The 72,089-nt window shown below is 37.6% G+C and overlaps 1 protein-coding gene across 1 annotated transcript; it reads right to left on the bottom strand.

Annotated features, from left to right (window-relative positions):
- Positions 1–34,549: 34,549 nt before the first annotated feature.
- Positions 34,550–68,797, bottom strand: LOC126764190 (transmembrane emp24 domain-containing protein bai). The gene is made up of 5 exons (XM_050481981.1): positions 68,560–68,797; positions 68,380–68,500; positions 68,257–68,327; positions 34,824–34,950; positions 34,550–34,754 (listed from the first exon to the last, which is right to left on the bottom strand). The coding sequence occupies exons 1-5, from the start codon at positions 68,728–68,730 to the stop codon at positions 34,633–34,635; spliced, it is 612 nt and encodes a 203-aa protein (XP_050337938.1). The 5' UTR covers positions 68,731–68,797; the 3' UTR covers positions 34,550–34,632.
- Positions 68,798–72,089: the final 3,292 nt, after the last annotated feature.

Genomic DNA, 72,089 nt, shown 5'->3' with positions numbered 1-72,089 from the left:
TCTTCTTCTTCTTAATTGGCGTAGACACCGCTTACGCGGTTATAGCCGAGTTAACAACAGCGCGCCAGTCGTTTCTTCTTTTCCCTGCGTGGCGCCAATTGGATATTCCAGGCGAAGCCAGGTCCTTCTCCACTTGGTCCTTCCAACGGAGTGGAGGTCTTCCTCTTCCTCTGCTTCCCCCGCCGGGTACTGCGTCGAATACTTTCAGAGCTGGAGTGTTTTCATCCATCCGGACAACATGACCTAGCCAGCGTAGCCGCTGTCTTTTAATTCGCTGAACTATGTCAATGTCGTCATATATCTCGTACAGCTCATCGTTCCATCGGATGCGATATTCGCCGTGGCCAATGCGCAAAGGACCATAATTTTTCTCTCGAAAACTCGTAACGTCGACTCATCGGTTGCTGTCATCGCCCAAGCCTCTGCACCATATAGCAGGACGGGAATTATGAGCGACTTATAGAGTTTAGCTTTTGTTCGTCGAGAGAGGACTTTACTTTTCAATTGCCTACTCAGTCCGAAGTAGCACCTGTTGGCAAGAGCAAGCCTGCGTTGGATTTCCAGGCTGACATTATTAGTGGTGTTAATGCTGGTTCCTAAATAGACGAAATTATCTACAACTTCAAAGTTATGACTGTCAACAGTGACGTAAGAGCCAAGTCGCGAGTGCGACGACTGTTTGTTTGATGACAGGAGATATTTCGTTTTGCCCTCGTTCACTACCAGACCCATTTTCTGTGCTTCCTTGTCCAGCCTGGAGAAAGCAGAACTAACGGCGCGGGGATGATATTGATATCATCGGCATACGCCAACAGCTGTACACTCTTATAGAAGATGGTACCTTCTCTGTTTAGTTCTGCAGCTCGAACTATTTTCTCCAGGGCAGGTTGAAGAAGTCGCACGATAGGGAGTCGCCTTGTCTGAAACCTCGTTTGGTATCGAACGGCTCGGAGAGGTCCTTCCCGATCCTGACGGAGCTTTTCGTGTTGTTCAACGTCAGTTTACACAGCCGTATTAGTTTTGCGGGGATACCAAATTCAGACATCGCGGCATAAAGGCAGCTCCTTTTCGTGCTGTCGAAAGCAGCTTTGAAATCGACGAAGAGGTGGTGTGTGTCGATTCTCCTTTCACGGGTCTTTTCCAAGATTTGGCGCATGGTGAATATCTGGTCGGTTGTTGATTTTCCAGGTCTGAAGCCACACTGATAAGGTCCAATCAGTTTGTTGACGGTGGGCTTTAATCTTTCACACAATACGCTCGATAGAGCCTTATATGCGATGTTGAGGAGGCTAATCCCACGTTAGTTGGCGCAGATTGTGGGGTCTCCTTTTTTATGGATTGGGCATAGCACACTTAAATTCCAATCATTGGGCATGCTCTCGTCCGACCATATTTTACAAAGAAGCTGATGCATGCTCCCTATTAGTTCTTCGCCGCCGTGTTTAAATAGCTCGGTCGGTAGTCCGTCGGCCCCTGCCGCTTTGTTGTTCTTGAGGCGGGCAATTGCTATTCGAACTTCTTCATGGTCGGGTAATGGAACGTCTGCTCTATCGTCATCGATTGGGGAATCGGGTTCTCCTTCTCCTGGTGTTGTGCGTTCACTGCCATTCAGCAGGCTGGAGAAGTGTTCCCTCCATAATTTAACTATGCTCTGGGCATCAGTGACTAGATCACCTTTGGAGGTTCTACAAGAGTATGCTCCGGTCTTGAAACCTTTCGTAAGCCGCCGCATTTTTTCGTAGAATTTTCGAGCATTACCCCTGTCGGCCAGCTTATCAAGCTCTTCGTACTCACACATTTCGGCCTCTTTCTTCTTCTGTCTGCAAATGCGTCTCGCTTCCCTCTTCAACTCTCGGTATCTATCCCATCCCGCACGTGTAGTGGTTGATCGTAACGTTGCGAGGTAGGCAGCCTGTTTTCTCTCCGCTGCGACACGGCACTACTCCTCGTACCAGCTGTTCTTTTGCTCTTTCCGAAAACCAATGGTTTCGGTTGCAGCTGTACGTATGGAATTTGAAATGCCGTCCCACAGTTCCCCTATACCGAGTTGTTGACTAGTGCTCTCAGAGAGCAGGAGTGCAAGCCGAGTAGAAAATCGTTCGGCAGTCTGTTGTGATTGCAGCTTTTCGACATCGAACCTTCCTTGTGTTTGTTGGCGTGCGTTTTTTGCTGCACAGAGGCGAGTGCGAATCTTAGCTGCAACAAGATAGTGGTCCGAGTCGATGTTAGGACCTCGGAGAGCACGCACATCTAAAACACTGGAGACGTGTCTTCCATCTATCACAACATGATCGATCTGGTTGGTAGTTTTTCGATCCGGAGACAGCCAGGTAGCTTGATGAATCTTCTTATGCTGGAATCTAGTACTACAGATAACCATATTTCGAGCCCCGGCGAAGTCAATCAGCCTCAACCCATTTGGGGATGTTTCGTCGTGGAGGCTGAATTTACCGACCGTAGTGCCAAATATACCTTCTTTGCCCACCCTGGCGTTAAAGTCGCCAAACACGTATAAGCGCACTCCAAGCGCTCATAGAAGGCATCTTTGGTCACATCGTCCTTCTCTTCCGTCGGGGCGTGGGCGCAAATCAGCGATATGTTGAAGAACCTCGCTTTGATGCGGATTGTGGCTAGACGTTCATTCACCGGAGTGAATGATAGTACTCGGCGACTGAGTCTCTCTCCCACCACGAATCCAACACCAAACTTGCGCTCCTTTATATGGCCACTGTAGTAAATGTCACAAGGGCCTACTCGTCTCTGTCCTTGTCCCGTCCATCGCATTTCTTGGACGGCGGTGATGTCAGCCTTTATTTTCGCGAGGACATCAACCAGCTGGGCAGCGGCACCTTCCCAATTAAGGGTCCGGACATTCCAGGTGCATGCCCTCAAATCGTAATCCTTATTCCGTTTGCCATGGTCGTCATCAAAAGGGGGGTCTCTCATCCGAGGCTGTTTCAACGTTTTCATTGGTATTGTTTTTTTACGTGGCGGGTCCCAAGCCCAGCGCACAACCCTTGTAGGGAATGTTTCGCCTTCTCACTTTAGCTCGCCTTCGAACGGATGTTCTTAGGCTACCCAGAGGATACTTGGTCAAAGACCGGAAGTAGTGAGCTGCTTGAGCCTTGTGTAAAAGAATCGTTTCTGACCACTCCCAAGTGAATGGCGATCAGAGAACTTTCCTCACTTGCGTGAACTTCTACACAGACTCCATCCTCCAATTGCTAATTATTCTGGCAATACCGCTTCGGCTAATTCAGCCGTGAGAGGGATAATTGCAAATTATACGGACAATACCGCTTCAGCTTATTAAGCTGTGATGTGCTGACACAATGAGCGTGACAGACTGCAGCAGCACAGAGATAAAGAGATCCCCAACTCTCCTGTCACTGGAAATGTGAGAACCGCTCACCTACCGAACTTTGACAGTTGACTGGATTGGGTAAGTTTTGACGTTTTGTAATTGGAATGTCTGGAACGGCCAGATTGAAATTATACCAAAAATATATGTGAACGGAGGAATTTGTTGCTCCGTTCAAGATCGCTAATAAAAATTTAAAAAAATTAAAATCATTGAAAATGCGCGATTTAAATATATTTCATGAAACGATTTGCTATTTGATGCATAGAATAATTAATTTTCAATTACAAATGATTAAAACCATTTATTAATTGAGAACTAACAGGCTTAATTCACCTTATTAAGTAGTGAAATATCAAAAGTCAGTTGTTTTAATATATCATAAAACCATAAAAAAGGATTTAAGTAGTTTCGCCATATATTAAAAATCCAATATATAATAATTTGCAATCGTAATAAATGTTGGGTGTTTTAATTTAAATGCCCAAAAATTCTTATTTTGTTCGATCTGGCCACAATGGAAAATGTTATAAAAAACGCTTATTTTGATGTGCTGAACACAATGAGCGCGACAGACTGCAAACGACATCTCTCAAATATTAAAATACACACGTTCTTATGAACACTGTTATTTTGACAGCTGCACGACTGCAGGCCGACAGTTGTCGCTCTCGCTAACTTCAATATTTTCTTATATTTGTCATCGGCAGTAGGACGACAGTAGAGTTGAAGGAGAGAGATGAGGTAGAGTGGTGATGCCACAAATATGTAAAATGTAAAATTATTCACAGCTCTAACAAACTTGCCGTTATTTTACAAATAAAAGCATAAAATAGCTCTATTATATCATTTGTAATAACAATTGATAATTTAAAACAAAAATATTTACCTATTTACTTATTTTTTGCATAAAAAATTTCACTTTGAACAAAATAGTCTGTCGTTCTCTATGTGTTCAGGTCGTTAAGCTGTGATTCCCCGCATTTTGTTCATAGACCAAAAATGCCACAGCTACTGCGATTAACCGTTACTTTAGAAATGGGTTTTTTCATGTTGTACTATTTTGATAAACATTAGTTGAAAAGGATCACTTGTGTGTAACTATTAATCAGAATGCAAATGAAAAGAAAAACTGGAAATAATAAATTTCCAATAAAAAGAAAAAATTCTGTTCGTGACTTTGCAAAGAGGCAACATTTTTGTATTTTTAGTGGTCGGCCATCAATTCATTCTCACGTTTTTCTTAAAGTTTAACATAAGAAAACCCCAATCTGCAGCAATTTTGAAAAATAAAGAAGACATCAAAGGAAGACATGTTAAACGTCGACGGCTACTTCTTCTATGTATTTGGAACGAAAAAACATTTATCTGGACTTCTTCTGAACGAATTAAAAACAAATGTACCGTGCGTATTGTCACACAATTCGATGGCTGTAAACATGTTATACGAAAAAAAAGAAATGAACATTCTCATGATCCATTAATGTAGTATCTATTTGATCTTTATTAGTTAATAATGTTGTTTTTTGTCTTTCCGATAAACATGTTTGAATTTTGGAATTATTTTGGAAGTTATGTTTTGTTTATGTTATAATTTTATGGATGTATAAGCAAATTTAAATAAGATACACGATTTGGCTCAAATTTTGGGGAAAAAATTTCCATAATTAATTCTGGAAAACGTAAATTCCGGAATTATGAAAAACCAGAATTTTGAAATGCAGCCAAAAAAGGCGAAGGAATTGCGGAATTCCGATTTCCAGAATTTTGTCGACCCAGAATTTTGATTCCGGAATTTCGAATTCAGAATTTTAATTTTAGAACTTTGACCGTTTCCCTAGAGGATTATTTAAATATTGATAACGTTGCACACACAGAAAATTACAGTATTGAAATTGATTATGAAGGCATTACTAATACTGGGGAGGATTTAAGTGATTCTGATGAGGAGGTAATTAATGATTATCATGAAGCATTCAAACAAATTTCTCGCTTGAAAACGTTTGCTAAAAATGATGTTGTTGCATATCAACAACTAACATCTTTAGATATTCGTCTTGTGGAAAATGAGAAAAAAATGGAAGCAAACCAACCTAAAGCAATCAACAATCCGTCAATTCAGCAAAAACCTAATATTATATTTTGTATGTATATGTACTAATATCTAATACTAATTTCATTTAAGTTTATGATTTACTAATCTGGGCCCAAATCGCGGCAGTCGTGAGCGAGCAAGTAATCGTATCGAATGAAATTTCGTAAACGTAAAATGAATGAAACGTAGAATGAAATTTCGTAAATTGCGAAACGAATAGAAATTTTATGAAATAACTTCCCTGGTGTGGCTCTAAATGAACATTGGAATTGAACGTAAATGTTCAAATTTATTATACGTTTGTATATAAATTTGCCAAATTTAATTTTTGCAGGCAAAAAAAATAAATGCCAACGTGTTGTTTTATTCAAGTTTATCTGATTCAGATGAAGAACATCACCAAATGGCCATAAGGTCCAGGATTCGTGACAAAAGTAATCCCATGGCTTTAACTCAAGCAGCGTAAGAACATTTTTAATTACACCGTTTAACTTGGTATAGATCTTATTATTTTAAATCATTTACAGATTCAGGAAGCGGTTTAGACTGACCAAAGACGCATTTGCATTCATCGTATCGGAAATAGAATTTAATGGGCATTGATCAACCGCAGTACCACCAATTCTTCAATTAGCAGCGATTTGGTCCATGCAACAACACGCTGTATTGTTGAACGAACCATTGGTATACTAAAAGGCCGGTGGAAAATTCTAAGTAATGATAAAAGAAGTCGGTATAGCCCTGAAAAGATGGCAAAGTTCGGCAATGTATGATACAGAAATAGATACCGGAAATGAGACCCAATTAACTAAAATTGGTCATAAAATTAGAGATCATATTATGTTGTCTTTAGATAATAATTGAATTAAACGTTCCAACAAGATTTGAATTCATATTTTATTTTAACAAATATATTTTCAATAAAGAACTTGGAATCAACATATCTTCTATATATTGGTATTTCTTTATGAATTTTTCTCTTTAAAGTATCAAGCTCATGAGTTTTAATCTGCAACTCCACAGCTTTTATTTTCATATCTGCAGTAAGGGCCTCTTCTTTTATTTGGAGAGATCTCTCCTTTAGAGCAAGTAGTTTCTCAAGATTTTAATTTATTTGCGCTTGCGCTACTTCATCTGCGCGTAAATTGCATTTTAAAAGAGAAAGCTTTTCACTTTCGACAGTGGGCTTCGCTTTACATGATTTTGTCGCACTGAGACTGGTGGATGGTGTCGGATCTTCTTCTTCCTCGCTATCTATAATCATTTTTCCAACTCATTTAATCCTTCTTGGGGCTCTACATTTCCAAAAGATTTACTACGGTCAACCCTTCTACATCAACATCTATCCCCGTAGCTTGGAGGAGTTGCTCTTCTGCTGCAGTTAATAGCTTTTCCTCGTACGGACCACCACCAGTCCTTTGTTTCGAGGCTTTGTTGAAAGAAATTTTCTTTTTTATGTTGTGCTTCTGATCACCTATATTGATACCTATTTTTGTATTTTATTATTATTTTAATAATCCATTATTTTCTTTATCTTACTTTTCGCCAAGATTTAGCATCTTTCATCGGTGGTCCGGCAGCGTTCAGTTTTAAAGTCAATGCCTCCCATAGCTTATTTGCTGCAACTTTGCCTTGCCCACAATTAGGCAAAATATTTTTTGCCAAGTCCTGATGCTGTAGCATAAAGTCACTCATCAAATTTTTTTGAGGCATATTTATTTTTACATTGGTCCTTAAATTATTAGTTATAATTATATTACATGTTAAATAAACTAATAAATGAAAAATAACTTACATTTTGCCCCTCGGACTATTTTTAGCTGATATATTCAAAATTTTTTGTTTAATTTGTGCTATAACTTTTCTCAAAAAGCTAACGAATGAAATCTCGATTCTTTCGTACAAACGAGAATCGAATGAAAAATTTCAAATTTCGAAAGTGCCTATTCGATAGTGATATAGTACAACGATCCGAAAACAAAAAAAATTCATAAATTTCGCTCGTTAACGTGTGCCGCGATTCGGGTCCTGAATTTCTTATACATGAATATTTTTTTAATAATAAAAATTTATTACAAAATGTTTTGAAATGTATTGACATATTTATTCCCTTAGTGGAGGGAACATTCTACATATTTGGTTTTTTTTTAATTTTCCTCAACACGCTCGCTGCGAAAGTCAGTGTCCGTTTGAGAGAGCTTTCACTGTATACGTAATTTTATCTGAAATTCTTGCAGTCTAGTTTACATTGATACATTCTAAATTATTTCAATACATTTTGTAAATGAGCTCAGATTCAAAATACTCTAATGGAATACAGTCACTAAAAGTTCTTAAAATGATTTCTTAAGGAAAAAGTTCGTGTACACCGGTAGAAGCTACGCGCTCAAAGCAAGGGTAAAAGATATTTCATATACAAAATTTATTTCTGAGAGTGATAGTCTAATACGTTACTATATTCCATTTTCTTCGTCACCGATTCAGGACAATTCTGAATCGGTATTAGAAATCAAAAACGAAAATCTTGAAAAACGAAAATTGCTTACACCAATATGAAGAGACAGAAGCCGTGATATCTGATCAATTAAAAGTAATAAAATCAATTGCACCTACTCCACAACCGAGAGTAGAACTGCCACAAACACAGCCCATGAGGCAAGTATTTACAAGCATTAACCCTAAATATATATTTCATGGAGGTTATGATCAATGGCTGTCCTTCCGAGACATGTTTACGGTCGTGTACATAAACTATCCTAAATTATCACAAGCGTGAGAAAATGTATCACCTCAAATACAAAACCAAAGGTCAAGCAGGCGTAATAATCGAACAGTTCGCTCTTAATGACGAAAATTTCAATTTTGCTTGGAAAGCTCTAAAAGCACGATATGAAAACGAAAGAATATAGATCGATAAAAAAATGACGATATTAATGAACTTACCAAAAATTCATAAGGAAAGAAGTGAAGAACTTATTAAAATTCAGTCCACTGTTTCCAACTGTTTGTTGCTTCTTTCGACACAAAACATTCCCACAGACAATTGGGACCCTATTCTGGTAAATATATGCACATCAGCATTACTAGAAAAATCGTTACTTTTGTGGGAGCAATAGCTCTCATCGCTAAGAAAATGCCCAACATGACAGCAAATGAAAGAATTTCTTACTACCTAATATGAAACTGCAGAGAGGGTAGATAACAAACTAGTCAAAACGACCTCAATAGATGCTTGAATAGACTCCAAACCACTAGCAACAATAATTCAAATAGAAGATTTATTAAGAATCCATCGTTCGCATCCGAACAGTATAAACATCGTCATGCCAACTGTGCAAAGGAGGGCACAAGCTGAAATCTTGCGAGAAATTTAAAGAAATGAATATTAGCAACAATTTCATAAGAACGAAAAGACTTTGTACCAACTGTTGGTCACTTCCGCATACGCTTAAAGATTGCGAAAACAAATTTAATTGTCATATTGCCACAAAATACATTATTTAATGTTACATGTTACAAATTATAACAGCTTACCTCAAAATAATGTTAAAAAGGCTACGGGATTAATTGCAACAGCTACATAGCGATAATCAAAGTTGGGTACTATTACCCACAGTAGCCGTCTCCATCGAACACGATCTTTTTAGCGTCTAGCGCACAAAACAAGTTACAGCTGCCAACAAAACCAGCAAATTTTGAAATCACGGGAATGGGCGGAAGAGTAGTTCAAAACTCAAATAAAAGCTGCAACACTACTCTAATTTCCCGCAAAGCGGATAAGCGTATTCAAGCAGTAGCTATTGTCCTACCGCAATTCAACTAACAAATATGCTTCCAAGCTATCATATAAATAGCAAGCATTGGCAAAAGGTTTCACACCTAAAGCTAGCAGACCCCAACTGCAAAACAAGCGCTCAAATGGATCTTCTATTAGCCAGGGATCTAATATCGCAGATAATACTCGAAGGTATTGAAAAAGTTTCAAACGCTCTTCTGGCGCGAAATACTAGTTTTGGCTGGATCCTAAGTGGACTAGTTACGGAACCGGTTATCACTATGACAACTAAAGTTGAGGAAATCTCAAACAAAAACCGCAATTCACAATTAAGGACATTTTGAGAATTTTGAGAATTAGAAGAACTCCCCCCATATCAGTCACATCCCCTGAAGATCAGTATTGTGACGACTTTTACAAGGGCATAACTACTAGATCCGAAAATGGTCGGTACGTCGTACGGCTACCACTTAAGCAACAATTCCTTAACACACTCGCTTTAGGTCACTCTCGCACCTCTGCAATACAACTGTTTCTAAGTATGGAAAGAAACCTACTTAAAAAGGTGAATTCAAATCAGAATATAATGGTGTGTTAGAAGAATACCTCCGCTTAGATCACATGGAGGAAGTAAGCTCCAGGCAAAAACCATTAAGGGCAAATACTACTGTTTTTATTTGCCACAACATGCAGTAGTGAAGCCAGAGAAAAAAAAACAAAGTAAGAGTTGTCTGTAATGCATCAAAAACCACTAGCTCTGCAAATTCCTTAAATGATACAATATTTTTGGGACCCACACTCCAAACAGATTGAATGCTCCTGATATTAAGTTGGCGTATATTCAAATACGTATTTAATGGGACGTTGTATAATGTCGTACATAAAGCCGATCAAGATTTTCAACGAAATATGTTCCGAAGCATCCCGTTAGTCTACTACGCGACTTTAAATTAAAAACAGTTACTTTTGGCGTTAACTGTGCCCCATATCCAGCCATTCGAGCACTCGACGAATTGGCAGAGAACACAAAGTCAGAATTTCCTTTAGTAACTGAAGTACTAAAAACTCAAACGTAAAAAGATTACGGCAAATCACCCAAATATATTAAAAACATACGAAACGAAAATTTGTTGGACACTAATTTCATTATATTCGAAAACTAAAGTACAACAGAAATTCTAGACATCCAAAGACATGCGATATTGGACCAGTTTTTATACACAACTGAGTCCATATCCGCCATAAAAAAAGACAGATCCTCGGTGGCAAAACTTTTCGACCCCGCAGGAAAGTAGCAAAGGCACTGCACCTTGAACTCTGCACTAATTTAACAAGGCTTTTCTTGCGGAATTTGCCCGTTTCGTCGGCCGACGCGGAATTTGACCTTTGTCGGCGCTCAAAGAGCCACCGAAAATCAGTTTGTGCTCTTTATACAATTTATACCCCCAAGCGCTCCTCATATGGGTGTGTTATGGGAATCAGAAGTAAAAAGTTTCACATCCTACTTCAAACGGGTAGCTGAAAACTACAAATTCAATTATGAAGAATTCACGACGTTATTAATTAGAATTGAAGCCGTTTTCAATTTACGGCCACTTACAGTCCTCTTGGAAGATCCCTCAGATTTTACCAGCTTAACTCTAGAGCATTTTCTCAAAGGAGCTTCTATTCTGGCCATCCCTGAGCCAGGCGTGGAGTCGCTATTCATATTAAATCGATGGGAAAGAATTAAAATTCTCCATCATAATTTTAACAGTCGATAGAATGAAGAATATATAAAGGATCTCCAAAAAAACTTAAACATTATGGTGTCATCCATGATGATTGTCTGCCCCTACCGAATGGTAGTGGTCCCATACGAGTCGTTGACCTCCGTACGCAAAGCGGAACACTAAGCATACCGCTCGTGAAGCTGTGCTTTATATTAACCACCGATGATCGCGACACTGCAAGCCGCAAACAATCAACTGTAATTACCGCAATACAATAAAATAATCAAACGAAAACAATGAAAAACAAGAAACACGCTAATAACAACCGTAAAAAATAACAAAGAAAAATAACAAAAATGGTCGATTAATTAGACGACCCATTCATGCCACAGATCGTGACACGATCGCGATATACATATGTACTTGTATAATCAACCATATCCTTTGTATAGATTAACATGGACGTAGATACGCCAGTGACAACAACGCCAATGAGCTGCAGTTGCAACTGCACCTGCAAAGGTGCCTGCTACGGTATCTGCATCCGCTCCTCGTTGTGGCGCTCCTCGACGCTATCATCATTGACCTCGGGGACAATGTCAGAACTGCCTATCGCATACGCATACGACTCAAGAGTTTGAGTCTAGGGGTCTGTGCCAAATTTGCAACAGGCCGCATCACACATCGCACCTAGAGGGGCGACGTCAATCGGCCACCTACATAGATCACAACCACGTCGATCCACGGGTCTTAGCAGCGTTGTGGCCGGAATGGCTAAATGAGTATCAGACCCCCCTCACAGTATAACACTGCCGTACCACACACATCACATACACCACATCTTCATTACACACCACTTCATGAATACAAAACATATGAGGGCAACGTATAAAAAATAACAAAGGGGTCCGACCAACGGAGCACTTCCATTTTTTCGTTTCGATACGACTACTCAGACGGACGCCTCCAGGCCTTTTTTACATTCGAACATTCGATTTTTTTCCGGAATTTTTTTCTCTCCTATTGACACTGACTGGTGAGTGTAATGAAAAGGTGCTAATTCTTCCGAAATTTGCAAATTTCTAAATTGAATAGAAAAAATTAAATTATTTTTTTTTTGGCATTGTTAAAGTATTAACATCAGATTTTAAAACTAAATACTATAACTACTAATACCATACTATTTAATTTTGTTCATAGTTGTTTTAAAAAGTTGAAGACTACAAGGCTACAATGCTTAACGTGATATGTTAACGAAGATGATACGATTATGTTATCTATGGTAGAAATCATGGCTTTCATGTTAAGAAACTTCAAAAATGATCTATGGTTGAAACCATGGATTTCATGTTAAGAAACGTCACAAATTTTTAACTTAACATTTTTTTGGTAACCAACGAAAAGATTAATAAGGGCTACCTATGTAAACCAACAAAATGTTAGAATTTCAGTTGTTAACATTACCTAACCAAACAAAATATTTCATGTTAATGTGAAGAAATTTTCCTACAAAAAAAATAGAAAAAAGTTGTGATTATAAAATGGAGTGGATTGTGGAGTTAAACAGTTAATTCTACAAGTTTATTTACTTTTTGTGTCGAATATCTGCTGCGCTCCAACTGGCACTCACCCAAGTAAGATATTCAAATTTCTTCACCAACTTTTATAGGTGTTACAGCTTTCAACTTAACTATGTCGTTTGAATAAGGAAATGTCGAATGAGCGATTGGTGCATAACTGTGGTTAATCTTGCTTTGAAGTAGATAAAATTCAGTACACTTAGTATTGAGAAATTCGCTGTCGACTTTAATGAATACATATGTATACGCGTGAAATAATAAGAAATTTAATTATTAAGTAATTGTTGTTATCCTACATTCTCCCCACTTTTTTGTAAATATCATCAACACATTCGTCAAGTTTTGTCGAATCACCCTCAGGCTTTAGTAAATTGCTCACTTTTTCACCCATTCCGACAACGGACTCGTCGTAATAGCAGGATAAGCGAAAAACGTAAACCCGTGGCCCTATCAGTTGATACCTATCCTATGATTCCTTACGAGAGCGCAATGTAAGTGATCAGCGAAAAATGCTACTCCCTTCCGCTTTTCCGCAGGATGCCGTAGATTTCCACGCATTTGGATTTTTGCCATAGAAACGTGTCAGGTGATTGCTCTCTCACAACGCAGGGTTGCGAATCTCGATATACTGTAGTAATTATTAAGGTTTTCTTCAATATGTTTGAAATTTTCTTAAACTAACTCAAAATCAGAGTCGAATGCTATTATTTATAAATATATAAACCATTTTTAATAGTTTGTTTTCAGTTTTTATATTTTATATTATGAAAAATTGTGTTTGAAAACTATGGCCCTTAAACCAACAATTAACATAATTGTACCAGTTTCCGGAGGATAATATATTTTAATGAAATCGAAAATGTAATGTGCAAGTTATTTATGTGGGATTAGAATTGATATCCAAATTTCATAATTCATCATAACTAATAGATAATTGACAACCACTTATTCGAACATCGAATAGTTTTTCGAAATAGTGGATTACAAAGAAGTTGTGGGCGGAAAGGCTTAGCGTCCATCATAGTGAGTAAAGTATTACTGTGGGGTTAATAAAACCACATTTAACATTTAAACGATTATTTATTCAGTTAATTCAAAAAAGTTCTTCACTTGTTGGCGTCTGTACAAGAAGTGACGCTTCTTAAAACTAAAAACTTAAGCGCTGAACACATATAGAGCGACAGACTGCAAACTACCTCTGTCAAATATTAAAATACACCCGTTCTTATGGGCAGTGTTACTTTGACAGCTGCACGACTACACGACTGCAGGCCGGCAGTTGTCGTTCTCGCTAACTTCAATATCCTCCTATTTTTGCCAACGACAGTAGGACGACAGTAGAGTTGACAGTAGAATGGAAGATAGAAAGAGGAGGTAGAGTGGTGATGCCACTAATATGTAAAATGTAAAATTATTCACAGCTCTAACAAACTTGAAGTTATTTTACAAATAAAAGCATAAAATAGCTATACATATTATAGCTCTATTATATCATTTGTAACAACAATTGATAATTTAACGCAAAAATATTGACCTATTTACTTATTTTTTGCATAAAAAATTTCATTTGAACAAAATATTAAAATTTCATTGAAGTGAAAGGTATTAGTATGGCCACAACGAAATTGTGTACATGCAAAATAGACAGCTGTGTTGTCTTGTGTACATGCCGGCCATTGTGTTGTTGTTGCTACTCAAAATGTACATGTAGTAAGATGAACAACGACGTTTTCAGTTCACTGTCGTGCTGCTGCAGTCTGTCGCAGTCATTGTATTCACCACTTTAGAATTCAGTTGAAACTGTAAATTTCCAAAAAAAAAATATAAAGTGAATGAAATAATAGACTAACTGACAAACAGTGCTGCCAGATGTGATACTTCTTGTCTGTGTGCCCACATTACCATTCCTGATTACAACCTCAGTATATACAATGATAAACCTTTGCTTTGTTTACATATACATTAGGGTGATTCAAAAAAAAAAAATATTTTTTTTTCATTGAGTTATAAAATTAATAAGAAAAAAAGAATTTTTCCAAAAATAGTCAAATTTCAACCGTTAATATCTTTTAAACGGTTGGGTTTACGAAAAAATCATAAGAGACCATATTTTAGAGCATTCAATTTCCTACAAAACCTAATTAACAAAATATTTTTTCAAGTAGTTGGAAGCGAGATATAAATTTTTCTATCTGATAATAAGAAAAAATAGAAAACCGTTAGGCGGAGGACCTTCCCGTTACAATTAAAAACTCATATTTGGAGAGGCTTTCTTAGAGGTGTCTAGGAACCTATTTTTGCGAGTACCAATTGAAAAAAAAAAAAAAATTTTTTTGAGTCACCCTAATATACATATGTATACTCAACTCTAGAAAATCTTAGGGTGTTGTGTACCACTTTTTTTGCCACTTTCATAGTAATCAGGGTGTTGTGTTAGCATTTAAACTACATATAAATTTTAAAGTTTGATAAGCTACAATTTAATGGATATTATGAAATGCAAGTATTTACATTATTTAAGTGATTATTTTGAAATACTTTGCATATTTCTTAACTTTTACTGGGATATTACTTATTCTGTAAGTTGTTTTTTTTTACAAGTGTTAAACACGCTTCAAGAATTTCTTAACTTTTGCATGCAAAAAGATACAGTCCTGGGTGGTAAGCTATTTTCTGACATAAACAAATTGGTTAGCCGTTACAACAAAAAATTAGTTGTAATTCGCATTTAGATATAAGAATGTAATTTTATAAATAACTTATTTAAATGAAATAAGCGAATTTAAAGTTAAAAAACAAGATTGGCTTAGAAAAGCAGCAGCTTTTGTAAACGAATAGAGACGTAGAAAATTCAGCACCGAGAAATCTAACACCAGGGACACATTTTATACATAACAACTCACTACTTGCAAAATATCTGAATATCAGTAAATCAATGTTTTACGGACGAAATATGACACACTATGACGTTTAAAGCATCTATTAATAAAAATATACCATATATAAATCATTTTTGATTTATATAAAATAACAATATTTGTAATTTTTGCCTCTAATTTACTACCTCAATATATACAGCACTGCGTTGCTACCACTGAAAATCCAAGAAGCCTGCTATTCACCCCTCAGAAAGCTACCACGAAGAGGTTTTCTACTGTATGTACTGTGTTATAACTCCGTGGTGTGAAGAAGTTTTGTCTAAAGAAGTGTCGCCGCGTCAAAGGCAAATCGTTTCAGTTTAAAGACAATCTAATACCATGTTCAGACCGACATTTAATCAAACGATTTATGCTGTTGAATGGATTATCCCACTAATCTTAAAAATTTATCAAGATTTCGCCATACAAAAATGACAGTTCCAAATCACTTCATTGAAATGATTTGAAACTGATCCACGCTAAATCTCTCTGTGCGACTCTGATTTTGCGCAATCTACTTGTCAGCACTGGAACTCTGTTACATTATAACAGCTTATTTAGACACTACAAAGGGAAAAAAATGTAAACAAACAAATTTTTTTTAAAGCAATGAATCTAATTTCATCTGAAAATCGACTTAACAAATGAAAAAATGCATCCATTATTTCTATTATATGGAAAATATTAAAAAAAACCGTCTTTTTATTTCAAAAGACTATATGACAATCTTTTCTTTTGATAAATATTAAGCGATGTGAATTCTTGAATGACAATAACAGCTGTTTTTTGATCTTTCTAACGGCACTGAGAACACTGTTGGGTTATGAAATGCTTAAATATAATCTAATCTTTTGCAATATTCCAGTTTGATTATATAAAGTGTAGAGTGTTAAGACAATTTCAATATTCCAGTTTGATTGTATGAAGTATAGAGTGTAAAGATAATTTGCATTATTGTAATAACACTAAATAAGTACTTATAAAGCATAGAGTGTAAAGTGAATTTGTATAAGTACTATTCCCATTATTGAAAGAATAAACTAAACAAATGGTTAAAATAAGTATTGCGTATTTCATTTTTTAAAAATCCTGCATCTATTTGATTCGAAGCTTTTATTTGGTGTATGTCGTCTGTATGGAAATAACCATACAAGCAACTCGATGGTATTTATTTAAAGGATCCAAACGATAATCTTCGGAACAGTATCAAACTTTACAATGTGGACATAATGTAAAATGTTGCAACCATAGTATTGTTGGATCGTATGCTGGCAAAGGCGCTACCAATGCATTGTTATTTGCCAAGCCACACACATTCTTTACAACTGTTTCTAAAGCCCGCATACATCAGAATTTCTATCTGCAACTAGAAAGAATAAAAAATTAAATAAAAAACGGAGTGGAGGTCTCCCTCTTCCTCTGCCGCTCCCGGCGGGTACTGTATCGAATACTTTCAGAGCTGGAGTGTTTTCGTCTATTCGAACGATATGACCAAGCCAGCATAGCCGCTGAAATTTAATTCGCTGAACTATGTCAATGGCGTCGTATATCTCATACAGCTCATCGTTCCATCGAACGATATTCGCCGTGGCCAACGCACAAATGACTATAAATCTTTCGCAGAATTTTTCCCTCGAAAATTCGCAACGGCGACTCATCAGATGTTGTCATCGTCCATGCCTCTGCACCATATACCAGGACGGGAATAATGAGTAACTTATAGAGTTTTTTTCGTCGAGGGAGGACTTTACTTCTCAATTAACCACTTAGCCCGAAGTAGTACCTGTTGGCAAGAGATATTCTGCGTTGGATTTCGAGGCTGACGTTGTTGTTGGTGTTGATGCTGTTTCTCAGATAGACGAAATTATCTACAACTTCGAAGTTATGACTGTCAACAGTGACGTGGTTGCCTAGTCGCGAGTGCGACGACTATTTGTTTGATGACAGAAGATATTTCGTCTTGCCCTCGTTCACCACTAGACCCATTTGCTTCGCTGCCTTACCCTTCTAGAGAAAGCAGAACTAACGGTTCCGTTGTTAAGGCCAATGATATCAATATCATCGGAGTACGCCAGCAGCTGTACGCTCTTATAGAAGATGGTACCCTCTCGGTTTAGTTCCACAGTTCGAATTACAGTCGACTCTCGTTAATTCAAACCTGGGTTAATTCGAACCTCTCTATAATTCAAAGTGATCACGAGTTCCCTACTAAATCTCTTTATATTTCGAACTAAATCAATATATTTTCATACACTTGGTAATTCGAACGAAAAAATCATTGCTATTTAACAAAACGACGCGTTAATTCGAACTCATCAGCATCCAACACTCGACAATTCAAAGTTGCAGAGAAAAGAAGCGGAAAGATTGTAAGTACATTTTGCGACAAGTTCAAACTTGTATCAAGATACACGAGCCTTTGTTTTTGTTATGATTAGTTTGACTATTAGACGCACACACTTCTCACGGATTGGTTTGTTTAGTTATTCACTTACTGTTACTCTTTCGTTGGTATGCAGATTAAAAGTTAGCGTTAGTTGTGAGCCCTAGAAAGTATAAATGTTTGACGATTGCTGAAAAGAAAAAGTTAATCGAAAAAGTAGAAAAAGGTGAGATGAAGAGTGATGTTGCAAAAGAATTTAAGATTCCTCTGAGTACTCTCTCAACAATAATAAAGCACAATTAATGCTGCTCAAACTGCTGGATTACGGAAAAGAACTACTAAAGGTGAATTTCCTCGTCTGGAAGAAAGCCTGGTCATTTGGCTAAGACAGTGTAGAGGACAAAAAGTGTCTATTTGCGGGAACTTGTTGAAGGAAAAAGCAAAAGAGTTCGCGTCTACTCTAAGCATCAAAAACTTTGCGGCAAGTAAAGGGTGGCTTACAAATTTCAAAAAGAGAAAAGGAGTTGTTTTTAAAAAAGTTTTTGGGGAAAGTGGAAGTGTTGATGATGAAGAAGTTCTGTCGCAAAGAAATTGTTAAGATCGTTTTAGAATCTCTCGACAAACAGTTAGCTGCAAATATCACGGTTCTGACAGCTATTTTACTAATTGACAAAACATGAAGAGCTGTAACACCCCTAACGATTCTCAACTGCTTCAAAAAATCCGGTTTCTTAAAAGAAAATCAAGAAAATCTTCCAATACTTATAGATAATGAGAACCAGCAATAGAACCATTAGTTGAGATCAGCAGTGTGAGTTTTTCTGATTTTGTTCAAGTGGATGAACATGTTGCTATCTCAGGTTCACTAACCGATGGCGAAATTTTATATGCGACAGATACGAAAAGTAACGATCAAGATGAGGACGATACATCGAAACCTTTGGCAGAGGTGTCAGTTAAGGAAGCAAGATCCTCATTTGATACTTTACAAAGCTTCTGTCTACAAAATGAAAGTGATGAAAAATCATTTCAGGCACTTTTTTTCTTAAAAAAAGTTATTGAGCAGTGTGAGCAGCAGAATTGTGCTTTAAAGCAAACCAGTCTAACAAAGTTCTTTCGAAAGATTAATTAATTCACATTACGAATACATGTATGTACACGAATGTACCTCTTAATTCTTGTAATTTTTATATTAATAAATAAAAATTAACCAACGCTTAACACTTCGAAGTTTTATTTATTTTCTCTCACAAATTTCGAACCATTTGATATTTCAAATACTCTATAATTCGTAATATTTCAAGAGTCCCTAGAGTTTCGAATTAACGAGAGTCGAATGTATTTTATCCCGAAGTAGGTTGAAGAAGTCCCACGACAGAGAGTCGCCTTGTCTGAAACTTCGTTTGGTATCGAACGGCTCGGAGAGGTAATTACCCATCCTGCCGAAGATTTTGGTGTTGCTGCGGGGATACCAATTTCTGACATCGCGGCATAAGGCAGCTCATTTTCGTACTATCAAAGGAAGCTTAGAAATCGACAGCGAGATTGTGTAAATTTTCTTTTACCGGGTCTTTTCCAAGAATTGGTCCAATCAGTTTGTTGACGGTGGGCTTTAATCTTTCACACAATATGCTCGATAGAACCTTATATGCGATGTTGAGGAGGCTTTTCCCGTGGTAGTTGGTGCAGATTGTGGGGTCTCCTTTTTTGTGGATTGGGTAGAGCACACTTAAATTCCAGACGTTGGGCATGCTTTCGTCAGACCATATTTTACAAAGAAGCTGATGCATGCTCCTTATCAATTCTTCGCCGCCGTGTTTGAATAGCTCGGCCCGAAATTCATCGGTCCCCGCCGCTTTGTTGTTCTTCAGACGGGGAGTTGCTTCATGGTCGGGCAATGGAACGTCTGCTCCATCATCATCGATTGGAGAATCGGGTTCGCCTTCTCCTGGTCAGCAGGCAGGAGAAGTGTTTGCTCCATAGTTTTAGTATGCTCTGGGCATCAGTTACTAGATCACCTTTGGAGGTTCTACAAGAACCTTCCTTAAAACCATCTGTTAGTCGCCGCATCTTTTCGTTAAATTTTCCAGCAATACCCTTGTCGGCCAGTTTAACAAGCTCTTCATATTCACGCATTTCAGCCTCTCTCTTTTTCTGTCTGCAAATGCGTCTGGATTCAATCTCTAACTCTCGGTATATATCCCATCCCTTACGTGTTGTGATCGATTGTAACGTTGCGAGATAGGCAGTCTGCTTTCTTACCATTGCGATTCCGCACTGCGCATCGTACCAGCACGATTTGACATCGTGCCGGGGGCAACTCTCGTAGGTGCACTCCAAGCACTCATAAAAGGCATCTTTGATCACATCTAGCTTCTCTTCCGTCGGGGCGAGGGCAAAAATCAGCGATATGTTGGATGAACTGCTTTAATGCGGATTGTGGCTAGGTGTACATCTACCGGAGTGAATAATAGTACTCGGCGACGTAGTCTCTTTCCCACCACAAAGCCCACACCAAACTTGCGCTCCTTTATATGGCCACTGTAGTAAATATAAAAAAATATACTATAAGATAAATTAAGAAGCATTTAGGAATATTATTAGTGTCAAAATGCCATTAAGAAAGCCAACGACCATAGCTGTTGAGCTAAAATTAGCAGCCAAAGTAGAGATTTCTCTCAGAAGGGAAATTTTAGAGATCCATTGGAAAAAATGCCCATATCGCGCTTAACAGAATGACTGTGGAGAAAATTTTAAAACATTCAAACACAATGTTGAGAACTGTCATACATGAATAAAGTTCCGAAGATCTCAAAATTAATATAATCAGTCTAATCAACATTTTTACACCAAATTTGGTATTCCTGAAGTAATTGGTTGCGTCGACGGAACGCATATCAAATTGTTAAAACCTCTTGATAATGAACATTTGTACTTAAATAGAAAGGGCTGTTTTACCATCAATGCAATGATTGTAAATTAAATAATGACCAGTGCATAAGTATGTATACAACAAACATTGGGATGCTTACCGGCATGCGACTATAAAATGATTATAAATAATGTAGATGCATGTCACCCGGGGTCAAGTCATGATATTATTATTTTTAATTTGTCCAGTATATAGCGATCATTATCATCTAAATTTCGAAAAGGCTTTCAATAGAGTGGGTGTTCACGTTGTTCTAAACAAGCTACTTGAACTCCAAATAGGCCCAAAAATGTACAATTATATTAAATCTTTTCTGACATCGCGATCAAGCAGGGTAAACAGCACACACTCATCAATTCATCCACTTTTTATACCTCAGGGATCTCCGCTTTCAACGACGTTGTTTTTGATCGCATTCGTCGAGCTTAGCAAAACACTATGCGCCCAAAAGGGAATCAGAAATTGCTTCTTTGCGGACGATTTATACCTCACGTGCAACAGAAAGGACACTAAAGACACCCACACTAATTTTGCAAACGCAAAGCTATCCTTCGAAAAATGCAAGCATCTTCACGTTTGTTGGAAACATATTTGTGACCCCATTACAATTAGAATTAATAACTTCACTGTAGAAAATGTTAAACACCTAAAAATTCTAGGTATAACTTTTGATTGTAAGCATAATTTTAAGGTACACTGTATTAATTTAAGATCTAGCCTAGTTGCCAGACTCAACCTCATAAAATACTTTTCCTCCAACAAAAGTCACATACATACCAACTCCCTCCTCAATATCACGCAGCTCACATTGCTCTCCAAAATTAACTATGGATTGGCAATTTATGGCCAATGCTCCAAAACCAAACTCCTTCGTATTAAGGGACCATATCATGCAGCCATAAGATGCAGCCTCAGAGCATTTAGAAAAACACCAACGTAGTTACCTATAAGCAATTGTTCTACGAAATTACTGACCGATTCTTGAAGGAAAACTGGATACTTCTTTTCACAGATGGTTCAAAATCAACAGACGGAACCGGTTTTGCAGTCGTCAACGCTAACAGAATCTTATTAGCACAAGGAATCTTGCCAATGTTTGCAACAGTTTTGGACGCAGAAGTGCAGGGCATACTGTCTGCTCTTCTTCTAGTTAGAGCTTCTAAAAACGAATTTATTATATGCACAGACAGCCTCTCGGCGTTTGAAGCCACTAAATCCGCACGGAACTCTGCGGAACCTATTGCCGCCATACAGGAACTCATCATTCAACTAGAGAAAAGAGTCAAACTGATGTGGGTTCCTGGCTACGCCGGAATCAATGGAAATGAGCATGCAGATTAAGCTGCCAAATCAGCTATAAAAGCTCCAGTTTTCACTTTCATGCCATTCTCAACCAAAGCAGTGGCAAAAAGTATTTCTAATACAGCGTACCAACGATGTGCTATCAAATGGGCAAACTATTCCCACACGTATAAGACCTATAATCCAAACAGATCGAGGATCAGGCTAACCATGACGACTACAACACACATGAACAAATGTTTCATCCGCTTCAGATTAGGGCACACTAGTCTAACTCACGCTCAGCTACTGGAAAACGAATCTCAACCAGCCTGTCAATTTTGTCGCAATGCTCCCTTAACCATTTCCCATATCCTCAAAGACTGTTCCCATCTGACACATTACAGATCTTGCTTTTTTCCGAACCTCAACCCGTTAGACTTGCTAAGTACTCCAAGTGAGAAAAATATTAAACTGTTATTTGAATTTTGTAAAACAATACATATTGATAACTTAATTTAAACTGTTATACACTTTAAGCCGATAGCCCTGGCAGCTAGTGCTTAATTAATTATAATTTCAATTGTAATCAATTTAAATAAATAAAAAATCATCTAAATATGAAGACAGTTTTTACTACTCGTGGTTGTTGGGGGACTCCAGCTATGCTTTAGAACCATACAAGCTCACACCATATCGCATCCAGGGAACATCGGAGTATATGTATATTCAATTTCGTACATTCAAAAGCTCGTAACATTTTGAAGAAGTGATTTGGATACTTAAAGTCGTTTCAAGTATTTGCAAAATGTTTTGCCTTATACTGATTAGAAAGTTGTTACCATTATTAATATATGTTGTGCTCTTCACAATTTGGATTTTGCCACGGAAGAACTTAATGAACAAAATATTCAAGATGAGCCTGATGATGATTCAGTTTATTAATTATAAATACTAATAAAACTAACTATGCTTTAATAACTAAATATCACATAAATACCATTTCATTAAAAATTTGGTTGCACATGTTTAGACATTATATAAAAGTTAAGTACATATGTATGTTTATAAAAGGAAAAAAGTTGGAAATTAATAACTAAAATGTTTCACACTATCACAAATTTAAATAATCATCATTTCAAAATCAGTCTTCATTTAGTAATATATGCTAGTTTTTATGTTGCTCATAGCCTCCATCTTTTCTTTTTTCATTCGAAGCATTTCTATTTTTATTCAAATTTTTCTTTTAGCTATTCTTTCTGAAGAAGAATCTGTTTTGATTTGGCAATATGGGTATACAAATTATTTGTAGACTTTTCCCAAGTTGTCATTCGTTTATTTTAAATTTATTGAAGTTTCTTTGAAACTTTTAATGAAATTCCCGAATGCCCCAGACAACTCTTTAACCGTACCTGCATCCTTTACGATGTGTTGCCTTAAGCAATCTTGAATCGAGTCTCGCCGAGGACATTTTCGGGGTATTGACGTACTCTATGACGTACTCGGCATATTTTCTTCATCTTGGTTTTCGTTTACATCGAATTCCTCCACGCTCGTAAATATTAAGATGTAAGTCATGTGTGGAAGTTCACGCAAGTGAGGAAAGTTCTCTGATCGCCATTCACTTGGGAGTGGCCAGAAACGATTCTTTTACATATGACTCAAGCAGCTCACGACTTCCGGTCTTTGACCAAGTATTCTCTGGGTAGCCTAAGAACATCCGTTTGAAGGCGAGTTAAAGTGAGAGGGCGAAACATCCCCTCCGCAGGGTTGTGCGCTGGTGTGTTTCAAAATCGTGCTTGGCGACTTTAACGCCGGGGTGGGCAAAGAAGGCATCTTTGGCCCTACGGTCGGTAAATTCAGCCTCCACGACGAAACATCACCAAATGGCTTGAGGCACGGAAGACACGTCTCCAGTGTTCTGACGTGCGTACGCTCCGAGGTCCTAACATCGACTCGGACCACTATTTTGTTGCAGCCAAGATTCGCAACCGCCTCTGTGCAGCAAAAAACGAACGTCAACAAACACAAGGAATGTTCGACGTCGAGAAACTGCAATCACAACAAACAGCCGAACGATTTGCTACTCGGCTTGCACTCCTGCTCTCTGAGACCACTCGTCAACAACTCGGTATAAGGGAACCGTGGACGGCATTTCAAACTCCTTACGTGCAGCTGTAACCGAAACCATTGGTTTTCGGAAAATGCAAAAGAACAGCTGGTACGACGAGGAGTGCCGTGTCGGAGCGGAGATAAAACAGACTGCCTACCTCGCAACATTACGATCGACCACAACACGTGCTGGATGGGATAGATACCGAGAGTTGACGAGGGAAGCGAGACGCATTTGTAGACAGGAAAACAAAGAGGTCGAAATGCGAGAGTACGAAGAGCTTGATAAACCGGCCCGACATTGGTATTGCTCGAAAACTCTGGAAAAAAATGCGGCAGCTTACAGAAGGTTTCAAAACCGGAGCATACTCTTGTAGAAACCCCAAAGGTGATCTAGTCACCGATGCCCAGAAGATACTTAAAGTATGGAGGGACCACTTCTCCAGCTTGCTGAATGGCAGTGAACGTACAACACCAGGAGAAGGCGAACCCGATTCCACAATCGATGATGATGGAGCAGACGTTCCATTGCCCGACCATGAAAAAGTTGGAAAAGCAATCACCCGCCTGGAGAACAACAAAGCGGCTGGGGCTGATGAATTACCGGCCGAGCTATTCAAACACGGCGGCGAAGAACTTATAAGGAGCATGCGTAAGCTTCTTTGTAAAATATGGTCGGACGAAAGCATGCTCAACGATTGGAATTTAAGTGTGCTATGCCCAATCCATAAAAGGGAGACCCCACAATCTGCGCCAACTACGGTGGGATAAGCCTCCTCAACATCGCGTATAAGGTTCTATCGTGCGTATTGTGTGAAAGATTAAAGCCCAATGTCAACAAACTGATCGGACCTTATCAGTGTGGCTTTAGACCTGGCAAATCAACAACCCACCAGATATTCACCATGCGCCAAATCTTGGAAAAGACTCGTGAAAAGAAAATTGACACAATCTCACCGTCGATTTCAAAGCTGCTTTCGACAGCACGAGAAAGAAGCTGCCTTTATGCCGCGATGTCTGAATTTGGTATCCCCGCAAAACTAATACGGCTGTGTAAACTGACGTTGAGCAATACGAAAAGCTTCATCAGAATTAGAAAGGACCTCTCCGAGCCGTTCGATACCAAACGAGGTTTCAGACAAGGCGACTCCCTATCGTGCGACTTCTTCAACCTGCTGCTGGAGAAAATAATTCGAGCTGCAGAACTAAATAGAGAAGGTACAATCTTTTGAAATCCAACGCAGGATAAGTTTTGCCAACAGGTGCTACTTCGGACTAAGTAGGCAACTGAGAAGCAAAGTCCTCTCTCGACGAACAATAACCAAACTCTATAAGTCACTCATAATTTCCGTCCTGCTATATGGTGCAGAGGCCTGGACGATGACAACAACTGATGAGTCGACGTTGCGAGTTTTCGAGAGAAAAGTTCTGCGAAAGATTTATGGTCCTTTGCGCGTTGGCCACGGCAAATATCGCATTCGATGGAACGATGAGCTGTATGAGATATATGACGACATTGACATAGTTCAGCGAATTAAAACACAGCGGCTACGCTGGCTAGTTCATGTTTTCCGAATGGACGAAAACACTCCAGCTCTGAAAGTATTCGACGCAGTACCCGCAGAGGAAGAGGAAGACCTCCACTCCTTGGAAGGACCAGGTGGAGAAGGACCTGGCTACGCTTGGAATATCTAATTGGCACCACGTAGCGAAAAGAAGAAACGACTGGCGCGCTGTTGTTAACTCGGCTATAATCGCGTAAGCGGTGTCTACGACAATAAAGAAGAAGAAGAATTACTACAATATTTATACTTACTTTCTTCCAGTAATTTACATCTTTTTGTGGGGGACACTTAAGCTTCTTCACCAGATCTGCCCAAATCGACTCCATTGCCGGCTCGGATGAACTTAACACAATTTTTTGCTAAATGAGAGTGCTGTTCCAAGAAATTTATAAATATTTCATCATTTGTGTTTTATGCTTGCCCTAAAAGTAAGCGATTTTTTTATACATTTTAAGAAATATATATGTATATATACATTTCAACAAGTACATAGTACATACATTTTTCCAACTTTTTCAATATGAAATAAATTTTTCATGTGGACACAACCGACCGATTTCTAAGGGAAAAATGGTAATTTCGATCGATGCGATTTCATGTTGAAAAGGGAACACTGAAATTCGTTCAATGGTGTCACGCTTTCGATGACCATTTCATGCGAAAACGAATTGCAGCACATGTCGGATAATCAAGTATTTACATGAATGTTACATTATTTGACGACACATCAGAAAATTGGAAAGTGTTGAGTGTCATTTAAAGCACATAAAAAAACACTAGGTAAATAAATAAATAGAAAACTTAGGCACTACGCAGCAATGCTTATCTGTGTAGCAGGTTCACGCAAACTCTGCACGACCTTTTCGCCAAGGCTCCTCATGCCTGCTGTACACGTGTATCACCAATCAACCATTTGAAATCCATTTTCTGGTTATATAAAGTACATATATAAAGCCACAATCAATAATAATGGTACTGTTAATCTTTGCACTCATTTTTCACTTACACTAAGTTATAACATAAAGTCTACATGGAGTCTAAGCGCATTTTCCTATTGAGATTACTAGCTGCACTGTCTAATATGCCATGCGTTTGTTCTTGCTTATCCATCTTTGGTATATCGCGTTGTATGTCGCACTACAATGTAACAGCACATGAAGAATTTTTGCATGTTATTCATTGGATACATGGAAAATAGAGTCATCTGTAGAAGTTCACGGAAGCGACGAAAGTTCTCTGATCGTCATTCACTTGGGAGTGGCCACAAATTATTCTTTTACATATGGCTCAAGCAGCTCACAAGTGAGAAGGCGAAACACATCCACAGGATAGGGACTTTGGGACTCGCCACGTAAGAAACACTATCAAGGAAAAGAAGAAAAAAGCTTCGGTTAAGTGACCCCCTTTTTGATGACGACCATGGAAAAAGGATCACGATTTGAGGGTATGCAACTGGGTCCAGTCCCTTAATTGGAAAGGTGCCGCTGCCCAGCTGGTTGATGTCCTCGCTAGAGCGAAGGCTGACATCACCGCCGACCAAAAAATGCCATGGATGCCTGAGGCAAGTAGGTCCTTGTGGTATTTACTACAGTGGCCACATAAAGGAGCAAAAGTTCGATGTAGGATTCATGATGGGAAAGAGATTGCGTCGCCGAATCCTGTCATTCACCCCGGTGGATGAACGCCTTCTTCAACATATCTGCTGAATTGCGCCAACGCCCCGCGGGAAGAGAAGGACGATGTAACCATAGATGCCTTCTATGAATGCTTGGAGCGTACCTTGGAGAGCTGCCCCCGCCATGTCAAAATCGTGCTTAACGACTTTAACGCCAGGGTGAGCAAGGAAGGTATCTTTGGCACAACAGTCGGTAAATTCAGCCTCCACAAGGAAACATTCCCAAAGGCTGATCGCCTTCGCCGGGACCCGAATTATGGTTATCTGTGGTATTATATTCCAGCATAGAAAGATTAGCAAGCTACTTGGCTGTCTCCGGATCGAAAAGCCAGCAACCAGATCGACCATGTTGTGATAGACGGAAGATACGTCTATAGTATTTTAGACGTGTGTACGCTCCGAGGTCCGGGAAAATTTTAGTATACCGTCCCAGAATTTCGGGAATAAAATTGGTTTGGTGGGATAGAGGAGGTTCTCCAGATCAAGCATATATATAGTTATATTATTTTTTTTTACATATTTTTCGATTTAGAATTAATTTTACACTTATATTTTTAATTTTTATGTTCACTAACACTTCATTAAATCGTTTGTACACATTTTTTTACACTATCCTGAAACGATATTCTAAAGCCGACCCCGAGGTCTTAGCATCGACTCGGACCGCTATCTTGTTGCAGCCAAGATACGCACCCGCTCTGCGCAGCAAAAACCGCACGTCAACAAACACAAGGATGATCCGACGTCGAGAAGCTGCAATCACAACAGATAGCCGAACGATTTTCTACTCGACTTGGACTAATGCTCTCTGAGAGCACTCGTCAACAACTTGGTATAAGGGAACTCTGGGAAGAACATTTCAAGCTCATTACGTATAGCTGCAACCGAAACCATTGGTTTTTGGAAAATGCAAAAGAAAAGCTGTTACCATGAGGAGTGCTGAATCGCAACGGTGAGAAAGTAGACTGCCTATCTCGCAACGTTACAATCGATCACAACACGTGCGGGATGGGATATATACCGAGAGTTAGAGAGGGAATCCAGACGCATTTGTAGACAGAAAAAGAGAGGGGCTGAAATGCGTGAGTATGAAGAGCTTGTTAAGCTGGCCGACAAGGGTATTACTCGAAAATTCTACGAAAAGATGCGGCGATTATCAGAAGGTTTTAAGGAAGGTTCTTGTAGAACCTCCAAATGTGATCTAGTAACTGATGCCCAAAGCATAAAATTATACAGCGAACACTTCTCTAGCCTGCTTTATGGCATTGAAAGCGTAACACCAAGGGTTGTTGAACCTGATTCCCAAATCGATGATGATGGAGCGGACGTTCCATTGCCCGACCATGCAGAAGTTCGAATATCAATTACAATTAACAAAGCGGCGGGAACTGACGAATTTCCGACCGAGTTATTCAAACACGGCGGCGAAGAACTGATAAGGAGCATTCAACTACCGTGGGGATAAACCTCGTCAACATCACGTATAAGGTTCTACCGTGCGTATTGTGCGAAAGATGAAAGCTTACCGTCAACAAACTGATTGGACTCTATCAGTGTGGCTTTAGGCCTGGAAAACCTACAACTCACCAGATATTCACCTTGCATCATATCTTGGAAAGACCTCCTGAGAAGAGAAATGACACACACCACTTCTTCGTCGCTTTCAAAGCTACTTTTGACAGCACGAAAATGAGCTGCCTTATGCCGAGATGTCTGAATTTTATATTTTCGCAAAACTAATCATATAAACTGACATAGATCAATTCCAAAAGCTTCATCAGAATTAGAAAGAACCTCTCGGAGCCGTTCGATACCAAACGAGGTTTCATACAAGGCTACTTTCTTTTGTGTGACTTCTTCAACCTAGTTTTGGAGGAAATAATTCGAACTGCAGAACTAAACCGAGAAGGTACCATCTTCTATAAGAGCGTACAGCTGCTGGCGTATGCCGATGATATTGTTATCATTGGTCTTAACAACCGCGCCGTTAGTTCTGCTTTCTCCATAATGAATAAGGCAGCAAGCAAGGGTCTGGTGGTGAACGAGGCAAGACGAAATATCTCCTGTCAACAAACAAACAGTCGTCGCACTCGCGACTAAGCAACCACGTCAGTTTTGTTAGCCATAACTTCGAAGTTGTAGATAATTTCGTCTATCTGGGAACCAGCATCAACACCAACAACAACGTCAGCCTCGAAATCCAACGCAGAATATCTCTTGTCAGCAGGTGCTTCTTCGGAGTAAGTAGTCAATTGAGAAGTAAAGTCTCCTTCGACGAACAAAAACAAAACTCTATAAGTCATTTATTATTCCCGTCCTGGTATATGGTGGAGAGGCATGGATGATGACAACATCTGACGAGTTGACGCTGCGAGTTTTCGAGAGAAAAGTTCTGCGAAAGATTTACGATCTTTTGCGCGTTGGCTACGGCGAATATCGCATTTGATGGAACGATGAGCTGTATGAGATATATGACGACATTGACATAGTTCAGCGAATTAAAAGACAGAGGATACGCAGGCTCGTTCATGTCGTCCGAATGGACGAAAACACTCCAGCTCTGAAAGTATTCAGCACAATACCCGCCGGGGGAAGCAGAGGAAGACGAGGAACAACTACGCTGGTTAGATCATTGGATGAAAATACTCTAGCTTTGAGAGTATTCGGGCTAGTATCGGCTGAGGGAAACAGAAAAAGACCTCCACTCTATTGGAAAGACCAGGTGGAGAAGAACCTGGATACACTTGGAATCCCTAATTGGCGCCAAACAGCGAAAAGAAGGAACGACTGGCGCGCTGTTTTAAGTTCGGCTAACCGTGTAAGCGATATCTACGCCAATAAAGTAGAAGTCAATTTCACTGACCAAATTTTTTTTGAAAGAATTTGAATTTTAAAACTCCTACCAAAATGAAGTTGGGTTGAAAACCGTAATAAGAGCAATTGCAAATTGTAATTGCAAGAGTATATGGTCGAATACATAAAAAATTTACACTTTTATCACTTGCCAATTCTGAAAGCTGTTTATATAGTAACATGCAACATTTTTTATGTAACTTTATTAATTTTTGTGGGTGTTTCCGTTGTAAATAAATCAAGGATTATTTCATTAAAATAAGTCTCTTAATTTAAACCAGCGAAAAGGAAGTACCTTGCAAGACGGAGGTAACAGATTGCATAAACACACTGAAACATTTTCAGCTGTTCACCAACACTGTTACATTTGCTGAAATTTTCAATTGAACGCGTAAGTAAGATAGAGAAAACCTATCTGTAATATTAACTTGCTAGAATAGGAAAGACGAATACCCAATTTTTCAAAGCGGTAAGCGCAGTTTCTTTTGGATTTTAACTTAATAATTTCATATTTTATAATTAATTTATTTTATATATACATATATATATAATTAATTTCTTTTATATATAGAAAACGGAAAAGCTGAAAGAAAACGTAAGCATTATGATTTGTATGTATGTTGTCTGCATAATTAAATTTTTAATATTACAGAAAAACTGTTGGAGCATTTGGAAGTTTTGTAGAATTCAAACATAACAATGCGAATTACCAACAATTCATGTGGGTAAGTTATAAATTAATTTTACATAAAAGAAATGCAGTTACATATATATATATATACATGTGTATATGTAAAAAATTTAAAATCTAAATTGACACAAATTGAAAATGATTTAAAATAGGTGATTTTTTTTAGAAGTAACGAAAGGATAACAAATATACTAACATATCGAGGTAACAGATATCCTTTTTACTGCTAACAAACACGCTAACATGTTTATACGTAAAAAGGTGAGAAACTGCTAACTAAATAATACTAACAGGAATTTGGGTAACGAATAATTTTTGTTATGCATAACACATAGGTAAGCTATGCGCTAACAAAAGTATTTGTTACCCTTAACAGACTGTAAAAAGATTTGATAAGAAATGTATGTATTTTGTAGGAACAAGACAGCATCCGATATTTGCCGTTGGTTAGAGCAAGAAAACGATTTAACATCAAATGGCTATGTGTTACTTTTTTCCACTCTCTGAACAAAAGTAACAAATATTTTAACATATGCAAAAGTGAACAATAATAAGCCACTTACACATTTGCTAATAGATACCCGTCTTGCAGGGTAGTAGAGATAAAGAGTTGCCCAACTCTCCTGTCACTGGAAATGTGAGAGCCGCTCACCTACCGAACTTTGACAGTTGACTGGATTGGGTAGGTTTTGACATTTTGCAATTGGAATGACTGCAACGGCCAGATTGAAATTATACCAAAATGTATGTAAACGGAGGAATTTGTTTCCGCCTTTCAAGATCACTAATGAAAAATGTGAAACAATGAAATTTGCAATTTGATGCATAGTAGCATTAATTTTCAGTTACCAATGATTAAAAACATTTAATAATTGAGAACTAACAGGCTTAATTCACCTTATTAAGTATTGAAAGATCAAAAGTCAGTTGTTTTAATATACTATAAGAGCATAAAACAAGACTTAAGTAGTTTCGCCATATATTAAAAAAACCGATGTATAATAATTTACAATCGTAGTAAATGTTCGGTATTTTAATTTAAATCCCCAAAAATTGTTACTTTCTTCGATCTGGCCATAATGGAAAATGTTATAAAAAACGCTTATTTTGAGGCGCTCTCACACTGGAATAAGCTGGGCAACCCATTATCCCTGCAGGGTAGATTTAAAATTGAACTAGGAATAGGAATATTGCAGTGTGGAACTCCTCAAAATTAGCTCTTTTAATATAATATTCCATTGTAGCCAGATTGGACTAAATAATAATTTTTGGGCATTTAAATTAAAACAGCCAACATATATTACGATTGAAAATTATCAAATATTGCACTTTTAATATATGGCGAAACTATTTAAATCTTTTCTATGATTTTAAGGTATATTACAACAATTAACTTTTAAGCTTTAAATAGTTAATGAAGTGAATTAAGCCTTTTAGATCCGAATTAAATACTTATAATCCTTTTTCATTGAAAATTAATACTACTATGAATCAGTTTGCAAAACATTTCATCAAATACATTTACATATTGTATTTTCTTTACTTTTCATTGGTTCACATTTTTTATTAGCGATCTTGCGGCACAAATCCCTCCGTTCACATATGTATATTTATACCCTGAACAGGGTATATTAAGTTTTCCACTAAGTTTGTAACACCCAGAAAGAAGCGTCGGAGACCCTATAAAGTATATATTTAAATGATCAGTATAATCTATGTAATCACCGAAGAAATTGTTCAGATCGGTTAACTATAGCATATAGCTTCCACACAAACTGAATGATCGAAATCAAATGCTTGCATGGCAAACTTTCTCATTTGACGATATACTATATCTGCACGAAATTTGGTATGAGTTATTGTTCATAGAGGCACAATTCCGATTTCTTTGGCGCCGCGAAGTCCTCCTGATTAAAAAATATACAGGGTTATAGGTACCGCAAACGCTTAGTTTACGAGATATTCGACCTTAAAGTTCAAAAATTCCCAAAATTCCAACATTATAAGAAGCTATTTCACCACGTTAAACACACCTTACTCAAATTTTTCACCTCAAATTAATTAAACTAAACTATAAACTTTTAAATAAATCCGCATTTTACAATTTTAGAAAGTTTTTTACTTAAGAAATCTTTATTTTAAAATTAAATTTTACACTCGTAGTGAACATCATTTGTGTGCTAAAAATTACGACGAAATGGAGCGCTGCCATGTGATGATAAGGCAATTCGCTGAAATTCCTCCTTTTCGCAAAAATTTCTCTATCCATGCATATGGATATTTTTTTTTTAATTTGTTAATCAAATAAGTAATGTATACCGTTTACAGTATAAACACTCTTTCCATGCATATGGATATGTTCTTTATTTATTTTAATAAACAAATAACTAATATTATATTGTAATATTATATATTATTGCCACCTAAAATACAAAACAACGTACTATCAAAAATTAATGGAAATCGCTGACAGATATAATAACCAAAATTTAACCATTTTATAACGAAAACTGAAATTTTGTTTCTATATGAGTGCATGATAACCAAAAACTATAACCACTTTAACCACTTTATAACGAAAACTCAATATATTTTTTTATTTTTAACGCAGAAAGGAGTACAGATAGTACTTCGGTCACCCCGGGGTATTCGCTAGACCAGGGTTTTTTTTTTAAAGCGCGGCCGAAGGCCGCCAACCCAACCGCCCTTGCAGCCACCTGCTTGGAGCGGAACCGCCTCCTAGGAACATCAAGTGGTTTTTCCATAACTACGTCGACGACATCGAACAGTACGCCGACCGGACTTTGGCCCAACTAACTTCCGAGAGGTACTGACCGACATTCACAGTGGAGGTATCAACACCTTCACCGACTCCCTTCCAGTGAATGGCGTTCTTGGAGTCAAATCACTACCCATTGCAGACGAAGAGCTCGAGTTACCGCGAGTGACCCCTTCGTTGTGGTTACTGTAGCAGGTTAAACTCCTACTTGTCGAGAATATATCTCTACATATCCAATATATGTATGTCCTGCATGCAATGAGTATCCACATGACACTGGCCACCTCTTTGCATGCCCCGCCAACCCCACACATCAACTCATAGGTCCTCTGTTTTCTCTCCGCTGCGACACGACATATCTCATCGTACCAACTTTTCCTTTGCCTTTTCCGAAAAACAGTGGTTTTGTTTGCAGCTGTACGTAAGGTGCTTGAAGTGCCGTTCCACAGTTCTTTTATACCGAGTTGCTGACGAGTGCTATTAGATAGCAGGGGTAGTCGAGTCGAATAGAAAATCGGTCGGTTGTCTGTTGTAATTGCAGCTTGTCGACGTCGAACCTTTGTTTTAACTGTTGACGTGTCTTTTTTGCTGCACACGGGTGGGTTCGCTGCGACAAGACAGTGGTCAGAGTCGATGTTAGGACCTCAAGATGTCATATTCTTAAGTCGACGACATAGAAAATTATATCGACTAGACTACTAGCTACTACAAAGTAGCACATCTACATATATGCGAAATAATAAAGAAATTATAACGCTATGCCAATTATTATTAAAACCAACATACATATGTACTTACATCTCATCTTCTCGAAATATTAAAAATTACACTACGAAATATGATATTATTACGAAGGTAGTATTTTATTTTTGAGTAAATTTCAACTTAATACACTGGAACTTAAAAAATACTCAGTTTCATTACTCAATAAGCTTTTTGGCTTTAAAATATCTGCGTAAATATAAAACTTGCCATGTAGCTAGACCAAGTAAGCAACACATGCTAAATATGCTGAAAAATAGTACACGACTATTGGTTTTCTCTGGAAATATTCGAAAATTGGATGTCAAAACAAGTGTGAACTAGTAATAAAAAAAACATTTGAATTTACCATTTGTATCCCTCATTTCTTCCTCCCGTTTTCTCATTAACGCAAAATCTCTGACAATTGAGTCTGATAAGTCTTCCAATCGTTTTAGTTCCACTTCCATCGGTTTGAGCTTTGCAGCTTCTTGTATCTAAATAATTAAAATAGCCCGTTATTATTATTGGCTTTATTCAATTAAAAGCGTTAAATAACAATTGGATATAAGTTTTAAACGAAGGAAAATGTGTAATAATAAATTAAATTCTTATAATGATTAAATGGACAAAATTTTATATATTGGGATATATGAGGTAAAATTCAAGATTTAAAAAGAATATTTTACATTAAAAGTACGGCATTTAAATCGATTTCACTCTTATTCAGCGCCAAACCATATCATGTTCAGGAAATGTGCATTAGCCTTCATTAAAATAAAACACATATTGATTAGCAAAAACGGGCATATTTAAAGACACTTACATTGGGACCAAAAATACCAAATTATATTTAAATGTATTTTGATAAGTTGGTAGGACTGTCCTTATTGACTATGCCAAATAGTATGAGCGCGATTTGTCAACCAGTTTGTTTACATCAGTTGCTTAAATCGGTACACCACAATAGTGTGATTTTTAAAATTTATTAAAATATTGAACAAAGAATTGGTTTAAAATTTTGTATTTCTAACAAAATTTCGTGTGCGGAATCGTTGCGAATGTTCGAAAGGCTCAAGGTGATTCAAAAGCAGAAGCCTACGAGTAGTACAAATTCTTCAAAGATGGTCGAGAGATCGTTGAAGACATGCCTCATTGTGGAAGACCTTCGACCTCATCAAAATATATATGTATAGTACTTGATAATCGTTTTTCTTATATGAAACGAGTTCTTCTTCAACTCGTAGTGATAAGGCTGAAATTCTTTCAAAAAGAATACGATTGAGACCGAATTTAAAGCCAAAAACGCAATGAATACCATCGATCAACCACCGTATTCACCAGGTTTGACTCTGTATGATTTTGTCTTGTTCTCCAAACTGAAATTGCTTCTCCGTGGGACCCGTTTTCAGTCTACCGAAGAGATAAAACAACAAAGCTGAAGGCCATTCAAAAAAGTTATTATGAAAAGAGTTTCGAGAACTGAAAATCGTTGAATTTTGAAGGCGACAAAATAAATATTGATTAATAATTAAATCATTTTATTTACAATTTCCGGGTACTTTTGTGCCACATTGTATATTGGGATTGTGCGAGGACATTTACAATTGAAATTATACTGTAGTATATTTGAGCACATTTTCCGCTCAATTATATTTAGTTGTTATATTTAGCATATAGAGAATAAAAATAATAATTACAGGTAGGGCGGGGTTAATTCGTAGATCGATTGCATACATTTTCATTACTAAACTATAATGTATTCAACATTATACGTTCACTTAATTTTATAAAAATATGATACATATTTGCAGATATATACGGTATAACGCTAAATAGAAGTACTTGTATGTATCTGAATATTTTAACAAAATAATTTAAATTTTAAGTGTGTTTAAATCGACTGTTAATAGTAGCAATATCAATTTCCAACAGGATAACGACCCAAATTGCACATCGTAGAGTAATTTAGGGTATTGTGATATGGGTTGGTAAAGTGATATACCAGCGTATTTTCTAAACTATGCACGTCTGCACAAGAATATTGTCATGAGTCATATGGCAACGGTAAAAAAGTGTTACTGCAAAGTAGCGGATGACACACAGCGCTTAGATTACCATCAGTGTGCAAAAACATTTTCAGCTTTACAGTCGTCAATAATTTAGCGTGCTCTTCAAAAGAAGATAATTCCAAAATTTGTGTAGATTTTTAACTTCTTATATTTTAATTTGGTTACTGGTAAATATATTTAACAAATTTTCAAGTATTTATATATTTTTATGTAATTAATTACTATGAAAAAATTTTTAATTCATAAAAGCTCTAGTTTGGGTAATGTGATATGGTAATAGTTTTTCAATGTGATATAGTATATCACATTAAAAACACATTATATTATATTAAACAAATAACGTATTTAATAAAAACAATGAAGTAATAACATAAATTAAAACCATAGGTAATGCGAAAAAGGGGGAAATTCGTAAGTGGAATGCAGAAAACATGAAAAAAGCAATCCAAGCTGTTAGAGGTGACAAAATGGGAATATTGTTGGCGTCGAAAACGTACGGTGTTTCATTTGCAACTTTGCAAAGAGCTGCTCGTAGTGATAAAAAAAAGTCGATGATGTTTTAGCTACGCCATTAGGCCGGAGACCGGTCTTTAGCAGAGATGTAGAATTAGAGCTGGTAAGATATTTAAAAGATATGGAGGCAAAATTTTGGGGGCTTACTTGTAGCGATGTCCGCTCGCTTGCTTTTCAAATAGCAAAGCGCAACAATATTGTGAATCCATTTTCTATAACGAAGGAATGTGCTGGAAAAGATTGGTTGCGCGCATTTCTTAAAAGACATAAGACTGAAATAAGCATACGCAGTGCTACTGGAACTTCATTAGACAGAATAAAAGGCTTCAATGAGGAGAACGTAAACAAGTTTTACAGTTTACTGGAAAACGAGTATGAAAAGTTTAAATTTCCTCCAAACAGGATTTGGAACGTGGATGAGACAGGAGTGTCTATTGTGCAAAGTAGGCAGCCAAGAGTCTGCAAAAGGCAAAAGACAAATTGGATGCATGACAGCAGCTGAGAGAGGATCTCTCATAACAGTTGTAAGCTGCATGAGTGCAGGTGGTGCCTTTGTTCCACCGTACTTCATTTTTCCAAGAAAGAAACCTTCTCCGCTTTTAATGAAACATGCTCCACCTGGCTCCGATTCTGCCTGTCACATATCCGGATGGATACAAATTCCAATATTTACAATGTGGTTTGACCATTTTATGCGGTTTACACATCCTTCTAAGGAGAACCCAGTCCTTTTGATCTTAGATGGTCACTATAGGCATACAAGAAATATTGAAGTTCTTGATAAAGCTCGTGAAAATGGCGTTATAATTTTATCCTTGCCACCCCATTGTACGCATAAAATGCAACCTTTGGACAAATCCTTTATGGGACCTCTTAAAACTTACTATAATGAGGAAATAAGACGATTTATGCGTGAAGAAGGCCGAAAGGTGATACAATTCGATGTTGTAGAACTCTTTGCAAAAGCTTATCTTAAAGTTCAAACTGCGCAAATAGCGATTAATGGGTTCAAATGTACTGGGATTTATCCATTTGATAAGAACAAGTTTCAGGAAAGCGATTTTATTCATGAAAAACATCAAGCGGAAGACGCACAAATCAGAGATGAAAGCGATTTAAAAGAACCGATCGCTAGCACAAGTAAAGCAGCCATGCAGCACTTAATCACGCCATGGGAGATCTCACCTCCACCTAAGCTGATACAGAAAACTAGCTCGAGAGGTAAGCGTTCAGAAGCGACAATACTTACAACATCACCATATAAGGCAGCGTTGGAAGTAAGCATCAAAAATGCTGAAAACCGCAAAAAGAAGAAAAGCGTGAAGCGGGCATTAATGCCGGGTAAAGTAGCTGGGAAAATACAACGGTTAAAGCAGACTAGGAAAAGTGCATCAAGCGAGTCGGATAAAAGTTTGATATTACCCAGTTCAGACGAGGAATGTTGGGCAGAAATTCCTTCTACTAAGGATACCGTCTGCGCTTTTTGCAATAAAACCTTTGGGGCAGATGGGGAAGTCATGACTTGGACTCCATGCTTGCAATGCGACTTAGTTTGGGCACATAGCAAATGCCTACCTAAACGTCAGGCAATATTCGTTTGCGAGTCTTGTGAATGACTTTTCAAATATTTTACTATGTATACCAACTATTACAAATGCTTACATACTTTATTGAATTTTTATTTGTTTCTTTTATAATATCATTTTGTTTTATTTTTGTATAAAATATAATATATGAAATTTGCTTTAAATAAATGAATTAATTTAATTAAATAAAAACCATAATTTCTTGGTAATGGTTTGGGTAATTTGGTATGGTATATCATATTAGCCGATGGGGTATATCACATTACCACCCCATTTTTACAAACCGACGTTTCCGACTTTTTATAGTTTTAAACAAATATCTTCCTCAAAACTGAACAAAATGCAATACTATTTCGGAATATGTTGGGAAATTAATTAATAGCATCAATAGATAATAATAGAAATTATACTAGTATCCTCTTCAAAATGTTGATTAGTCATCGAAAAAAGTATGCCCATATCATAATACCCTAAATTACTCTATCTTGTACGTGAAGGTTGTAATGGAATTGAAAATAACTTCATATGCCCCGCAATCACCAGACATTAATCCTATTCAACATATCTGGAACTTATTGGAAAACCGTATTCGAAAACATCGAATTTCATCAAAAGAGTGTTTAAAAACTGCTTTATGGACTTAGTGGGTCAAAATATACGGAAAAAATACTAGAAATTGAGTGGACAGCATGACACGACATCTGGCGGTAATCTTCTTCTTCTTAATTGGCGTAGACACCGCTTACGTGATTATAGCCGAGTTAACAGCGCGCCAGTCGTTTCTTCTTTTCGCTACGTGGCGCCAATTGGATATTCGAAGCGAAGCCAGGTCCTTCTCCATTTGGTCCTTTCAACGGAGTGGATTTCTTCTTCTTCCTCTGCTTCCTCCAGCGGGTAATACGTTGAATACTTTCAGAGCTGGAGTGTTTCCGTCCATTCGGACAACATGACCTAGCCATGTCTCTGGAGGTAATAATTGCAACAAAATGAAGGCCAAGAAAATAATAAATGCATCTAAAATTATTGTAATTATTTTAGATTTATATAAATAATCAATAGTATATGTAAACTTTTTTGATATAAATTAGGCGCATTTTTAACTATAAAATTATTTTTTTAATTTGGGTGAAAAATTAATATTTTGATTGATGATTTCGCCAATTTTTGTACTAAATATTTGTAATATATGCACTAAATTACCGATGAAATTACGTTACGCCCACATTCTAATTTTTACAAAGAGATATATATTATCTCACGAACCAATAGAGCTTTAATTCTGCCAGCACATTCTCAGACAGTGTGAAAATGGATGAAATCAAAGGATAACCACGCCCACTACCCATATAATGCATGTCGAAAGCTGATAGAGGTGCGATAACGACGAGCCGAATGCAAAGTTGATTTCGATCAGCGCTGATCGATTTTAGGTACCGCAGAGTAAATGTGAGATTCAGTGCTGAATTTCGCGCGTACTTTGCTTTTAGATTAAGAGCGCGTTTTCTAAATATTGTTCCACCGCATTAATTTATGGCACGGCCTTCAGTTTTCAACAGAACCATTATATGGGCAGCGGGCGTGGCAGAATTAAAGCTTTAGTGGTTTGTGAGATATACAGATTAAACCTTTTATGGGCATAGTCACGACCATTTTTAAACATTGTCAAACTATAGATGCCATCCCCTACTTCGATTAACGGTTTTTTTGTGAGCAAGGCGATGATCTGCTTCTTCCCATCCGCAATACCAAACTCCATATCTGGAATTTGAAGGAACCTGGGGTTTGGTTTTTTTGTGTTTTTACTCAAGTTTACATGGAAGACTGACTGTCACTCTCCGGATTGGACTCGATTCGTTATTTTAATATACACTAGATTGCTGCACAAGTGCACTTGAAATCACCGAAGCAACAAGACACATTTTGCTTTAACTTTGGTTAATAACATTTACAACAATGTAAATGTTGAACTTGAATAGCAACGAAGGCAAAATACACAAACAAACCCGCCTTGTTCGGTTCTTTCAACATAGCAAACTGTACATACTCTGATGAAATGTTAGAAAAGCATTTCGATTTAAATTTTTACAATCGAAGTGCACTTAAAAATTTATACAAAACTATAATATATAATGATAGTATAATAAAATACGCTTACATACATATTTATAATTTTATGAAAGTACTTAGTACTTTTTTGAAAAATGTTATATTTATAATAACACAAACATCCAACATATTTGATGTTTATTAAAATGACGTGTATATTTACATATAACGAGTGAATGAATTTATTAGCACAAACTTGATTATATATTTATAGCAATGTGTAAAATGGTTCTTACCATGGAATTTTTTATAAAATAGCATATCTTGAACTTAAATTTGATAAGTAAACCAATAATTAATAATAACAATACGCACAAATATATTAGAGTATGAAAAATGTTTTGTTGCACTCATTGCCATGTGACTTGATTGCCTTTATTGTCTTCTCCTGCATTATACACTTGGATATCCCTTTTGCACGGTTAACAAGGACAGTAAAATACTAGTGCAAAAAAATCCGATTTTCATACAAAATTCACTATTAGGACCAATTTAAAAAATAACCCGTGCAAAAAAAGAAAACCCCGTAAGAAATCGCCTTTTACGCGTAAATCTATCTATTCGTAATAATAAAATAGTATTATTAAGTTTCACACTTGGGTCCAATTTGAGGAAATTATCTTCAAGTTCCGTCGTCAGTTTCAAACTCATATTACGATAACATGTTCTAAAAGAAATCTGTATTTATGTATGGAATTTAGAGTTTATTGCAAAAAAAGTACATGATTAAAATAAAAACCCCGTGCAAAATAAGTAAAAACTTGTAAAGAAAAAGTAAATAGGAGGGGAACAAAAAACCGTCTAAAAAATATTCGTACAAAAAGAGATCAAATGTAATTTTGAAACAACAAAGCTTGAAAAAAATGTGAAAAAAAGAGGAAACCTTGCAGTGTTATGTTAAACGAACGAATGACTTGACACATAATCAAAATAATAAGTACATTGCTTTACCTGCAATCGTCTGGAGTGAAGTAAGGGTGCCAATGTATTGTTGAAATGCGATTTTTAAGTAGTCAAATTAATAAGTACATTTATAATTATTCTAATATTTTCAGCAAATCGGACGAGTCATGTGTAGAAGTTCATGCAAGTGAGGAAAGTTCTCTGATCGCCATTCACTTGGGAGTGGCCAGAAACGATTCTTTTTCATATGGCTTAAGCAGCTCACGCCTTCCGGTGTCACTTTAGTTCTTAGTTGTGTGCTGGGTTTGACCCGCCACGTAAAAAACACCCCAATGATGACGACCATGGCAAACGAAATAAGGACTACGATTTGAGGGCATGCACCTGGAATGTCCGGACCCTTAATTGGGAAGGTGCCGCTGCCCAGCTGGTTGATGTCCTCGCAAAAATAAAGGCTGACATCACCGCCGTCCAAGAAATGCGATGGACGGGACAAGGACAGAGACGAGTAGGTCCTTGTGACATTTACTACAGTGGCCATATAAAGGAGCGCAAGTTTGGTGTTGGATTCGTGGTGGGAGAGAGACTCCGTCGCCGAGTGCTATCATTCACTCCGGTGAATGAACGTCTAGCCACAATCCGCATCAAAGCGAGGTTCTTCAATATATCGCTGATTTACGCCCACGCCCCGACGGAAGAGAAGGACGATGTGACCAAAGATGTCTTTTATGAGTGCTTGGAGCGCACTTATGAGAGCTGCCATCTGGTATCTTTGGCACTACGGTCGGTACATTCAGCCTCCTCGACGAAACATCCACAAATGGGTTGAGGCTGATTGACTTCGCCGGGGCCCGAAATATGGTTATCTGTAGTACTAGATTCCAGCATAAAAAGATTCATCAAGCTACCTGGCTGTCTCCGGATCGAAAAACTACCAACCCGATCGATCATGTTGTGATAGACGGAAGACACGTCTCCAGTGTTTTAGATGTGCGTGGTCCGAGGTCCTAACATCCACTCGGACCACTATCTTGTTGCAGCCAAGATTCGCACCCGCCTGTGCAGCAAAAAACGCACGCCAACAAACACAAGGAAGGTTCGACGTCGAGAAGCTGCAATCACAACAGACAGCCGAACGATTTTCTACTCGGCTTGCACTCCTGCGCCCTGAGAGCACTCGTCAACAACTCGGTATAAGGGAACTGTGGGACGGCATTTCAAACTCCTTACGTACAGCTGCAACCGAAACCATTGGTTTTCGGAAAGTGCAAAAGAATAGCTGGTACGACGAGGAGTGCCGTGTCGCAGCGGAGAGAAAACAGGCTGCCTACCTCGCAACGTTACGATCGACCACTACACGTGCGGGATGGGATAGATACCGAGAGTTGAAGAGGGAAGCGAGACGCCTTTGTAGACAAAAGAAGAAAGAGGCCGAAATGCGTGAGTATGAAGAGCTTGATAAGCTGGCCGACAGGGGTAATGCTCGAAAAATCTACGAAAAAATGCGGCGGCTTACAGAAGGTTTCAAGACCGGAGCATACTCTTGTAGAACCCCCAAAGGTGATCTAGTGACCGATGCCTAAAGCATACTTAAATTATGGAGGGAACACTTCTCCAGCCTGCTGAATGGCAGTGAACGCACAACGCCAAGAGAAGGCGAACCCGATTCCCCAATCGATGACGATGGAGCAGACGTTCCATTGCCCGACCATGAAGAAGTTCGAATAGCAATTGCCCGCCTGAAGAACAACAAAGCGGCAGGGGCCGACGGATTGCCGGCCGAGCTATTCAAATACGGCGGCGAAGAACTGATAAGGAGCATGCATCAGCTTCTTTGTAAAATACCACAATCTGCGCCAACTACCGTGGTATTAGCCTCCTCAACATCGCATATAAGGTTCTATCAAGCGTATTGTGTGAAAGATTAAAGCCCACCGTCAACAAACTGATTGGACCTTATCAGTGTGGCTTCAGACCTGGAAAATCAACAACCGACCAGATATTCACCATGCGCCAAATCTTGGAAAAGACCCGTGAAAGAAGAATCGACACGCACCACCTCTTCGTCGATTTCAAAGCTGCTTTCGACAGCACGAAAAGGAGCTGCCTTTATGCCGCGATGTCTGAATTTGGTATCCCTGCAAAACTAATACGGCTGTGCAAACTGACGTTGAGTAACAACAAAAGCTCCGTCAGGATCGGGAAGGACCTCTCCGAGCCGTTCGATACCAAACGAGGTTTCAGACAAGGCGACTCCCTATCGTGCGACTTCTTCAACCTGCTTCTGGAGAAAATAGTTCGAGCTGCAGAACTAAATAGAGAAGATACCATCTTCTATAAGAGTGTACAGCTACTGGCGTATGGCGATGATATTGATATCATCGGCCTCAACACCCGCGCCGTTAGTTCTGCTTTCTCTAGGCTGGACAAGGAAGCACAGAAAATGGGTCTGGCAGTGAACGAGGGCAAAACGAAATATCTCCTGTCATCAAACAAACAGTCGTCGCACTCGCGACTTGGCTTTCACGTCACTGTTGACAGTCATAACTTTGAAGTTGTGGATAATTTCGTCTATCTTGGAACCAGCGTATACACCACCAACAATGTCAGCCTGGAAATCCAACGCAGGATTGCTCTTGCCAACAGGTGCTACTTCGGACTGAGTAGGCAATTGAAAAGTAAAGTCCTCTCTCGACGAACAAAAGCTAAACTCTATAAGTCGCTCATAATTCCCGTTCTGCTACATGGTGCAGAGGCTTGGGCAATGACAGCAACCGATGAGTCGACGTTACGAGTTTTCGAGAGAAAAATTCTGCGAAAGATTTATGGTCCTTTGCGCATTGGCCACGGCGAATATCGCATTCGATGGAACGATGAGCTGTACGAGATATATGACGACATTGACATAGTTCAGCGAATTAAAAGACAGCGGCTACGCTGGCTAGGTCATGTTGTCCGGATGGATGAAAACCTCCAGCTCTGAAAGTATTCGACGCAATACCCACCGGGGGAAGCAGAGGAAGAGGAAGACCTCCACTCCGTTGGAAGGACCAAGTGGAGAAAGACCTGCCTTCGCTTGGAATATCCAATTGGCGCCACGTAGCGAAAAGAAGAAACGACTGGCGCGCTGTTGTTAACTCGGCTATAATCGCGTAAGCGGTGTCTACGCCAATTAAGAAGAAGAAGTATATCGCCGCAAACATGAATAAAATTTTATTTATTAGTCATTGAAAGCCATACAATATGTACTTATTATTTTGACGGTGTGTGTACCTCAGTAAAATTGATATTTGTGCAAACATTGTTATTGATGGTACAGTTTTTTCTAACTCCACTATTATTGTTTTGACTAAACACGTTTTCTCACATATGCTTTGTAATATTTTTCCATATAATTACTTCTTATCTGCTTTCAATCTGTTGTCCCGTTAGGATTTTAAGGGGTTAGGTGGGTTTAAAAATTTCAAAAAATTTATTTCTTTGTTTGTCTTATTAAATAGTACAATATGTTTAAAATATTCTCCGAAAATTTTAAATCAAGCCGAGTAAAATCCTAAGAGATAGAAAAAAAAGAAAACTATCATTTAATCCAAAAACTGCTGAGATAAACGATTAATCTTTCACCAGGGCGTCGGCGAAAGAACTCAAAACCCAAGATGAAAAACACGTGCCAGAAGACGGTACTTTGCAGTATGAAATCATCGAATTTTTTTTTAGTTTTTTGAACACTATCTTCTTATGTGTTCGATATAATAAATGAAAATGGAAAGGAAAAAATATGTAATGGCAAAGTGGATTTTAAATCGTGTGTGAAATTTGGCCTTGGTTTTAAAATTGTCGTGGAATGTGAAAAATGTCAGCCAAGATAGATTTTATCGTGTCACAAAATTGGAAAATCTTATGAAATAAATCGTAGATTTATTTTTGTGATGCGAGTATAAGGCTTAGGACTTGCTGGATGTAAAAATTTCTGTGGCTTGATGGACCTACATACATATGTTGCTCTTTTCTAAATAAGTCAACATACAATTTTATGTTGATAAAATTTATGAATGTGATCAGACGGTTGCTGAAACACTGTTTTCATCGGCTTCAAGAAAAGAAAAACAATTAACGTGTGATGAAAATAATATTGATGATACGACAGATGTAACTGTATCAGGTGATGGCAATTGAAAAAAGCGCAGTTTTTCATCATTGTACGGAGTGTCTTCGTTAATTGGATATTACAACGGACAAGTTGTAGATATTTTTGTAAAATCCTCATATTGTAAATTATGTGAAGCTTGGGAAAAAAAACTAATGTAGTGCCAATCACCAAGGACTAGCTGGTAATATGAAAGTTTCATCAATCGTTGCAATGTTTCAACGCTCTTTTGAAAAATACGGCCTAAGGTACTAAAATTATATGGGTGACGGGGACTCTAAAACATATTCTGGAGTTATTAGTGCCAAATCTTATGGCGATGATATTTAATTTGTTGCAATTTGCAGGCTATATTTTTAGTTTTTCACGAAAATGCCTATTTCTGCCGAATTAAGTCGCAAAAGGGTGCAACAGATTTGCCGAAAAGAGTTGCACTTCAAATATGATGCCAAAGTTCGGGTTCCAAAACTTTTACTTCGCCATACGTTGGCAACTCTTGCCCATATACATATAAATATGTAATATTCAATTTCTATGTTTATTTTACAGTTGAATGTTTCATTTTCATTGCTCTTTAAATTGTCGCGAACTTCATATTATATACATAATTCCAACTGTAAAGCTTCTGCGTATTTGTTTGTGCAATTTGTATATTTGTCATTTCCCCTTCTTCGCATAAGCATAAGCAGGTAGGCGCAAGCTCTAATTAGTTTTGGGCTTATATACTTGTTGTTTGTAAGCTGCAGTTTGTTTTTCTCCTATCCTAGCTGTGCTGATCTGCACGGTAAATGCTAGTGCCTTTGTGCATGTATGCCACTGCATATCGTGTTTGAGCTTATTCATCGATCAGCCAGGAAAGTGGAAGGACATACTGCGGTAAGTAATAATCACTAATGTAATTATTTATAAATGCCTATTATTATACATTGTTATTTAAAAATAAACCATTTGGAACCATTTGAACATTGTTTCATTTGAAGCCATTCGGAAAACAAACCAAATGCGTTAAACTCGCCCCACTTGATCGATGACATATCTTTATTTCGCACTCCAATTGTTTGCCTATTTGGTTTGTGAAATTTCAAGATTCAATGGGTAAATCACCTCGCCGCCAAACTTCAGTTAATTCGCCAAATATGGACACCGGTGCTTCTACGTCATCAGCATCAATACCCAGCCAGGGTAGCAGTGCATCAGCCGCCGTCAATATAGCCAGTGATTTATCAGCCGCCCCTACAGCCACCGGAGCCACCACTCGATCATCATCAGCCGCTGCCATTGCGCGTCAGGAAAACGTGATTGCGACTCTACAAAAACGAATAGCCATGTTTGAGATCAGTTTATCGGCCTGTCAGCCCCAGTCACGTGGTGAAACGCTCAGCGTGGGTACATCCAACAATAATGTCGCCGCCGAAGTTCCTTCGAGGATAGCAACACAATTGCCAGAATCGCAGCAGCCAGCTATTGCCTGTACAGTACCGTTGTCACAGCCTACCGATATCCGTTACACCCCGCCGTTATTTGCAGCAAGTACCGCTTATGCAAACCACATGTACAGTTAAACTATTTTAGGGATTGATACGCCTTCGACCCACTCTAATTCAACGACAATGCCTACGTTTGTTAATACAAGTGCCACATCTACACAGTCATCGAGTTTGCCGAGAAAATTGCAGGAATTGCCAGATTTTTGTGGAAAGACGGAAGATTGGCCAATATTTTATACGGCTTATATAGAGTCAACTGCAATTTATGGATATAGCAATTACGAGAATAATCAACGTTTATTAAAGTGCCTGAAAGGATACGCGCGTGAAGCAGTCAAGTCACTGCTAATCCACCCGGACAATGTCGGTAATATAATTGATTTATTAAAATTTAGATTTGGGCGCCCTGAGCAGTTGATCCGCAGCCAGCTGTGTCAAGTGAGAGAAATCGCTCCTAAAATGCCATTACGAAAATAATACCATTTGCAACAAAGGTATGTAATATTTGTCAATCTGTTCATGGTGGCGAATTGCATTTGTCAAATCCTACATTACTCGACGAACTTTTCTCAAAATTGCCTTTAAGCAAACGTGTCGAATGGGCCAGCTTTGCAGCTCTTGTGCAGCCACATGCAACAGTAAAACATTTTAGTGATTGGCTATCAAAATTAGCTAATATAATTTGTACTGTTTGTGAAGACCCTTACAAGGATTCGAAGTGCCGCATGGTTTTACATACAGTTGAGCCACAACGATCAGTGAGATGTCCAATTTGTCAGGAGCAACACAAGATAGCAGAGTGTGCGAGTTTTACTGAATATTCAGTGCCAAGAAGATGGGCAGAGGTGAAACGACGTCGTTTGTGTTTTGCTTGTCTCAATTTAGGCCACTGTACAAGCAATTGCCATCGGCGCAGGTTATGTTTAATTGATGGTTGCCGGAGAGTGCATCATAAACTCTTACATGAAGTCGGGGAGAACGTTTCCAACTCGCCAGGACAGCCAACTCCGCCTTTCTCTTCTGCGAATATACAAGCTAATCGTAAGCCTACATCACCAAGTCGTTCACTCAACAACCAGCAGACATCACAGGAAGCAAGATCAGCAGTTCTGAGTTGCAGTTCCACTGAGAGCAAGCTCCTCTTCCGTATTTTACCGGTCACCGTATACGGGAATCACAGACGTGTAGATACATACGCACTGCTGGACGAAGGTTCATCCATCACGATGATTGACAGTGCTCTTGTTCGAGACTTGGGAATGCGTGGAATTGAGCAATCTTTAAATGTACAGTGGTTCGGAGGACGTGCAGCGCAGGAATCAACGTTTGCAGTGGACTTATTCATCAGTGGCGCCGGTATGCAGAAACAACACAAACTCCGTAACGTGTATGCTGTGTCGAACCTACAGCTTCCTGTACAGAGTTTAAGCAGAGACGATTTGGGTCATGAGTATAGACACGTAAGCCAACTTCCGGTACAATCTTACCCCCAAGTCAGGCCTAAGCTATTAATTGGTATCGACCACTGCCATTTGGGATTACCATCGACGACTGTGAAGGTAAAGGAGCACAGACCATTCATTGCTAATACAGAGTTGGGTTGGGTTGTATTCGGCCCAACATCTTCTCCATAACCGTCTACAGTATCGTGTTTATGCGTGAATAGTCGAGCTGATCAGAGACTTCACAATATGGTGTCTAACTTTTTCGAAATTGAGAGTTTTGGTGTTAGAGCTGCACCGCCGATAGAAAGTGAGGAGGACATCCGTGCCAGAGATGTATTGAAGTCTACCACATGCCGCGTAGACGGACGTTTTAAAACGGGTCTTATATGGAAAAGTGACAAAGTTAATTTACCCGATAGCTACAATATGGCGTTGAAACGATTAGTCAGTGTAGAGCGAAGGATGATTCGTGATGCAGATTTTGCCGCCGAATACAAGAACATCATGGACTCTTACGTCACAAAGAAGTACGCACGAAAACTGCCGCCAGCAGAAGCTGTTGTGTGTACACCTACAACTTGGTATTTGCCACACTTTGCCGTTGCTAATCCCAACAAACCCGGAAAACTACGTATGGTTTTCGACGCCGCTGCTGAGGTAAGTGGAATCTCCCTCAACTCACAGCTCTTGAAGGGTCTACAAGAATATCGCCCATTGCCGTCGGTATTATTTCGTTTTCGTGAGGGCGCAGTTGCCGTATGTGGAGACATTAAGGAGATGTTCCACCAAGTCCTTATACGAGAAGATGACAAATGTGCACAGCGGTTCCTCTGGCGTGATGGTGATGCTTCGCAACCGCCGGCGCGCCGGATGTTTACGAAATGTGCGTGATGAAGTTTGGTGCTGCTTGTTCACGATGTGCTGCAAATTATGTAAAAAAAGTTAACGCGCTGGAGCACCAAAATAAGCAAGGAACCACGGCCCGCGCAGTAAAAGCAATATTGGACCACGATTATGTCGATGACTTCGTTGATAGCTTCAGTTCGGAAGTGGAAGCAATTTCCGTGTCAGAACAGGTCCGAGCGATTCATATGGATGCTGGGTTCGAGCTTCGCAATTTCACATCCAATTCTTCGAAGGTGTTAACCGCGCTTGGTGGTACTGATGTTACACGATCGATTGGCAAGAAAGAAGGTTTCGTTGGTGAGAAGCAGAGAGCTGCATTGGGTGTGTTCGAACATGTTCGATCACCCTCATTAAAAATCGAGCACGAGCGAGCGCCACACTCGGCAGCAATGGGTTCGATCGAGTGGCACACCCGGCAGCTGCTTTCTGTGTGTTCGAGTCTGTTCGATCATACTCTCTTCAAAACGATCACAAGCGAGTGTCCACACTCGACACCCGAAGCTAACCCGAAATTTGTTCAACTATTGCACGGATACTCGGACAGAACACGGATGTAGAAGAAGTGTATCACATTTTTCTGAGCAAAAATATGAGAAATTATTAATGCTGTATACACTTTAACAGCCAATATCATTGAAATACAGCATTTAAACTATATGTATGCATGTATCAAAGGAATGACGCATTTTAAAATTAAAAATATATTTGCATAACCATAACATAAGACCCAGTTAAGAATCAGAGAAGAATAATGATAGTTGCTTTTTTACATGCATACGTGTGTTTCCAAGCAGTGTGACTTGACTGCAACTGCATTTTGTGTTTTGGGAAAAACCAATCAATAAAGAGAGTGGCTAGTCTAGATATATGTACATTCATACTTACTTAAAGCGCCCATACACGAGCACACAAGTGCGTTCGATCGGTATGTGTGCGCTTGCGGTTTATCGTGTATGGGCTTGTTCGCGTACCGATCCATGTTCGCGAAAATGTTTGATTTTTTACGATCGGTGCGCGAACATGTTTATCGTGTATGGCGTTGTCGGCGCACAAAATCTCATTTCTCTCGTGTCGCCGAACAGTGAAGATCGCGGACAATGCCAAGTGTTAATGGGAGAGCCTGCTTTCGAGGCTGCAAAAAATCGATTTTTTTGAGGATTTTTTTGGGAGGGAAAGAAATAATTGATTCAAGCGAAATTTCTAGGCTTTATAGTTCTATATTTGAACATCTTTCACAAATTTTTTGGATACGAAATCTTTGATATTCTGCCTTTGGGAAGCAATTACCCGATGCATCTCGCATGTACATTTTTCGGACGGCGGGCAGGATGTAGGTCGCAATTTCTAACGGAAACAAAAAATTCAAAGAGATTCATATTTTTTATTAATTTATCTTCTAGTTAAACTAAGAAAATCCCAAAAAAAGTGTAAAATTTAAAATTTTATTAAAAATTGAATAAGTAGTGGCTTTTCAAAAGAATTTTATTTTATGCTGTTTAAAAATATACAATTAAAACTTGACTTTTCTTAATATTTTTTTAGTTTAAATATAAGATAATTTTATGTCAATGATAATAATTCCATACGATTTAGTTTTTTTTTCTATCCTGCCCGCCAATTAAGAATAATCGTAAAAATGAAAAACCGAGAAATCACGCTTCAAAGTTTTCGCTTTTTGCCTAAGCGCTCATACATAGTGTAAGAAAAATAAAAGTTGGAATAACTTATTAACGAAATACAATGAAATAGATAAAAACGCTACATTAGAAATAAATTCCAAGAAATGTTCCGCTTGCCTGTCGCACATGTTAACTCTGTGAAGAACGGACGCAAAATGGATTTGTGTGTCGTGTATGGGCAAACGAATTCATACCGATCGAACGCACTTGTGTGCTCGTGTATGGGCGCTATTACGGGGCATCTCGACAGGATAAAATCTATGTCTTGCTAACTGTCAAATCTATTGCTATTGCCATTGCCAAATCTATATGTGGGCATTTGTTATCATAAGATAATCATTTGCGCAAAGGCGTAGGGTAGGTAGGTTCGAGCTGATGTAGCGCATGCTTTGAGCTATTGGAAAATTTAGTAGGTAGCTGATGTAGCGCATGTTTTGAGCTCTTGAACTGTTTAAATCTTTTATGAGGAAAATAAAAAAAAGGATTACGATCCTTTTACAAATGTATTTCTGGGAAAAATAAGAAAAGAAAAAGATCCTTTTTTAGCAAAAGTATTTCTGTGAAAAATAAGAATTCATATTTTTGGACTACTATATAGTAATTGTAGCATACATTTTATATACGAATTTATATGAGCAATGATATTTTGATTTTTGCTAGTATAAGTTTATTAAATTTAAGATTTCGCTTATTCCTAATCATAGCGAGCGCAAGGAATATATATGTAAATATATAAATGTATATATCTTAGCTGCCTAAGCTTGCTAAAAGTGTCATACGAAACTAAAATAATTTTTAGATGAATGTCCGTATAAAATGCGTTTGAGTTCTGAAGTGTATAATGCAAAGTTTCACACTCTTTGTTTGTTTGCGCGATCGTGATTCTGAATTATTGCAGATTATAATACTTTTTAAATGAATGAAAATATCCAACCTAGAGTAGGATGCCCATACGTCCCACTTTTGGGGGCATTGACCACGTTTTCAATAACCTGTCCCGCCAAACCTCTTGGCGACAAATATGCTTATATAATTATAAAAACTTCTGTTTTCATTCTTCAATATACTTTTATTAAATCAGTCTTCGCATAAACAAAAGATATTTCAATCATTCAATCATTAAAAAAAACGCATTCCATGCTTTTTATCACTCTTGAAATTAAATATAAATAAAGGAAAATATGTTTATAAAACTATCATTGCACGCATACTTTAGATATAACTCCCAACCATTAAGCATTATAGTTTTTATAATATGTATTTAAGAACAGCAAACTGTCAACAGAGCCTGGCGCTATTCTGTTACGTTTTTCAGTAATTAAGTTGCCAGCTAAAGAAAAAGATCTCTCCGCAGCTGCACTGCTGGCTGGGATTGCATGAATCTGCAATGCAAACTTTGATAAATGGGGGTATTTACCCTGATTACTTTGCCACCACTCCATCAAATTAAAATTTTCAGTCATCTCTACCTCTTCTCTGCTATATCTCTCAACTTCATCTTCAGGCTTTTCTGTGGCTTGTGGGGTGGTTCGTTTAACCAAATAAGTGAAAAAGAATGTATCGCCTCCAGTTTTTGAACATAAAGAAGAAGAATGGCTTTGATCTATTTGGTTACTTTCATTGAAAGAAAAATGCGTTGTCAAAGTAGGTGAGATGGCGGTTGGGCTTAAGGAATCGTTTCCCGCAGATGTTGCTGAAGTTGGTGCTGATATTGCATTATTTTGAATTTGAGAGATGCAAAAATTTTTTATATTATCCAAATCATTTGGCTGCATATTTATAGCAGGTGGGTATAAAAAAGTTGCAACCTTATGCCATATACTTAAATTGACAACCCATATTTCCTCAATTTTTTTTTTATATTCTCCTTTAAGACTGAAATTGCAGCTATATCACCATTATTAAATTCACAAATGTTTTTTATTTTTAAAATGGACGGAAGAACGTAGCATAGCGATGGAGAACTGCAAAGTTGTAATTTATTGAATACAGTTTCAAAATCTTTGCACATTGAAACCAAAACTTTAAGAATGGATACATTTACGTGTAATAATCGTTGGCTTTGTTCATTATCAGTCATTATATTGTTAATTTCAAACCAATTGTCAATTATGGATTTAATCATTCTATAATTAGAATTCCATCGAGTAGGACATTGGGATTTCAATGAAGTGGGTAGAAGATGCTGTAAATTTGCTTTCTTAAAATATTTAACAATTTTTTTACAAGAAGCTAACACATCTGTAAGCTCTTCTGTCTCCTCGAATGATTTGTCCAATACATTGGAAAATAGATGGCTACTGCAGTTAAGACGTATATTTTGTTTTAAAGCTTTAACCATATTACTTCCTCTGTCAGTAATGAATTTAATTTGGCTCATATTTTGAACACCATATTCTTTAAACATACTGCTAAGTTTATTAAGAACATTGTCACCCGAAGAACTTTCATAATTCATAGATTTCATTCCCAAAACCAAGTCGAAGAATTTCAAGTCTTTTTGGTAGTGGAAGGTAACTCCTAAAAAGTTCCGCTTCACATAGTTATCCGTCCACATGTCGATTGTGGCTGTAGCTCCACCGCTGCTCACAATATTATTTATTTCTTCTTTAAGTTCTTCTTTTTTTTCATTTGCACATTTTTGAACATTGCGGGAAATTGTTGCGCTCGGTAACAAATCCTCCACATCGACGTGTTCGCCATACGATGCACCTATCTTTATGAAGAATTTCACAAGTTTTATAAAGCCTGAGCCTTGCACAACCGAAAATGGTCGGCAGTCTTCAACAACCCAGGATGTAAATTTTTTTACAGCTTCATTCTTGTCTTCCACCGTGACGGTTCTTAATTCTTGTGATGTTTTAATATTTCTGCAGCATGGGTGACGAATTAGGTTAGACGTCTGACCATTATAATATTTCAATACTTTTAAGCAAGTGCGGCAGTAAACAAGTAAAGTTCCGTCCGGTTTCAAAATTTCTGATAAAATATTCCATACGAAACTTCGGCCTTTGCGCTTACCAGACAAGCTGTAACTGCCATTCGCAATTTTGCAACCAATAGAATCTTCTTTTTCGGCCATTATTTTCAATATATATCATGTAATATGTATCATATAAAATTCTTAACACTCACAAAGCAAATTAATCAACTGTACTGACGATTACACATAAACAAAAAATGCTTTGCACACTCGAGCCTAAACTCGGACACTCGAGCCTACACTCGGACACTCGAACATATTGATTCGCAAAACACCCGAACCCAAACAAACACGTATGAACGACACTCGAGTGTTGTGATCAGCACGTTCGCCTGCGCATAGTCGCTAACGAGCAATCCTTCTGCTCGTTCAAAGAAAGCGATACAAGCCGGTTTTGGGTAAGTGTTCGAGTGTGCACGGAAATTGTGTGTCCGTTGCAGATCTCTGGTGAGAAGGTACTAGGCTTGTTTTGGCAGCCATCATCAGATTGTTTCGGCTTCAAACTGAAATCCCATAACGTTTCTGAAGCGGTGATAAATGGGAAGAGACGCCCTACTAAAAGGGAACTTTTAAGTATCGTCATGTCGATATTTGACCCTCTAGGGTTTCTGAGCAATTTCGTCATCGGAGAAAAGTTGCTTATGCGTGAGCTTTGGAAACACGATATCCACTGGAACGACCCATTGCCAAACGATGTAAATGCTGTTTGGGCGAAGTGGCGTAAACAACTACCCGAGATTGTCAACTATGCCATACCTCGATACTATTTCAGAAATAGTGCACCTCAGCTACTTCAACTCCACATATTTGTTGATGCTAGTGAGAATGCCTTTGCCGCCGTTGCTTATATACGATCTCAATCTTTATCTGGTGAATTTGATGTTGCATTCGTTTGTGCCAAGACAAAATGTGCGCCAATGAAAACCCTCACCGTGCCACGCCTCGAACTTCAGGCAGCGATTTTGGGCACTCGCCTTATGCAGTGTATCCGCGACGAACATTCTCTAAACATCAAAGATTGTATTCTGTGGAGTGACTCAAAAACGGTCATCAAATGGATACAGAGTGAACATCGTCGTTACAAGCCTTTCGTTCAGCATAGGATAGCCGAGATATTGGCTTCAACAAGCATATCAAATTGGAGATGGATACCCACTAAGCACAATGTAGCCGATGAAGCCACGCGAGCAAATGATTGCACCAATTTTAATCCAACAGCACGTTGGTCACGGTGGCCCCCGTTCTTCCGCCAGGACGAGCAGGCTTGGCCTTCTGAAGACGTAACAGTTTCTGGAAATGATGAATCTGATGAAGAGCTTCGGTCCAAATTCGCTTTAGTCATCGTGAGTTGTAATATTATAGATTTTAATAGATTTTCTTCTTTTCAAAGGTTAGTAAGAACCGTTGCCTGGGTCTTACGCTTTGTCGATCACTGCCGTCGTCGTACACAGCCAAATCAATGTTATGGCTTAACTGCCAAAGAAGTAGGCGATGCCAAACGCCTTTTATGCCGCATAGTGCAACGCGAAGTGTATGGAGCAGAGTTCCAGTCCATTAAAAATGGCCACGACATTGCCCATGACACTGTTGCAACTCTCACCATATATAGACGAAGAAGGTCTTCTTCGAGTACAGGGACGCATCGACGCCGCCAGCTGGCTTCCAACCAGCACACGACGTCCTATTATTTTACCACCTGATCATGCCTTTACAAAATTATTGGTGTTACATCACCATAACATCATGTGTCACCAGAACATAGAAGCTACTATTGGTGACATCCGCCGCAATTATTGGGTGCCACGACTAAGAAGTGTGTTGCGCAACGTAATTGTCAGCTGCAATGTATGCCGTTTGAATAAAGCTACTCCGTCAGCGCCTTGGATGGGTCCGCTTCCGTCAGACAGACTTACTCCTTACGTACGCCCGTTTAGCTACACTGGCCTTGATTACTTTGGCCCAGTCACTGTGACTGTTCGACGCAGCACCGAGAAGAGATGGGTTGCGCTCTTTACGTGCCTTACAGTGAGAGCTGTACACCTAGAACTGACTCACGATTTGAATACTGATTCCTGTATTATTGCCTTACGTAATTTTGTGAATAGACGTGGTGCGCCCGTAAGAATTAGGTCCGACAGTGGAAAGAATTTCGTTGGCGCCGACCGAGAAGCAAAACGCTTCGCAGAAGTGTTCGACTGCGGTCGCTTACAAAGTGAATTATCACAGAAAAATATCCAGTGGGTGTTTAATTCCCCATTTAACCCTTCGGAAGGTGGCGCATGGGAGAGAATGGTACAGTGCGTTAAGCGAGTTCTACGTCACACTTTAAAAGAAGTTTCACCAAGAGAGCATACTCTGATTAGTTTTCTGATTGAAGCTGAGAATGTCGTTAACTCTCGCCCACTGACGCATTTGCCTATCACTGCCGACCAAGAACAGCCTCTAACTCCTAACGATTTCATTCTGGGAGCAGAAAACACGACCCAGACTCCTCTAGCAGACGCTGACTTGGGAAACACTTGTATGCTACGCAAGCAGTGGCGCATCGCTCGTCAATTGAGGGATCATTTTTGGAAGAGGTGGATTTCTGAATATCTACCTACCTTGACTCGCCGTGTGAAATGGTGCCGTCGAACGAAGCCACTGAAAGAAGGAGAATTGGTGTTTATATGCGATCCTAACATTCCACGACGAGAATGGTGCCGCGGTAGAGTGGAGAAAGTATACCCTGGGACTGATGGCGAAGCACGACGAGCAGACATACGAACTTCCACAGGAGTTAAGCAACGAGCAGTCTCAAAACTAGCCGTTCTGGACATTGATGGTGGTGAATCAGGTTGATTCACGGGGGTGGGGATGTTGGCAACCCTTGCTCATATACATATAAATATGTAATATTCAATTTCTATGTTTATTTTACAGTTGAATGTTTCATTTTCATTTCTCTTTAAATTGTCGCGAGCTTCATATTATATACATAATTCCAACTGTAAAGCTTCTGCGTATTTGTTTGTGCAATTTGTATATTTGTCATTTCCCCTTCTTCGCATAAGCATAAGCAGGTAGGCGCAAGCTCTAATTAGTTTTGGGCTTATATACTTGTTGTTTGTAAGCTGCAGTTTGTTTTTCTCCTATCCTAGCTGTGCTGATCTGCACGGTAAATGCTAGTGCCTTTGTGCATATATGCCACTGCATAACGTGTTTGACCTTATTCATCGATCAGCCAGGAAAGTGGAAGGACATACTGCGGTAAGTAATAATCACTAATGTAATTATTTATAAATGCCTATTATTATACATTGTTATTTAGAAATAAACCATTTGGAACCATTTGAACATTGTTTCATTTGAAGCCATTCGGAAAGCAAACCAAATGCGTTAAACTCGCCCCACTTGATCGATGACACCATAAGAATTGCATTTTTCGAAAAATATAATTTTTGAGAAAATTAGTTTAAAAAAGTGATCTTCAGTGATTAGAAAAAATTTAATTTTAATGGGGCAGATGGAAATCAGAAATACTGGCGTGCTCCAAGGTATCCTCGGCAGACTTGCTATATAAAAGTATAATCGTGGTGGTGACTCTCTCATGGTATGGGTAGCTTTTAGCACACTGGGAAAGTTTCCGATTTTCTTTGGCCCGATTGATTAAAGGTATATGGATCTCCTTGAAACCGATCTTATATCATTTGTGGAAATGTTTCATGGCGAAGACTGGATATTTTAACAAGATAATGCCTCTATACACTTTTCAAGGTATACGAAATAATTTCTCGAATCAAAAAGTATCCCGTTATTGGATTGGTCAGCTGGAGGATATTTCCAAATTATTTCCTTAAAATTTACGAAGGTGGGCGACAATTTTATAGCTCAAAAGAATTAAAAGAAGCCATTGTTGAGAACTGGGCAGCTATCGACATAAGCGTGTTTGAAAATTTAATAAATTCGGTGACTAATCAACAGCTTAAACGTTGAATGTAAATACAAATTCATTTCGTTTCTCTTATTTAACAATCCTTCTTTTGCACAAATATCAAATTTCGTTAAAGAAAAGTTTCAAATTAATTCTGAATGAATAAAATAATTAAAATTGCTGTAAATATTTTTGTTATTAAATATCATTATTAATTACCTGTTAAAAATAAATAATAAAAAAATCGAAGTCAAAGTTCGCAAACCAAAAACAAACTAAACATGATGAATAAATATAAATTTTACTGAAGTATGTCTATGTGGATTAGTTTTCGGCTGCGTTTCATAGAAACAACCGTGGTCGCTGCAGCACCGGTGCAGCACCGATTTCTTCAGTTCTTTCGCGTAGAACTCCTTTTTAAGAGTAATAAAAAAAACATCCACGGTCTAACATCCTAATTTATCGAGAGAAACGAAATTCTTAAAGATTTCGTGTTACTAATCGCAAAATTATTAATTTTATATTGTTATACCGTCAAAATAAAATTCATAATTTTGTTATGAGTAACACAAAATCTTTCAGAATTTCGTTCATTTATGTTTTTATTATTCTTATTAGTTTGCAAAATATGGTATAACTTATGGACATCGTATATAACCTTTTTTTACATGTCATTTCAGGAATTTATTTAACTATTATCCATAACTATTTAAGTCTTAAACATAGAAAAATTAATTTTGTATTCGTCATGAATGTATTAATTTATTAAAAAATTTGACCCATTAATTTTCATTTCAACGATAAAAAAATCGCGAAACTTTGTGATTCTTCGGAGGCTCACAAGTGAATCGGTTCGGACCAAAATTATTCGTTGTTGTTCTTGTAGCGGCAGTATTCTGTCGAGTTGACTGTCCTTGGGCGGATACAAATCCGGGTTCGTTCCTGTTACATAGACCCGACCGTCGTGGGTAAAGAAACGGAAACGCACCAAAAATGGTAGTTCCATTTGCCTTTGATAGTTTAGTTTGAGGTTTGAGAATGATAGGTATTCTTAAGATTTGGTTGTTTAAAATTTCTAGCTAGCTTATAAATAGTAATAAGTGGGAACCTATTCAATGTGTTCAAATGGTGCGTTCCAAAACTCTTTGAACCTAGAGTCCTTTGTGGCGCCATCTATGTGTCGACTGGTGCGTTAGAATCTGCTTTTTATCGATTGTCCAGTGAGAATTTCATCTATTGGAAGTGAAGTTATTGCCTCAGTATGTTTGTGTTATCGGTGCGAAAATGAGCTTCGAACAAAGAGCCAACATTAAATTTTGTTTTAAAATTGGTAAAACTTTTACCGAAACGTTTAAATTGATGAATTAAGTTTATGGCGATGGTTGCCTATCCCGTAGCAGAGTGCACGAGGGTTTCAAAATTGCTCAGAATCCAACTGAGAATGTCAAATTAAAAAAAAGGTATTCATCGTCACGTAATATGTCAGTTTTATTTTAAGTAATTATTAATATACTTTCAATTGATTTTTTAGGTATAACAATAATATAATGTACCTAAAACTTCCGCTGTATGATATGGACGTAAGGTAAATGAGACATACATATCAAATGAAAACTTGACAATATTATTATTTTTGTAGCCTCGCTTAAGTGGCAAGGTTCAAGTCACCTAACGGTAGGGCCATGCTGTTTCGACGGATCGAACTATAAGAGGGGTGTTGGATGAGTGGGATTCAAAAAGTTGGTTAGATTCATGTCATTGTACGAAGGACATTTATTTGTTACGTCGATTCTGGATAAATAGGACCTTAAGCCGCTACAGTTTCCTTGACCGAAAGGAAGCAGGCCTCACTATATAGTTTAAGAGGCATCCTGTAACAGTACCGAATCATCCGAAGAGTATTCGATGAATTCAGACCTGAATTCAAAAGTGACAATATCGTAGGGTAATCATTTCTTAAAGAATTCGATTGGTTTGAAGAAAAGAAAATGCATATGTGGCAAAATTTGATTTACTCTAAGGTTTATTTGTATAAACAAATTTTCTCAAATGTGAATTGAAAAAAAAACAATGTTTCGATGCAAAGAAAATTTGGTAGTTTTGCAAGATTTGGAAGCCATTTTGGTACGGAAACTTTGCTTTGTGGCAACACTGTTCCGAATGTTCTAGCATATACGATATGACATGTATGTACAACTGTGTTCGAAATAAAGCAGTGGAATAACCAAGAATTCAAAAATGAATCAAAAAAATCGTGTAATTGATTTTTGTTATCGATTATTATTATTATATTTAATTCGCTCATATTCAAGCTTAAAAGAAATATGATTTCTTTAAAGAATAAGATAAAGTTCTTCTTTAAATAAAAAAAAGAAGTTTGTAAATGAAAATTTCTGCTGTGATTAATAATAGCGGTATTGAGGATTTTACATCAAAAATCAGTTAATTAATCATAATAATATAAAATAAAGTTTAAAAATTTAGTATTTCGTCGAATGACCGTTGTTAGATAACACAGCTACGCATTTCCTAGGCATGGAATCCACCAAACGCTTGCATTTCTCGAGGAATGGCCTTCCACGCCTTTTTCACAGCACTACATAATTGCTTCGTATTTTCTTTCCATACAGCTTCTTTGACCTCTGCCCAAAGGTTCTCAATTGGATTAAGGTCCGGTGACTGCGCCGGCCAACCCATAACCTCAACTCTATTTAGAGCAAACCAATTTTTTGCCAACCTGCTGGTATGTTTGGGGTCGTTATCTTGTTGATATACCCATTTCAATGGCTTTTTCCATTCAGCGTGTGGTAGCATAGTCGACTCCATTATCTCAACGTACAATTTGGCATCCATGTTTTCTTTAATCCAAAATAACGGACCTACTATATACCATAGTAAGACAAGCACCTCCATACATTGATTTTGGTCCCTCCATGTTTTACCGTCCGTGAAACATATTTAGGATCAAATGAGGCGTTTACTGGCCTTCGCACATACTGTCGGCATCCTCGGGAACCAAATAAAACAATTTTTGTTTCATCGGACCACAATATGTTGCGCCAGTTTTCGACTGACTAATGCAGGTGCTCTTCAAGCCACTGCTATTATTTCGAACACAGTTGTACGTTATGTGAGATGTATGTACATTATGAAATGAATCGAACTTTGTATGTATTAGGTGTTCCGATGTCTTAAGGTCCAGGCCCAATGCTGGCTGGCTTAACGTATTTTGAATGCTTTTATGACGAAATAAGCGCTTGGAACGCTCGCGTGAGCGGTTTCTACGCCAGTAAAGAAGATGATTGATAGCGCTCAGGTAGTTTATAGTCCACCTCTATCTATGTATCTTTGTGTGATTGACTGTGTCAGAAGATTTTGACAAAAACGCTACAAGGTGTGGTTTTTGGTTAAGACGGAATCTCCTTCGTTGGCGGGTTTCCCAGATTTCAGTAGTGTATTTAAAGAGTGGTCAGCGACAGGTTGAGGACCTTTGTGAGGTGGCTTACACACGTTAAGCCTAGGAGCTTTATCATCAGCATGTTAATTAAATAAGGGCTTATGGTTTTGGCTGATTTTGCCTTGTTGATGACACTGTGAGCTTTCTCATCGGTAAGTGATGCGCAGTCTTTTCGCATTTTGCGCAGCCGCCGGATAACACATCGTCTGGCTTTGTCTAGGGTAAGGTACAGTGTATATACAAATAGCTCGCGAACTTCTTCAGGTCCAAAGAGGCATAGCCATTGAATTGGATTTCAACTCCGTCATCATCCGGTGGAGAGGTTGCAGGACTTCTGGTGCTGAATGCATTTTGTCCGCTTGTGTTGGTTTACCATTTGCCGAATCTCCAAATTGAGATCACTTATTCGGGGTTCACAGGGATCGGTATGGGGTAAGGTGTCGCGTTCATTAGCAGTCTCTAACAATTACGTCCGTAGTAATGGGTAAAGCGATGAAAGTAAATTCTGTGAAGCCGATACAGTTAGCTTTGTTAAAGTTAACTAAGGAGCGGATGTCCACGGAAATAAAATCAAGAGGTAACTTGATCGAGATAATTAGGGTATGTCTAATGAGGGGGATTCTCCAGAGGAATATGCAAAAATTATGTTGCTTCTATTTTTTCAAAATATTCCCGATTAAATTCAAAAATGTGTATTAATAGCATATACTATTTCTCATTGTTTCACCACTTTTTTTGGCCCTTTAGCTGAATTTTTGAACTCTAAATGCAAATATCGGGGAAACTTTAGTATACCTTCCGACGATTTCAGGTTTAAAAGTGGTATGGTTGGATAGGGCTGATGCTCCAGACTAAGAAAATATATAATTATAGCCGCCCCAAACTTTTAGTTTTCGAGATATTTGCATTTTAAGTTGAAAATTTGCAATTTCTCGATTTATAGTAACTTTTTCTTTCATATTATGCACTTTTTATACACTTACACTTCCCTGCAATATTTCTACATATTTATTTTATATTTATTATTTAGATATTTGCTTAAAATAAGCATTTCATATTTTACATAAATATTATTACACGCCCAATAACAATAAATGATCCGTGTTGCCAAATAATAAGTGTTACCATATCCCAAACGATTGAAAGCAATAAAAATAAATAAAAAAAAATCAAATGCAGGAAAAAAATTACCCTGGGCTTTTTACTCATGATATAGCAAGAAAAGGGATAATGATTTATGTATTTGGCGTATAAACCTATTTTTCATTCGTTTGATAAAAGTGTAGATATGGCAATACTTATTATTTGACATCACGGAACACTTATTGTTATTGTGCGTGTAATAATATCTACGTAAAATATAAAATGCTTATTTTAAGCAAATATCTAAAATATTAATGAAAAGTAAATATGTAGAAATATTGTAGTGAAGTGTAAGTGTATATATATATGTAGTGCATAATATGAAAGAAAAAGTTACTATAAATCGAGAAATTGCAAAATCAAATTTGCGAAATTTTCAACTTTAATCTCTTATCTCGAAAACTATAAGTTTGCGGCGGCTATACCAACCATAAACTTTTAACCCTGAAACCGTGGGATGGTATACTAAAACCGACCACAAATATCTCCAATATATAATATATATATAATATACATTTACTTAATCTGGAACTTCCTATTTTCGTTTGTATCCATTTTAACCCCGAAATCGGGGGATGCTATTCTAAATATAGCAATATTAAGATTCTTTTGGCGCCACGATTTGATGGTACGGATGGATAGAGGAGGTGTTCCAGATTAAAAAATGTATACGCATATACCCTCCTCAGACTCATAGCTTTCGAGATATAACCCACTTTTCATTTTTCAATTATTATATATTTACTTAAACTGTACACATTCTAGTATTTATATCAAAAATTTATACCAATTGTGTATTTTTTAAGAAAATAAATATACTTTAACAAGTAAGGAAGGGCTAAGTTCGGGTGTCACCGAACATTTTATACTCTCGCACGATAAAATGATAATCGAGATTTCATTATCCGTCATTTACATATTTTTCAAATACCGTATTTGTGTAAAGTTTTATTCCGCTATCATCATTCGTTCCTAATGTATATACTCGTATTATACAGAGAAGGCATCAGATGGAATTCAAAATAGCGTTATATTGAAAAAAGGCGTGGTTCTTAACCGATTTCACCCATATTTTGTACATGTCATCAGGGTGTTAAGAAAATGTTACATACCGAATTTCATTGAAATCGGTCTAGTAGTTCCCGAGATATGGTTTTTGGTCCATAAGTGGGCGAGGCCACGCCCATTTTCAATTTTTAAAAAAAGCCTGGGTGCAGCTTCCTTCTGCAATTTTTTTCGTAAAATTTAGTGTTTCTGACGTTTTTTGTTAGTCGGTTAACGCACTTTTAGTGATTTTCAACATAACCTTTGTATGGGAGGTGGGCGCGGTTATTATCCGATTTCTTCCGTTTTTGAAATTTATATGGAAATACCTGAAGAAAACGACTCTGTAGACTTTGGTTGACATAGCTATAGTAGTTTCCCACTTTTCCAAAACAATTGCGTCCAAATATGCCCCTCCCTAATGCGATCCTTTGTGCCAAATTTCACTTTAATATCTTTATTTATGGCTTAGTTATGACACTTTATAGGTTTTCGGTTTCCGCCATTTTGTGGGCGTGGCAGTTGGCCGATTTTGCCCATCTTCGAACTTAACCTTCGTATGGAGCCAAGGAATACGTGTACCAAGTTTCATCATGATATCTCAATTTTTACTCAAGTTACAGCTTGCATGGACGGACGGACAGACGAACGGACGGACGGACAGACGGACGGACAGACAGACATCCGGATTTCGACTCTACTCGTCGCCCTGATCACTTTGGTATATATAACCCTATATCTGACTCTTTTAGTTTTAGGACTTACAAACAACCGTTATGTGAACAAAACTATAATACTCTCGTTAGCAACATTGTTGCGAGAGTATAAAAATTATTTTGCACATTCAAACTTTTAAAAGATTTGTGTGTTTACATTTATGACAAATAGCAGTGTTGCCATACTTTGTGTCCTGAAAATATAATCAAAAATTTTTATGTTTCATATTTAGAGAAATAAATGATTCGAAATGAACTATTGTTTCATATATTTATATGGATTATATTCAATAATAAATAGAAAAAACTTAGGTAAAGGTTCAGGAGAGCGGCTTTTCTGAAAACGTGCACCAATTTTCACGGGAAATGTCTTAAAATACTCGTTTTTAGTTCTACTTTACGAATATGTTAGGCGCGTGCTTTTAAAAACAATATTTTCTTTGTTTTAATAGAAAAACATCGTATTTCCCGAAATCAAAAATTCACTTTTGCACTTTACAAGCCTTTAGATATTAAAAATATATTTTCTATCAATTATATACACGTAATTATTGATGTTCTTTAATTAATTAATTAGAGAAATGGTTTTTATTGTTATTTTTATAAAAATATGTAAAACTTCACAATCACTTCACTTCAACGAAAATGGCAAGGTTATGTTCGAAATTATGGCATCGCTGTTGTAAATTCGAATCTATTGATTTATGCACTGATCGTTTTCGAATTATCGATACTCTCGATATTTGAGTTTGAAAGAGAATTGGTAAAAATGAGAAATACATAATAGAAAAATTTATAATTCATTATTATTGCAGAAAGAAGAAGAAGTTGGACACAGAAGCGCTCGAAAAAAAATAACCCTGGTCGGTCCAACACCCCGGCGTTCATAATTCTTCTGTGTCCAACTTCTTCTTCTTTCTGCAATAATAATGAATTATAAATTTTTCTATTATGTGTTTCTCCTTTTAACCAATTCTCGTACAGACCCGAATATTGAGAATATCGATATTTTAATTTCTTTCTATTTTTCCAACGGGTTGGGTTTACTTTAGTATCTCATTTTCATTGCTTATTCCTCTTAAATGCGTGCACGGATTTTTTTAAATTTATATAGCACGGATAGCCAATGAATTAAACTTTGGTTTAAATGTAAATTTATTGTTAAATGTTAATTTGTTTTTTAGATATAAGTAAGCAAAAAACGCACATTTTCACATTTGCTCAAATAATGGCTCTCTTCTTTTGAGGTTTTTGTTACACTGCTTGCAAAAAATTTAACCAATTTAACACACACACATTCTTTGAAATATATTTAATTGAATTAATGATAAATTATGAATTTTAAGTTGGAATTTTATGTACAATTTAATAAATAAAACAGCTTTCAATTACGTGTTATACTGTTCCTTGAAATGTAAGCAAAATTACTGAATATGAACTGTCAAACGGCGAAGAAAATAAACACAAAAGGAATACAGTAATAACCCAACAAATCAAAATGGTAGGTTACATTTGGGTTACTTTACATAGGACTCATTTCGGATCGAAGGTTGAAAGTATTAACAAAATACGTCCATATAACGAAAATTTGGAATAAAAAATTGCGCGATTTTTTATTCCAAATTTTCGCCTGCGGCGCTTTTTTCAATGTAATAGATTATACTGAAAATATAATGAAAATTTGGAATAAAAAATCGCGCGATTTTTTATTCCAAATTTTCGTTATATGGACGTAATATATTGCCCACTTTTCAGGGTCTTGTATAAATGGTTGGTTGGGTTATCTTGGTATTACCGATACATATACAATTTTTAATTTTCAGTGTTTTTGTTATTTAAATAAAGTGGATTTCCACTTTAATTCATTGAAATAATAATAATAATAAACATAGAGTCACTCTATGCGTAAAAATACATACATTTTATAATAATTAGCGAAAATGCGATTTTACACCATTTTCAGGAGGCTGCCCTAGAGCCCCCCGTGGTCCTAGGGGGGGAAGGGTGCTATTATTCAAAAGCTCCATTCATTACCTTTCAAATGAGGGGGGTAGCAAGCCCCCAGCCCCCTCCCCCTTTGCGCAAAACCTCTTCAAAATGAGATACTAAACTAAACATTCCCCTTTCCAACTATTATTATTATACCCTGAACAGGGTATATTAAGTTTGTCACGAAGTTTGTAACACCCAGAAGGAATCGTCGGAGACCCTATAAAGTATATATATAAATGATCAGTATGTCGAGCTGAGTCGATTTAGCCATGTCCGTCTGTCTGTCCGTTTGTCCGTTTGTCTGTATATATACGAACTAGTCTCTCAGTTTTTAAGATATCGTTTTGAAATTTTGCAAACGTCATTTTCTCCTCAAGAAGCTGCTCATTTGTCGGAACGGATATCGGACCACTTTAACATATAGCTGCCATACAAACTGAACGATCGGAATCAAATGCTTGTATGGAAAACTTTCACATTTGACAAGATATATTCACGAAATTTGGTATATGTTATTTTCTAAGGCAACAATGTAATCTCCGAAGAAATTGTTCCGATCGGTTAACTATAGCATATAGCTGCCATATAAACTGAACGATCGGAATCAAGTTCTTGTATGGACAACTTTCACATTTGACAAGATATATTCACGAAATTTGATATATGTTATTTTCTAAGGTAACAATGTAATCTCCGAAGAAATTGTTCAGATCGGTTAACTATAGCATATAACTGCCATACAAACTGAACGATCGGAATAAAGTTCTTGTATGGACAACTTTCACATTTGACAAGATATATTCACGAAATTTGATATATGTTATTTTCTAAGGTAACAATGTAATCTCCGAAGAAATTGTTCAGATCGGTTAACTATAGCATATAACTGCCATACAAACTGAACGATCGGAATAAAGTTCTTGTATGGACCACTTTCACATTTGACAAAATATATTGACGAAATTTGATATATGTTATTTTTTAAGGCAACAATGTAATCTTTAGAACGGATTACTATAGCATATAGCTTCCATACAAACTGAACACATAGTTACTAACAGAAATGCACCTTGTTTTTCTATTATGTTTCTCTCATTTTTATCAATTCTTGTTTAGTCTCTAATATCGAGAGTATCGATATTTCAAAACCGATCGCTGCTTGTATCACTAGTATCAAATTGAATTTCGAACAGTGATGCCATTTATAGCGTAAATATCGTGCAAAATTATAATTTTTCTTTTTGTTTTTACTACAAAAAAACATAAAAATAGATAACGCGCCATACATATTCGTAAATTGGAATTAAAAACACGAATTTTAAGACATTTCCCGTGAAAATTGGTGCACGTTTTCGGAAAAGCCGCTCTCCTGAACCTTTACCAAAACTTATTATAGAATGCAAAGTTTTTCAATATTTCTCTCTTTTTGATATACATAGGTGTTCGATCGATGAGTATTATTTTTTTTGAAGCGCGGCCGAAGGCCACCAGTGCAGAAAGTAGTTCGACACAAAAGAACTATGAACACCACGGTGTTGGACCGACCATGAATTGCATATAAAATTGTGGAACTTTAAATACAAATATCTTGAAAACTATGAGAAGGGTATATGTGTATACATTTTTTAATCCAGAGATCATCCTCTTTCCTATTATACCCTCAAAACGCGACGGTAAAAGAATCGTAAGCGTGCCCCAAATGTATACTTACCCCTTCATAGCTTCTTGTCTCTACTCCTTTTTTAGTAACTAACTTAATTTCCTGCTCAATTCCTCTTTGATCTAAAAAATGTTCATATTAGCATAATGTACGTAGGATACTAATACTTCTTACGTGGCGGAACTTTTGAAATGAAGCAGATCTCGTAAGTTTCATAGACCTCAGACATGAAGGTGAACTTTCCTTTCGTAATGTGTTCACCTTTCGACAATATGTGTCCTTTGGTATCTCTAGCCTTAAAAATTAGAATTTATACACAAAGAAACAGACAATATTTGCTAGCAATCGACTTACAATGTAGTCAATCAACTGTCCAGGGACAGTGGTCACCTCATAATCTCCTTTAACCAACTGGTTTGGCTGTATATCTTCCTTTAAACACTTTTGACCGTTTGGCTTTATATTAAACATCACACCTATAACAAGATTATAAGTGCTAAGTAAAATAAATAACCTTAAAAACATGTTTGCTAAAAATTAAAGGAGTTTAGTGAGTTGGCGTTACAAATATGAGATAGTCAAAATCTATCGATTAGTGGAAATTCGATAAGGCCACCCAAAGACGGCAGCAATCGGTTACTATAATTTTGGCAGTCAGTTTTAGATTGCTGAAAGAGTGTATTGCTATTAATATTGCCAATGAGAGACTGCAATATGCAAATGTTGATACTAGGGGTATTCTCTTGCTCTTGCAAAACCCTTGCACGGTGCAAGTATTGGGGCCGTCGCCCCGGGCGCAACGTCTTGCGGTGCAATTGATCGGTCGGGTTTAGTATCGCGCCGGTTAATGTTGGTTCACTGTACCTAAACGAAAGAACCAAATTGAAAATTTTAAACACGCATGTATGCTTAAATTATCAAACTTTATTTTAAAACATATTTTATAAAAATCGGTTCACAAATTTTTCCACAAATTCACTTTAAATATGCTATTTTTTGCCAATTTCTAAATATATGCTAGTGTATTTTCATCTGTTGTGCATTGTACCAAGCCAATTATGGATACATTTTCACGCACATATATTACCTATGAATTATAAAAATCACTAGTAAAGTTTTTGACGGTTAATTTCTTTGTAAATCTTTAAATAAAATACACCTTTTTCTGCATTGAGTTCAATAATGCGAAAAACCAAAATGCCTAATTTGAACTGTCAAATTACCGAGAAAGCACGAACAAAAGGGAATACATTAAACCCACTTAGCAACAAATGTATGAAGTGAACGCGAAAAGGTGTTCAATGCTAAAATGCTGTGGATGGCGTAGCCGGTGTTGGACCGGCCAGAGTTATTTTTTTTAAGCGCGGCCGAAAGCCGCCAATGCAGAAAGGAATGAAATGCTAAAATACTGACTAAGAGTTTTAAAGATATTTGCTTTTAAAGTTGAAAAATTTACAACTTTTACATTGATAATTTGTATATTGTGAATAACTTTTTCACTTATATTATGCACTTTTCACTTACTAACACTTCAATATAACGTTTCTGTATATTAATTTTTTTAATATTTGTTGTAAATAAAGCTTTATTTTAATTATTTTATTTTAGTTACAATTCTCTGCATTTGCACAATAAGAAAAGGATTGCCACGGTTATTTTTTTTTGAGGCGCGGCGCGAAAAAAAACCATGGCAACCCTTTTCTTATTGTGCAAATGCAGATTTCCGCACAATTATTACATACTATATTCGGACCGACAACGAAAACATGTTTTCCTGGGAAAAATTGATTTCCGCACGAAAACTTGTGTTTTCGTCCATGTAAAATCTGTCAAACGAAATCAAAGTTTTCAGTGAAAACTACTTGAAAACTTACATTCTACTCATTGTAATCGCTGCCTGCTCTAGTTTAATAGATATTTTTGGAAGACTTCTTTTGCCGGCCCTAAATTGTCACTTGATATTTGTTTACATTCCATATACAAAAACAGCTGTCGCTTGATATTCTCATATTCGGGGAATTCTCCTTCTCTTGCAAAACCTTGCACGGTGCAGAAATTGCAGAATTTTCTTCTTGGTGCAACGGCACAACAACAAACACAAGCAGAAAATTATTTGCAATGGCCATAAATGTGTCATATATAGCACTAGATTCTGCAATGGGTGTCCCCTTGGCTTCGCATATTTCGGTATAGAATTTTTGCATTTTGTGTCATCGTGCAATCTTGCAAGAGCAAGAGAATGCCGCTATTGATAGCTGTCAGTGAAAACTCATCGAAAACACACATTGTCGGTCCGAACGACTTAGATTCCACAACATACAAATGTTTTTTCAAAATGTTTTCAATGTCGGTCCTAATAAAGTAAAAGAGGCACATGTACATGCCAACTTTGCAAGGAGGGTATTTGTAAGAAAACGTGTAGACGACTTGTTTCTGATCACTTTTGTATACCTTAAGCTATTAACCCTATTCTAATGCCCTCACATAAATCACCAGCCTCGCTATTGTGAGGCTGGTCAGTTGTTATTTTTTCGGGCACAAAACCACACTGATAAGGTCCACTTAGTGGACATGGCGGATATCTGGGCGGTTGTAGATTTTCCAGGTCCAATTAGTTTGTTGAGGCTGGGCTTTACTCTTTGACACAATACGCTTGATAGAACTTTATACGCGATGTTGAGAAGGCTTATCCCACGGTGGCTGTCGCAGATTGTGGGGTCTCCCTTTTTGTGGATTGGGTAGAGCGTACTTAAATTCCAATCGTTGGGCATGCTTTAATTCGACCATATTTTCCTTATCAGTTATTCGTTGCCGTGTTTGAATATACCGGGCGGGCATTTCAACCAGAAAACTTAAAACATAGAAAAGGTGCAAATTGAATTCTGTATGATGTTCGATCGGACGGGATAGAATTGTAGTACGGAATTCACCATTCTTGCTGCTATTTAGCAGAAATCAGCACGCTCAATGGCAGAAACATTGTGTTGTTGGTAGGTAGAAAATCCGAGCTGTGCCGAACGAAACTAACAAACGATCGCCGATTGTTACCGCTTCCCTGCTGCTCTAACAGCTTCGCCAACAAGCTAGTGTAAATATTTTAATTTTGTACGAGCTTGCATACATATCGACGCTGATTTTTGCGAGCCACGGAAAAATATTTTATAATTGACAAATATTGTAAATCGACAACAGCTATGTTGCCACGTTTCTCACTTCTTTCTTAGAACAAACACCAGAAAGATGTTCAATTTATGATTTTTAGCTTTTGCCATCGCAAAGAGGCTTGTTGGCAAAGGCATGCTCGGGGAGATGTTACGGCGTCTGTTTTTGTGATTGAAGCGAGGTCGCTTGTGGAATATGCGCCTGCGTTTATGAATGAAATCGTTTTTGTTGTAAAATTTACTACATTTGAGCTGTGCCAATTCGACTGCCATATAGACTTGCCATGCTTATGCTATTTGAGACAATTGTTGTTTTTGTAGAACATTGCATTGAACATGCATTCATACAAAATTATACTCATATAATTATTTTTATATGCCAATATAGAAATGCCGACGGCAAAACGCAAAAGCATACATTGCGATTGCCTGGTTCAAAGCACAAATTGACATGAAAATATCACAATGCTGTGGTTGTGAGTATCATAAGGAGCATGCATACATATATTTATTTCTCTTCATATTCTGTTTGAGTATGTGGAGAACTGTTAGGTAGGTAAGTAGGAGTGCAGCCCTATCGGGCTCAATTAGCACTTGATGCGCCATTTTGATACACAATTCGTAGAACCTCTTTTTGTATCTGCTATTACAATTCACCTTCTCTCTCAAACAATTTTGATGATTGATGAAACTACTTATGTCTGATTTGCTTTTAGTGGAAAT

The sequence above is a fragment of the Bactrocera neohumeralis genome, unplaced genomic scaffold (assembly GCF_024586455.1).
Source record: "Bactrocera neohumeralis isolate Rockhampton unplaced genomic scaffold, APGP_CSIRO_Bneo_wtdbg2-racon-allhic-juicebox.fasta_v2 cluster09, whole genome shotgun sequence".
In the NCBI taxonomy this organism is placed as follows: domain Eukaryota; kingdom Metazoa; phylum Arthropoda; class Insecta; order Diptera; family Tephritidae; genus Bactrocera; species Bactrocera neohumeralis.
Note: the sequence above shows the minus strand (reverse complement) of the source record. Positions and strands in the feature narration are given on the sequence as shown.

What these genes read in the sequence shown, in the direction of transcription:
- LOC126764190 (XM_050481981.1), bottom strand. Translation starts at nt 68,730, where the DNA reads ATGTTTTTAAGGTTATTTATTTTACTTAGCACTTATAATCTTGTTATA. An exon ending in AGACAAGAAGCTATGAAGGG is followed by an intron (nt 34,951 to 68,256) that starts GTAAGTATACAT and finishes TTAATTATTTAG; the next exon opens with ATACAAGAAGCTGCAAAGCT. An exon ending in AGAAATGAGGGATACAAATG is followed by an intron (nt 34,755 to 34,823) that starts GTAAATTCAAAT and finishes GAATATTTCCAG; the next exon opens with AGAAAACCAATAGTCGTGTA.